At 47.4% G+C, this 60,948-nt stretch overlaps 4 protein-coding genes across 4 annotated transcripts; 2 read left to right on the forward strand and 2 right to left on the reverse strand.

Annotated features, from left to right (window-relative positions):
* Positions 1 to 5,698: 5,698 nt before the first annotated feature.
* On the forward strand, positions 5,699 to 20,787 carry NR2C2AP (nuclear receptor 2C2 associated protein). The gene is made up of 5 exons (XM_056845381.1): positions 5,699 to 5,761; positions 10,001 to 10,091; positions 16,129 to 16,234; positions 18,997 to 19,064; positions 20,661 to 20,787. Exons 1-5 carry the CDS (start codon positions 5,721 to 5,723, stop codon positions 20,775 to 20,777), a joined length of 423 nt encoding a protein of 140 aa, XP_056701359.1. The 5' UTR covers positions 5,699 to 5,720; the 3' UTR covers positions 20,778 to 20,787.
* Positions 20,788 to 22,588: 1,801 nt separating this feature from the next.
* Positions 22,589 to 30,241, reverse strand: RFXANK (regulatory factor X associated ankyrin containing protein). Its single transcript, XM_056845073.1, has 8 exons — positions 30,022 to 30,241; positions 28,728 to 28,811; positions 26,812 to 26,877; positions 25,602 to 25,702; positions 25,391 to 25,516; positions 24,251 to 24,317; positions 24,087 to 24,167; positions 22,589 to 22,653 (listed from the first exon to the last, which is right to left on the reverse strand). Exons 1-8 carry the CDS (start codon positions 30,239 to 30,241, stop codon positions 22,595 to 22,597), a joined length of 804 nt encoding a protein of 267 aa, XP_056701051.1. The 3' UTR covers positions 22,589 to 22,594.
* A 2,498-nt stretch (positions 30,242 to 32,739) lies between these two features.
* Positions 32,740 to 39,054, forward strand: BORCS8 (BLOC-1 related complex subunit 8). Its single transcript, XM_056845426.1, has 4 exons — positions 32,740 to 32,845; positions 34,361 to 34,473; positions 37,608 to 37,672; positions 38,935 to 39,054. The coding sequence occupies exons 1-4, from the start codon at positions 32,809 to 32,811 to the stop codon at positions 39,038 to 39,040; spliced, it is 321 nt and encodes a 106-aa protein (XP_056701404.1). The 5' UTR covers positions 32,740 to 32,808; the 3' UTR covers positions 39,041 to 39,054.
* Positions 39,055 to 43,569: 4,515 nt separating this feature from the next.
* TMEM221 (transmembrane protein 221) lies at positions 43,570 to 60,004 on the reverse strand. Its single transcript, XM_056843955.1, has 3 exons — positions 59,721 to 60,004; positions 45,811 to 45,953; positions 43,570 to 44,100 (listed from the first exon to the last, which is right to left on the reverse strand). Exons 1-3 carry the CDS (start codon positions 60,002 to 60,004, stop codon positions 43,580 to 43,582), a joined length of 948 nt encoding a protein of 315 aa, XP_056699933.1. The 3' UTR covers positions 43,570 to 43,579.
* Positions 60,005 to 60,948: the final 944 nt, after the last annotated feature.

Below are 60,948 nucleotides of genomic sequence, written 5' to 3' on the forward strand. Positions count from 1 at the left end.
AGGAATGCCAGACAGTGATGGGTTTGCTTTGCCCACTGGCACGAGATACAAGCTCACATGCTTCAGGTGCGGGAATTAGGAACTGCGCTCCTCTAGAATCATAGAGCTGGAAGGGGCCAAACAGGCCATTTAGTCCAACCATCTAGATCAGCCTAGAGCAGAGTTTCCCAAACTTTTTGAGTCATGGAGCACTCTTCAGGAGAGAAATTCGTCACGGAGCACTAATTTTCACCTAGCATCTATATACTAAACTGAATGACAGTAGTATTTTTCTTTCCAGTCTCTTCATGGAACACTGGGAGATGTTTCGCGGAGCACCAAGTGCTCCGTGGAGCACAGTTTGGGAACATCTGGCCTAGAGCATCCCTGACAAGTGCTTGTCCAGCTTCTGCTTGAAGACGGCCAGTGAGGTGGACTATAAATAACCTTTGAAATGTGGTGTCAGAGGAGAGTTCTACAGATACCATGGGCTGCCAAAAAGACAAATCAGTGGATTCTAGATTAGAGCAAGCCTGGACTCTCCTAAGAAGCAAAAATGACTAAACTGAGGCTGTGGTACTTTGGTCACATTATGAGAAGGCAAGAGTCACTGGAAAAGACAATAAGGCTAGGAAAAGTGGAAGGCAGCAGGGAAAGAGGAAGACCCAACAAGGGATGGATTGTCCCAATAAAGGAAGCCACAACCTCAGCAAGAGTAACACTGGCAATATTAGGACATTGGGGAGGTAATTAATTCATAGGGTCACCATAAGTCGGAAGCGACTTGATGGTACATAATGCATATCAATAAGGTAAATCATAGAATCATAGAGTTGGAAGGGACCATCAGGGTCATCTAGTCCAACCCCCTGCACAATGAAGGAAATTCACAACTACCGCCCCCCCACACCCCCAGTGACCCCTACTCCATGCCCAGAAGATGGCCAAGACGCCCTCCCTCTCATCATCTGCTTAAGGTCATAGAATCAGCATTGCTGACAGATGGCCATCTAGCCTCTGCTTAAAAACCTCCACAGAAGGAGAGCTCACCACCTCCCATGGAAGCCTGTTCCTCTGAGGAACCGCTCTAAAGGTAAAGGTAAAGGTCCCCTGTGCAAGCACTGAATCATTCCTGACCCATGGGGTGACGTCACATCCCGACGTTTCCCAGGCAGACTTTGTTTACGGGATGGTTTGCCAGAGCCTTCCCCAGTAATCTTCCCTTTACCCCCAGCAAGCTGGGAACCACTCTAACTGTTAGAAAATTCTTCCTAATGTCTAGACGGAAACTCTTTTGATTTTATTTCAACCCGTTGTTTCTGGTCCAACCTTCTGGGGCAACAGAAAACAACTCGGCACCCTCCTCTCTATGACAGCCCCTCAAATACTTGAAGATGGTTATCATACCCCCTCTCAGTCTCCTCCTCTTCAGGCTAAACATACCCAGCTCCTTCCACCGTTCCTCATAGGACCTGGTCTCCAGACCCCTCACCATCTTCATTTCCCTCCTCTGGGCTCGTTCCAGCTTGTCTACATCTTTCTTAAATTGTGGTGCCCAAAACTGAACACAGTACTCTAGGTGAAGTCTATCCAGAGTAAAGAGATACCATCACTTCGCGTGATCTGGACACTATACTTCTGTTGATACAGAAATAGAATCTTGATACCACTGTACATGTGATCACATCGAGACCACAGTCTTTGTTGTGGAGTTTTTTGTTTAATCAGTCTTGGAATGATCGTATGTACAGTTGTATCAAGAGTCTGTCTTCTGGTGTGCGCATGTGCTTTTGAACATTGCTAAAATACCACACGACAGGTAGCCGTGTTAGCCACGCCGATAGTAGTAGAAAAGAGCAAGAGTCCAGTGGCATCTTGAAGACTAATAAAATTCCTGGCAGGGGATGAGCTTTCATGAGCCACAGCTGAAGAAGTGAGCTGTGGCTCACAGAAACGCACACCTTGCCAGAAATTTTGTCAGTGTTTAAGGTGCTACTGGACTCTTGCTCTTTTCTACTAAAATGCCACACAACAGAGTCTCGATACAACCGCAGGGGAAGGGAAGGTGATTGTAAGCTGGTTTGATTCTCCCTTAAGTGGTAAAGAAGGCCGGCATATAAAAACCAACTCCTCCTCCTCTTCTTCCTCTTCTTCTTCTTCCCTGTCATCATCTGTTTGGTTGGGCAGTTGTCCATCTCCAGGATTCACTCGGTTTTACAGTTTCGTCTCTTTGTGAGGGACAGCCAAACGTTAACAAGAAGAACCCCCGTGTTCACCAAAAAGGCAAACCTTCAATTACCAGGATATTAACCGTGGCGGGAGGGGGCGAAGACTCGAGAAAACAACCCTCCTCTTTTTCAGAGCTGCTGGAGAGAGAGAACAAAGAATGACAAAATGCTGATTTGAGAAGCAGCAATTAGCGATTTAAGTCCCTGGCAAAAAAGCGAGACCAAGTATCCAAACATCCAGCGCAGTTTTGGCCCAACCAATAAAACCATATTGAAGAAATCTGTATCAGAGTCCGAAGTCTGAACTCTGCCCCACCTGGATTTGGTAAAGCCCCACCCCTCACCTGCTAGGTTGTGCTCTGACTCCACCTCAACAAGCTCTGGGTTGGGAAACACTTGGAGATTCGGGGGGTGGAGCCTGAGGAGGGCAGGGTTTGCTGAGGAGAGGGGCTTCCATGGGGTATAATGCCATAAAGTCTACCACCTGAGCTTCAATGCTTTCTTCGTACCTCCTACATTAAGCATCTGCCGAATGAAAATCCACTCCTACCATCTGAGGAAGAAGAAGAAGAAGAAGAGTTGGTTTTTATATGCCGACTTTCTCTACCACTTAAGGGGGAATCAAACCGGCTTACAATCACCTTCCCTTCCCCTCCCCACAACAGACACCCTGGGAGGTAGGTGGGGCTGAGAGAGCTGTGACTAGCCCAAGGTCACCCAGCTGGCTTTGTGTGTAGGAGTGGGGAAACAAATCCAGTTCACCAGATTAGCCTCCGCCGCTCATGTGAAGGAGCGTGGAATCGAACCCGGTTCTCCAGATCCGAGCCCACCGCTCCAAACCACTGCTCTTAACCACTACACCACACTGGCTCCCAACTATTCCACAAAAGCTTCCACTGGCTAAAACCTTGTTCATCTGTAACGTGCCACAAAAGTTCTATTTATTTTAGGGTGTCTCTATGTATGTGTGTGTGTGTGAAGGGCGGGGGGGGGGAGAGATTTTCCACGATATTTAGGGCTATTGTTAGGGTTGCCAAGCTCCAGGTAGGGCCTGGAGATCTCCTGGAATTCCAAATCTCCAGACAACAGATATCAGTTCCCCTGGAGAAAATGGCAGCTTTGGAGGGTGGACTCTATGGCATCGTCCCCTGCTGAGGTCCCTCCCCTTCCCAAACCCAGTCCACCCCAGGCTCCACCTCCAAAATCTCCAGGTATTGCCCAATACCGAATTGGCAACCCTAGCATGGAGAGAAAATATCTTGCTACCAGGCTAGGCTGATTTCAGTCTTCCTTGGATCTCTCATAAGAGCTAAAAGTTCAGCCATTTGTGTTCAATTATGTTAAGGTCGACTGCCCTTACACAATGAGGCTTCAATCAGTGAACAGAAGAGGGGGTCACAGGCACGCATGCGCTAACATAAAAGCCCTTGTGGCTCTATTTGTCTTAGGTGCGTTCCACCTCCGCCACCTGGTGGCCAGAAACAGTATAGCTCCAGATGGGATTCTGTAAAAGAAATGAATTTAGCTTGCAAACGTTTTTGGATAGTGTCTCTTTAAGAATCTCCACCAACTGCAGGAAGCAGGAAGCCCTGTTGCCAATTGCAAACTCCTCCTCTCCCCTGGGTTTCTGCCGTTTGCTTCCCGGGAGGAGGAGAAAGACACGTGAGGGTATGCAATCACACGGGTGTTTTAAACGAATGCTTTCTGCAATTGCTCCCGTGTCTTTTGCGTTTGATCTCCTGCCGAAGTGGGGTGATTTGTTTCTCTTCCCTCCCTCTTTGCACGCTGACTCGTTTGCAGTCATTTTATAGGCTGCTTTCCGACGATCCTAAATTGCGTAGAGAACAGATCTATCTGTTGCATTTGTATTCTGCCTGTCGTCCAAGGAGCACAGGACAGACTAATAGCCTCGCAACAGCTTTGTAAGGTAGGCTACTCTGCGGTCAGCTGCTAAGCTAAGCTGACTGAGCAAGTTTCACAACAGAGGAGGGATTTGAACCCGGGTCTCCCCAGTCTGCTGCTTTAACCCCTACACCACACAGACTACAGAAGTGCCATGTAGTGAAATTCAGCAGTTACGTATTAAAAGCATCTGGGGTTCTACATCTGGGGACCAAAAATGAGGAACATGAATACTGGATGGGGGATACGCTTCTGGGTAGCAGCGTATGTGAACAGGATATTGGGGTACGGATGGACCGTAAGTTAAATATGAGCAGCCAGTGTGACGCAGTGGCAAAAAAGGCCAATGCGATCTTGGGGTGTATCAGCAGAGGCATCACATCCAAATCACAAGACGTCATAGTCCCGCTGTGCACTGTATTGGCCAGGCCGCACCTGGAGTATTGTGTGCAGTTCTGGAGGCCCCACTTCAAAAAGGATGTGGGCAGAACGGAGTGGGTGCAGAGGAGAGCGACGAGGACGATCAGGGGCCCGGAGACCAAGCAAATTCCATGCTGGCCATAATTAGACGAGGAATAGAGAATAAAACTGCTGATATTGTACAAATCTATGGTGAGACCACACTTGGAATACTGTGTACAGTTCTGGTCACCGCCCGCCCCCCCCCCCCCACGCCCCGCATCCATTAGCAGTCTTAAATTTGGAAAAATGAGGGGGGGAAATCATACTGAAACCTTCCTTTAGCTAAGAGAGGCAAGAGGTTGGCTGTTTGTACCCCCCGACTCACGGTGGGACAGATGTGTCTTTTTGCACCCCCAGTGATAAATTCCTTTGAAATCTGCTTCTCTGGGTTCTTTTGCCCCTGTTGCGGGAGGATAGGGGCCTGGGCTTAGAACTGCCTTTGGAGCACTTAACTGAGCCTCCTAATTTATTTTTCTCGTTTGTTTTCCCCCTCGTTAATGCGTTACCTGTTCGGATTTTAACGCAGCTCCCTAGCCAAACTCAAATTCCGTTCAAAACGGTCTAACGTTAATTTTTCTCTTCCCATGGAATTCAAAGCCAAGACAGTCCCGGTTCAGAATTGATCCTCCCCACCTTTACAAAAAATAATATTAATTTTCAAGCCATCTCCTTGTTTTTCCTCCCCACCTCAGTATAAGCTAATTCTTTTCCTCTTGAATGCTTTCTCAGGTTGTCGGTTGCTAAATGGTATCACTAAACCCTTTGGGAGCGCTTCTCCAGTTACCTTTGGGGAGGACAACTCACTTCTGATCTTCCTTTTTACTCTGCTCGTCCTTCGTTATCCCTTCCGTCCTCACACCGACCCTGTGAGGTAGGTCTGGGTGGGAGAGCCACTGGCCTAGACAGCTTCAGGGTTTGGAACCGGGCCTCCTTGCACAGCCTAACTACTCTGCCCCTCCCTCCACTGGCTGTCTCCTGTGCATCAGCATCCAAAATGAAGAGGAGTTGTCTCTAAAGAGGGTTTGATTTCCGTTCCAGGCAATCTCGAGCACAGTGGTGATCCAAACTCTGCTCCAGCTCTATGCTGCTTCTCACTGTGTTGCCATTGGTGGGGTTGTGCTGGCAGATCGCCGGGATCCAGGTGCCCAAATGGCTGCCTCTTCCGTGATTTGCCCCAAGACTATGAGCAGGTGAGTGTTCAGGCTGTCTTCGAAGGTGGAAACTGGAAACCTGTTCTTAAAAACAGCTGCCCCAATCAGTGCATAAAATGACTAAACTGAGGCTGTGGTACTTTGGTCACATTATGAGAAGACAAGAGTCACTGGAAAAGACAATAATGCTAGGAAAAGTGGAAGGCAGCAGGAAAAGAGGAAGGCCCAACAAGAAATGGATGGACTCTATAAAGGGAGCCTCAGTCCTCAGTTTGCAAGACCTGAGCAAGGCTGTTAAAGATAGGACATTTTGGAGGATGTTAATTCATAGGGTCGCCATAAGTCAGAAGCGACTGGACGGTACTTCACACACACACATACACAAAGTGTGCATGAGTAGTACATTATTTCAGTCTTGCAAATTAAGCCAGTACATTTATTAGTCCTGAATCGATCAGTTTCAGCCTGGGTAGAGAAATTCCTACGATTCCAGAATTACTTTTGCTAATTATGCAGCTTCGTTTCCGTGGGAGCCTCAGTCTACTTTTTTAAATCTAATCACGGGGGCTAGACTCGCTTACGCGGAATATTGGAAATAAGATTTGGTCCCCAGGATGCGTGAATAGATTGGCAAAATCAGGGATACCTATACCGTGAAGACAGTTACTCTTTCACTGTAGGGTGGGTGCTTACAATATTTTGAAACCATTTGTGTGATTCAGACATCTGCATAATTCTATCTTATTTAGAAGTATTGCATTTAAGGTATCATAGGTTTTAATTTAGGAGCTTCTTGTTTTGTTTTTGACAATTTCTATTTTTTGTTTGTCCTAATGTTCTAATTCATCCTTTTGAGAGAATAATACTGTTCTGTTTGTAAAATATGTTATAAAATAAAGGAAAAATACAGTTCGTAGTCTTCATGGGTATCGATTCAGATATGTGAGGAGTAAAGTAATTGATCCTAATTGTTCTGTGTGTGTTTTTTTCAATAATCAAGAGTCATTTCTCTACAAAAATTAACATTTCTTGTCCATATAGCTGTAAGGACAATTTTTTGTGGGTCATACCTTAATTTTGTGGTGAATCTTATCATTTTAATATTATTTTTTTTTAAAATGCCGTATCATGAAGAGCAGTTTCTTCAGTTACTAGATCGCAAACATTTTTTTCTTTGAAATGCCTATGTATACCCAATTGGGGAAATCTTTCTGTTAAAAAGCCACACGTTTTCAGTTCTTTGTAACTTTTTAGGCAGTCCTAATTAAAGTATTGCCCTGACCTGGATGGCCCAGGCTAGCCTGATCTCGTCAGATCTCAGAAGCTAAGCAGGGTCAGCCCTGGTTAGTATTTGGATGGGAGACCACCAAGGAATACCAGGGCTGCTGTGCAGAGGAAGGCACCGACAAACCACCTCTGTTAGTCTCTTGCCATGAAAACCATAAAAGGGGTCGCCATAAGTCGGCTGCGACTTGACGGCACTTTACACACACTTAAAGTATTACCATGCTGTAGCTTTGAGACTTCTCCCTTAATGAATGGATGTGCCTACCTGAATTTTGTCACATTTATTTATGAAAGTTATCTGTGCCTTTTAATAGGGGAACATGTTGGTGGGTTTCCTTGCCTAACAACAATACATACACACACACCCAAAGTGAGTGTCAATTCAAACTATGAATTTGTGCAGGTTTGTAAATCATCAGCAGGGGTATGTTTTTCATTCTGTTACATGTGTGCAGTGCCTATCACAACCTTGTGTGTGTGTGTGAAGTGCCGACAAGTCGCTTCTGACTCATGGAGACCCTATGAATCAATGTCCTCCAAAATGTTCTATCTTTGACAGCCTTGCTCAGGTCTTGCAAACTGAGGGCCGTGGCTTCCTTTATTGAGTCCATCCATCTCTTGTTGGGTTTTCCTGCTGCCCTCAACTTTTCCTAGCATGATTGTCTTTTCCAGCGACTCTTGTCTTCTCATAATGTGACCAAAATACGACAGCCTCACAACCTTAGGCATTCTATAAATGTTTATTTTATAATTTAGTTAACGCCTTCATTTATAGTCCGCCTTTCTTGCTGAAACTCAAAGAGTGAAATAAATAGTAAATCAGCATGAGCCAGCGTGGTGCAGTGGTTAAAGAGCAGTGGCCTCTAATCCGGAGAAGCGGGTTTGATTCCCCGCTCCTCCACATGAGCGGCGGACTCTAATCTGGTGAACCGGGTGGGTTCCCCCCATACCTACACATGAAGCCAGCCAGGTGACCGTGGGCTACTCACATTTCTCTCCGAACTCTCTCAGCCCCACCTATCTCACAGGGTGTCTGTTGTGGGGAGAGGAAGGAGATTGTAAGCAGGTTTGATTCTCCTTAAAAGGTAGAGAAAACCAGCATATAAAAACCAACTCTTCTTCTTCAGTACTTAAAATATGTGCTTACTTTTCTATTTTCCCCTTCCTCACTGAGAATCAAGGTAGATCGCAACTAAAAAGCAATGCCGCATGATAACGTGCAGCTCACAAGATGAGAGAACGCTGCAGTAAAACACAGGATAATACAGAAAAGCAGAAATTGCAAGATTGGAGAGCAAGGCCGTAAAACACTTGACCGTGTACGCTGAACAATGTAATACAAGTTGGATTACAAAGTTAGAAAACAATGCAATAAACAAGCCAGGAGCCCACAGAGGGGGGATAAAAACAATATGCAGCAATCTAAATTGGTGTTGCTAAAACAGGCCTGAGGCTAGAAACAAGCCGGGAAAACAGCAGGAAAAAAAGAGAGTTTAATTTCTTTTGCAGCAGCCTGGCTTAGCCCAAGCTCATCTGAGTTTGGGGGTTAAGCAGGCTCAGCTCTGGTGAGCCCTTGGGTGGGAGACCGCCAAGGAAGACCAGGGTCGCTACGCAGGGGCAGTAGGGTTGCCAGGTCCCTCTTCACCACTGGCAGGAGGTTTTGGGGGTGGAGCTGCTTTGAGATTCCTTAAAAGTAGAGAAAAGCGGGGTATAAAAACCAACTCTTCTTCTTCTAGATGGAGAAAGAAAAGCTCTTGAGTGTAGACTGGCAAAAGATAGAAATGGATTCCGAACAGTGTACAAGGCATTCTCGCTCACTTGATTTTTTGCGCACATAATTTGATGCATTAATGTATCCAACCAAGCTACATTTCCCCAAATGCTCTTTCTGCATATCAGTTGTAATTCTTGGGGTGGATTTCCAGTGTCGAGATTGGACAGCTCCCGCTTCTTCTTTCTTAAAAATTTTTACAATTGTATTTTAAATCCTTTCCCCATCAATAGTGTCCTGCCTTTCCTCCGAGGCTCTGAGTCCCTCCCCCATTTGGTCCTCACAACAGCCCTGCAAGGCAGGCTAAGCTGAGAGTTTTTTTTTTTAATTATTATTATTTTTTATCATGGGGTACAGAAAAAGAAACAGGGAGAAAGGGTAATGGGGGAAGGTACATCATTTTTATATCACTTTTTATGTCCCGTGCAACCCACCATCTATATCTGCTAATCTTTACTCAATACCATCTTATATATTCTATGTGTGTGTGTGTGTGTAAAGTGCAGTCAAGTCGCAGCCGACTTATGGCGACCCCTTTTGGGGTTTTCATGGCAAGAGACTAACAGAGGTGGTTTGCCAGTGCCTTCCTCTGCATAGCAACCTTGGTGGTCTCCCATCCAAATACTAACCAGGGCTGACCCTTCTTAGCTTCTGAGATCTGACGAGATCAGGCTAGCCTAGGCCATCCAGGTCAGGGCTATATTCTACATACTCACACAAAAACATAATAACAAGCTTATTTTCCCCTAACTATATATTCTTCTGAGATACTGTCTAACCTTTAATCATCAAAATAATCTTTTACTCTGTTTAAACAATGTCCACCATTGATGAAAATAAGTTCCTTCTACTTCTGATCACTTCCAACAGTTGGTTGGATTAGATTTGTACATCTTTTGCAGATCCTTTGGGGCAAAGTGCCAGCGATAAAATATTTTGTACCAGTTTTCTCGTATTTCTTGTGACTTTGAAAAATTTAATTTCTGACTTCCACATCCTCTCCCAGATTTGCATTGGAATCATTTCTCCAATATTCTGCATCCATTTTATCACGCTAGGCTAAGAGTTAAGTGACTGGCCCCCTCAGCCTTCATGACTGAGGAAGGATTCGCACCTGGAATTCCTCTGCCAGCTTCAGGGCTCTGTCAGCCCTCCGTGCTCTTCTCTTGTGCCCCCAGGAGTACCTCGGTTGCTGAGCCAATCTCTCTGTGTGTCCACAGGGTGAGTTCAGTCCTCAATCGAGAGGCGAAGCAGTTTGGAAAGAAACACATGTTCGATGGGAACGAGGAAACATGCTGGAACTCTGACCAGGTGAGATGGAGCGCTTATCCAGGGCAGAATATAATTCTGGAGTGTTCGAACTGCTTCACATACATTAACTCAGACATCTTACAACATTGTGTTTTTATAACCCATATTGCCAGGGAGGGGGTAAGTTCTTGGCCAAGCAAGATTCACACCAGAGGCTTTGAAAAGCACCCTTGTTGCTTCAGATAAAACCAAACCTTTCTCCATCTCAGCGCAAGTTTTGAAAGAACCACTTCGGGGGGGAAATTCTGCGTGGTTCAGTTTCGACTGAGGAAAAGCTGCCTGTGGAGAGGGGCCGTGGCTCAGTGGTTGAGCATCTGCTTGGCATGCAGAAGGTCCCAGGTTCAATCCCCGGCATCTCCAGTTAAAGGGACTAGGCAAGTAGGTGATGTGAAAGACCACAGCCTGAGACTACCTTCCTTGATTCCTGACAAGCCACTTAAAGAACACTTGTTGTTTTAACTGGGAAAGTCTGGCACAGCTGACTGAGAAATGGCGCAAAAATAACGGGTCACATTTGCACCAGGGACAAACACTGGCGCAAGGGGATTTTCTAGTCAAAGCAGCACGGATGAGAAAGAAGCGTGGACTGGTGAATGTTTGGCACATCAGTCACTAGAACCGCCACCACACAAGGCCTTTAAAAGTCAGACGGAAGGTCTTTAAAAGGACTTTAAAAGTCATCCATGCTTCTCTGCTAAGTTTCATGAAGGGAAGGCACCCCAAAAGTGCCTTGGGGAAAGCATGCACGGTGCTTTGAGGGAAGAACACATATAGTGTCTTGAGTTCCAGAGATCAATCTGAATTGCCCCAGTGATCTCTGTTTATTAGGTATTTAGACAATGGATACCAAAGTTAATGAATCAACAAGACAAAGAGACATTTCCAGGAAGGCATCCTCTGGTACATAAAAGGATTAGCTAGTACATAAAAGGATTAGCTTAGCAAGCGCTCAATAATTAATAATACTACGTGATCTATGTGACTTATGTGACCAGTATTTGAAAGTGGACTTTGGCTGGGAGCTTTCCAGAGACCTAGAGCTTGTTGTAACCAATATTTCAATATGGCAAGACTCAGGGTTTTGTGGAACCAATATTAAAATGGCGAGGGTGTGCCCAGCCGCCATTAATTGGCTTCAAAAATCTCTACATCCCACCTTTTTCTTTTTTATATTGCGAGAGCAATTTATATGCATATGGAAGATTGTCCCGGGTCAGGTAGAGAACTTGTGGGGCAGGAAAGAATAACTCCTTGCCTTGCTGAAATAAAGCAGGTATACATTGTAGAAAACAGCAGAAGGTCACGCAAAGAAATAAAAAACAAAGGCTATACATATGCAACTGGGTAAGCTGAGTCTTAATTAACTGGCTGTTGTCGGTGAGATTAAAGCAACACATACTCAGTTTGACACAAAAGATGAACATTAGAGTCACATTGCGCATCTAATATTTGTGATTCTCGTTTTGTCTTTTGAATACTAAAATTAGGAAGTAAAATGGAGAATCGGCTAAGACAACATTGTACTGCTGACAAATTGGCAGGAACATAATTAAAGGTTCACTGTCCACATGTAAAAAATCCATCCAGATGGCAAAGAAATATAGGCATAATTTTGATACATAATTTTGATACATTGATACAAGATACATTTTGAGGTTTAGAATAGTTCCATAAAGCTTGCTTAAGATGGACACTCCCTCCAGAAATCTTAGAGGAGGTACAATTTACCATGTGAACACAGGAAATGTTTTCATGTGAGGCAAAAGGAGTTTATAAGTAGGTATTTCCCAATGAGCTAGGGTAGAATATTGAATATCAGATTCATTTAAAAATCTACTTAGGCCTGTATCATTATCAATGTTTCCAGGATGCTTACATACAGGAATAAAGCAGGTGCTCAAAAAGCATGTGTAAATCATTATCTTCAAACAAGCAAAAATGTGATACATTATATACATTAGATAAAAGTTCCCAGATATTAAATTGTGGGTGATCAGCAAACCTGACAGCTTGAACTCTTTGACTTTCTATTATTAACATAATACACAAAATTGTCATTGAATTAGCAGTGAGCTGAGCAAAAATTCTCAAAATTAACAGTTAAATGATTAAGAATAAATAAAATTATGTTAAGTTGTAATTGTATTCACTTCTGATGTAGGGGCTCACATTTCATCCTTTTTAATGGTTTTTGCAGAACTGTTTTTACAATAGTCTGGGCAGTAGAATTGTATGTAATTCCATGGCATAGCTTGACATCTCATTGTATACAAAACATTTGAAATTCTTGGAATACAGATGCATCATCAGTGCAGGGGCATTATCAGTGGCTTAAGGGGCAGTCCCTTGTAGTTTTATTACATAATGAAAGTATATGGAAGATCACCTCCCTTCCTTGGCGGGAGTAGCTGGTGTCAGAAGTGGGATGAGGTGAGAAACTTTGTACAGAATGAAAACATAAAGATTAAAATATGCAGGATTAACAATAAAACACAAAATAGTCAAGCACTTAAGCAAAGGGAGATAAAATAAACCCTTGAGATTCAGTTTTTATAAGGGAAACTAGTGGAGGGTTCCTTCTTTTCAGTTGCTCTCCCCCTGCCAGGTGACTTGGAGGGTGGAGACCAGCAGGGAGACAGTTAAACTGTCGTTGCTGCAGACCAGAAGTCTCCTGTGTGGAGATGGCATAGAGGAACCACAGGGAAGCCTGCAGCAGGGAGGTCCACCAGTAGTTGCAGTGGTCCGAGAGCAGACACCTGCATGCTTAGAGATAGAACTTAGACACATTAGTGGCTAGAGGGGGCACTCGATGAGTGCAGTGCCTTGAGGCATGGCAGAAAATAAAATCATTTAGGTGGAGAGAGCTGAACGCAGTCAGCCCTTCAAGTAGAAAGGACCTTGCAGGGAGAAAGCTAGCCAGAAGGGGCTGGCAGGGCATGCCAGGGCATGCATAGCACCATTAACTGAAGCCTGATCAAAACTTTTACTTTTCTCCCTTCCTTGCTTCCTAAAGAATGAGAGGTACATTTCGGTCGCTAAGAACCAGGCAGAAGTCTAAATGATAAAAACCAGTTGGCTGGATAGGCTACAGAACTAGGCATCCTAGAGCAGGTAGACATAACTAATCAAGGCAATATACATATTTATAAAACAAATTGAAAAAGGTGTCTCTCTCTCACACTCCTAGAGGAGAGAAAGCAAGATTACTGGGGGGTCCTTTAGGGGAACCCCAGCATACGTGAAGTTAAAACAAAGGTGTTCTCAAAAGGGAAAGGGAAAGAGTCCAGTAGCACCTTAAAGACTAACAAAAATATTTTCTGGCAGGGTATGAGCTTTCGTGAGCCACAGCTCACTTCTTCAGATACAGCTAGAATATAGATACAGACAGACTAACACGGCTACCCACTGTGAATTATCAAAAGGGAAAGGAAACAAAAAATAAACAAAGAGCCTATGGTTAAAAAAAACACTTAAAACAAGTAAAAATACTTACCAAGAAGGGTAGAGTGTACAAACTTAACAATAGCTTTCCAAAAATAGAAAAAGACAGACTTTACAAAACTTGTGTTGCCTGTTGGCTGAACATGACAAAGAGGCATGGTGCCCATGAGCATGTACAGAATGCCATATGGTAAGGCAGCCACAATTGTGGTAGTAAAACAAAATCCAATTTGACACCTTTCCAAATTAAAACCAAAATTTCCAAAATAAAGCTTTTCCTTTGGCGTCGTGTGTAATTTGCAAACAAGTGTGAAAGGTTCCTATAAGAAGGAATGGGGGTGAGAGCAACAAAAAGGAGTGCAAAGGGACTGTATCTCTGTGCATGTGCAGAGCGCCGTTGAGGACAGTGAACGGCACAAACAAAAGACTGTTGGAGCTTGCTGTGGAAGCAAACACACAAAAACAAAACAGGACAGAAGATTGGGGACAGGACAGAAGCTCAGAGGCTATTCCCTGCCTCTCAATTCTTGACAATTCAAAATGCATACTGAGTGCCAATTAATTTTCAAAACAAAATCATAAAAGCAAGAACTATTTGATTATGGTACTTATGAAATAAACTGTGTGTTTCCATATAAGTGTAACATAACATTGATTCACTCAAAAAGGAAGAAAGCTTGCCCCTGGGAGGATCAGCGCTTCCCAGATGAGAGAGGAAGATTCATGAGACCATCAGGGCCTAGAGAGCCCATGTGGCTGTACGCCTAACACAAACATAAAATCCATGAGGGAAAACAAAAATGGGAGGGGTTCGAGTGCCTGGATGCACTCCTACCTAATTTGTATCTGCTTATTTCTAGACAATTCAAAAACCTTTCACCAAGTTCCTATTAAAAAATCCCATTCTGTGGCTTCTGAGCTACAGTCTCAGGCAAAACGCCATTCCTACAATTTTTACTTTCTCAAATACCTACTTCTCTAGACATCATATCTATATACTGTACCCTTTGATTTTTATCAGAATATAGGCAAGGGGGTGGAGAGCGCAGCTTAGTGGTCTCTCCCCCGCCCCTTTTGATTTCCTTAAGGAAGAAAAGGCGGCAAGAGCCACTTTCAATATAATTTCTAAAAATGCAATCAATAATTTTCAATATATGCAAAAATGAAGCAATAGACATTACTGCGCAGTAATACACACCAAAAGTAAATAAAATTGCATAACTTTATACTTAAACTATAATGCAAAATAAGCAGGTTAAAAGAGACTAAGGGATAGATAACTTTCCTAAAATTCATATCACACAAGAACTGTAGCAAGACTTTTATTAATCCATGGTACCTTAAAGATTAACAAAATTTGCTTAAGAATACTAGAATTTTTGTCTTGCCAATTTTTGTTCCTTTTCTACGCAAAACACATTTTTTTTTCTTAATTCTTAGTGCCAACACGGCAATTTAACCTGAATACTGAGGTTTTAGTTTAGAAAAAACAACTCATACATTAACATCTTTTGTCTTAAAAGAAAAACACAATAACAGAGCTTTCAATGATACAAACAACTTTTTATTGAAACGTAAAAATTTGCATTTGGCATGCTTTTGAACAATTAATGTGATTTTTGCCGTTGTGTGCATGCTGATCATTTGTCTAACCTTTGACTCAAAGCAAATCATCCAAAGCAAAGTTGGTGCAGTATGCAGGACTAAGGTGAAAACAGAAGGGTGGATATCTTGCTGTCTTGCTACTATACTTACTGAGGTTTTCTGTGAACGGCCTGTGGCAATTTTGCTGTTCTTTCTGGTCAGACTCTTCTATTTTGGCTCTTTTTGCTAAAGAGGAGGAGGAAGAACAGAAGGTGAGCCGCCCTGCCGCATGTGACATGGAAGCGCTCCCATTGAGCTGCTGGGCAGAGGGGCAGGTGATGTGAGCAATGCCCTCAGGCGCGCGTGGAGAGGGGAGCAGCCCAGCCCCGCGTCCCTCTGGCTTTCTAGTAATGAACTCTGGCGAACTCTGTGCTGGGGCGACGGCGCACGTGCCCACAGAGAGGGCTCTGAGTGCCCCCTCTGGCACGCGTGCCATAGGTTCGCCACCACTGGCCTATTGGCTACCACCTGTGATATCACCAACTTCCTCTCTTCTTATCAATCCCTTGGTGCCATTCGGCAATGATTTTTTGGAATCCAGTCCAGTTACTTATTGCCTTGAGCACTGGTAGGGTTGCCAACCTCCACGTAGCGCCTGGAGATCTCCCGCTATTACAGTTCATCTCCAGGGGACAGAAATCAGTTCACCTGGAGAAAATGGCCACTTTGGCTGGTGGACTTTATGGCTTTATACCCCATTGAAGTCCTCCTCTCCCCAAACCCTGCTGTCCTCGGGCTCCATCCCTCCATATCTCCTGATATTTCCCAACCTGAAGTTGGCAACCGGTTGCAAAAGAAACTGAACTTTTTTCTTGCTTTTATTGGCAAGCAGATGTCCTTGGGTTCCCATTTGATACTCTTCCAGTGCCTGAAAAGTTTTGGGCCATTCCCTATTGCTCCACAAAATCCTCTTTTAATCAGAATTTCTTCCACATTTTTTTCTTGGTGTTAGGGCTCCACCCAGTGGCTGACATTGGAGTTTCCACACACGGTCAAGGTCTCCCAAATTCAAATACAGTTCCAGGGGGGATTTGCGAGTCGGAAATGCACATTGCATGGTAAGGCTTGAAAGTTAATTGACACAATACGAGGAGCTGGGGACCCTTAAACCTGCATTGCTTATCTTTCAGGCAGATGACACAGATATTGTGGTCTAGAACTGCAACTTTAAATACCTGGTGAACACAACAGGTTGTATACATCTGGGTCTGGGGGTTTCTGTAATTAAGCGCAAGGGGGTCAAGAGCTTTATTCGTTTTCCTGGTGACATCAGATATCCCAGCTGAATCCCACTGTATAGGTTTTTAATCCTCCACGTCTAGGAACAGTCCCTCTAAGTACTAGATGCTGGGAAGCAAAGAACTGGGTAGCTCATAAGAACATAAGGAAGGCCCTGCTGGATCAGACCAAGGCCCATCAAATCCAGCAGTCTGTTCACACAGAGGCCAACCAGGTGCCTCTAGGAAGCCCACAAACAAGACGGCTGCAGCAGCATTGTCCTGCCTGTGTTCCACAGCACCTAATATAATAGGCCTGCTCCTCTGATCCTGGAGAGAGTAGGTACGCATCATGACTGGTATTCATTTTGACTAGTAGCCATGGATAGCCCACTCCTCCATGTTCACTCCCCTGTTAAAGCCTTCCAAGTTGGTAGCCATCACCACATCCTGGGGCAGGGAGTTCCACAATTGAACTATGCTCCACGTGAACAGCTAGAAACAGAATGTTGGGTTAGACTCTTGGTCTGATCCAGCCACAGGGATCCCAACCTCCAGGTGGGACCTGGGGATCCCTCAGAATTATAGCTCATCTCCAGACTACAGAGATCAGTTTCCCTAGAGGAAATGGATGATCTGGAGGGCGGGCTCTATGGCGTTGTACCCCACTGAGGTCCCTGTCTTCCCCAGGCTCCATCCCCAAAGTTTCTGAACCTGGATCTGGCAACCCTACCCCCCCCCCCCCAAATTCCATTCTGGTGGCCAGGGGGACCTGGCAACCTGATCCGGCTGGCTGTTCTTTTACTCTCAAGAAAGTCCAAGCTTCCACTACGACAATTTACTCTGCCAAAAGAGGCGGCTGTTCTAACAGGACTGTATTAAACCTTTTCACAACGTGGTCACAAATTTCGGAGAAAACTCTTCCATGTTCCCTCTTGTGTTCGATGATGTTATCTTACTGTGTTTTATCAGATTACAGTCTGGTCACAGCATCAGTTCATTTTCACTTAAGCTGTCTGCTTATTTGTCTACAACTCTGCCCACCCTCACCATCCGGTATGGTCATTTCTGCCTGGGAGTTTTACCTGGGGTTCGAGGCTCCCTCGACTCACACTTTTCTGTTGCAAATCCAAAAATTGCTATGCACCAACAAAGTCACCAAGCTCAAATCAGGAAGCATTTGAGTCCCTGCCTATTGAAACGCTGCTTTGTAATTGGCTGTTGTGCTTTCTGTGAGAGAAACATCCATTTCCCCTCTTCCCCCGGCGGAAACCCACTTGCCGTTTTACACACCTTTCAAAAACAAAACAAAGCACTCTAAAAGAAAGGGGGAGGGGGGAGAAACCCAAGCATTGTTTTTAAACCCTTTCTTGTGTGAGTCTGTTCAGAAAGAGAAATCAAGAAGCATTTGAGTTTTCCCCCTGATAACGCTGCTTTGTAAATGACTTGCTCCCTTCAGCTCCCCTGTCACACGCTTTGACTTATGCATGGAGATTTCACCTGGGCTGATCTCAGGGGAGATTGAAGTACAGATCGGGTTAGTACAGGAACAGGAAGACCTGGGATTTGCCAGGGCTGGCCGTGAGGTCATCTCTAATGGACCGAAAACTCATGCATAACTCCAAGGAACAACTGAGTCAGACTGGGGGTGAATGAGAGGGAAAGTACCCATGCATAAACAACCTATGTGTAACTGCCAATTCTGTTGATTTTTGACAGGACTCACACCGACTCTTTCTATGTCAACTTTTCCCTTTTCTCCTTACGTTAAGAATTTACGTTTAAAAGACTCATGCTGGAATTCATACCAAGCCTCAGTTCCTCGTCCCCATAACATTTCCCTGTACAATTTTCCTTCATATATCTGACAAAGTAGGCCGTGATCCACAAACTCTGATAATGACATAGATGTTGTTCATCTTGTAGGTGTCGCTGGGTTTTATTCTGTTTGGCTACGACAGACTATCTCAGCTACCCCGTTAAAAGTTTGTCTTGGGGTGGGGGCATGGATAGGGGAGGGGCTGTGGCTTAGTGGTAGAGCATCTGCTTGGCATGCAGAAGGTCCCAGGTTCAATCCCCGGCATCTCCAGTTAAAGGGATCGGGCAAGTAGGTGATGTGAAAGACCCCTGCCTGAGACCCTGGAGAGCCGCTGCCGGTCTGAGTAGACCAGTGATTCCCAACCTTTTTTTGACAAGGGACCACTAGGACTTTTTTGTTCGGTGCAGGGACCCCAAGGTTCAAAATAAAAATTCAGAGAATTTGAAAATAAACTTTAATCATAACTGTTAGTTAAACATTAAACTTAGAATAATATTTGAATATATATTTTTATAATAGAGAACTTTTAATTGAAAATATTAATTTATTATGGGTTTATAACTTTGTTTCGCGAACCTTAATTTAGTTCTCGCGGACCCCTGGGGGTCCGTGGACCCCCGGTTGGGAACCAGTGGAGTAGACAATACTGACTTTGATGGACCAAGGGGCTGATTCAGTATAAAGCAGCTTCATGTGATGGTGCCCGTACCACAGGCTAAGCCACTGCTGTAGGCAAGTCTTCATCTGGCCACACCCTACTGACACCTCTTTCTAATTTCTTCAGGCTGCCGCCAAGGAGAAGAACTTTCCCAGATCACTGAAGTATACCCAGAAGATACAAACTCTCTCCAAATATCCTTTTTCTTTTTAACTCGCTGGGGCTAGAAGATTCTGGAAGCTCTGCTCTCCGGGGAAAACAGGTTACAGCAGCAAAACCCAAGAGTCCTTAACAGCTTGTGCTCTAAGAAGCAATTCACATATTACTTTGTAATCACTTGAGGGAGGCAGGAAATAAGTGGAATCTCCCTCTTGCCCCGAAACCTGGTTGTTCCATCTCAAGAAAACATTCTGTAGAGTTGAAAAAGCTGCCCTGTCCAAGATTTAGGAGAGCTTTCCCTGCAAGAGAAAGTTTAACTATTTAGAGCAGAGGTTCCCAGTCAGGGAGCACTTTTCAGGAGAGAAATTTGTCAGGGAGCACTAATTTTCACCTAGCACCCATGTACTAAACCAAATGACAGTAGTAGTTTTCTTTCCAGTCTCTTCACGGAGCGCTAGGAGATCTTTCGCGGAGCACAGTTTGGGAACCTCTGATTAAGAGGCCTTTATTTATTGCCTATTTTATCTTACCCTGCCTCCACAGAGGTACTATGGCAGAGGTTCATCCCATCCAAACAGACAAACCCCCTTCCCTCCAAAAAGCAGATTGCAGTCATTCCTGGTGTTTGGAATAGTTTGTAGATCTTTCAAGAAATCACAGTATCTCAGCTTGATGCCAGCAGAAGCTTCCCCATCCCAAATGCAATACATTGTAGATGCACTGGATGTAAAGTTGCCAACCTCCAGCTGGGGCCTGGAGATTTCCTGGCAATACTACTCCCAACTCCTGAGATCAGTTCTGCCAGGCAAAATGGCAGCTTGCTGAGGGTGGACTCTATGGCCGTTTATGCATGACTGTTTCTTTGCGGCCACCCTGCCAACTACTTCGGGGGTTTGCTTTCATTATGCTTGCATTTTCCAACCGTCAGAGGTCGCCTGGCTCTCCCGGGGCATTTATGTGCCTTTTCCCTGCCTTTTCTGGATGCTGGCGAAACTCGAATCCAGAAAACAAAATGCGCGGGGAGAGCAAGGCGACCTCTGACAGTCAGAAAATGCACGTGTAACTGTAGCAAAGCACCGAAGTAGTCGGCAAGGTGACTGCGAGGAAACAGCCATGCATAAATGGTCTATGGCATCCTGCCCTGCTGAGGTGCCACCCCACCCCAAAATCTCTAGGAATTTCCCAAACCAGAGTTGGCAAGTCTGACCGGAGGAGTGGTACAATCAGTTTGGTTTCCCATTTGCAGAAACCAGATTGGCCACCGGTGCTATTATGAAGAAATGGTTTTTATATGCCGACTTTCTCTACCACTTAAGGGAGAATCAGACCGGCTTACAATCACCTTCCCTTCCCCACAACAGACACCCTGTGTGGTAGGTGGGACTGAGAGAGTGTGACTAGCCCAAGGTCACCCAGCTGGCTTCATGTGTAGGAATGGGGAATCAAATCCAGTTTACCAGATTAGCCACCACCACTCATGTGGAGGAGTGGGGAATCAAACCCAGTTCTCTAGATTGGAGCCCACCGCTCCAAGTCACCGCTCTTAACCACTACACCAGCCTGGCTCTTTATGACTGGGGATTCTTCCACGCTGGCTATCATTTTTTCCCCTCCTTAATTACTCTATGCACAGCTTTTTTCTCTCCGAGGCGCTTTTGGATAAACTGAAAATCACCTTTGAGGACAGCACAGATTTCTTTGGACGAATCGTCATCTACCGCCTGGATGTTCTCGGGGGAAAGCTTTAATGCAGAAAGAAGCTAGCGACGGATTCCTTTGTTTCCCTTCCTTCAGCAGAGAACTTGAAGTGGTTCCGTGCTCCTTGGGGGGAAATTACCTACTTGTGGACTCTTCAGAAAAACGTCTCCTTAAGAGAGGCGGTGTGGTTTTGAAGCGGCCCGGAAACTCTTTCTTTTCCTTCGTCCTTTTAGTTGAGGATTTTGAAGGAAAGCGGACTGCTTCTCTTTCGAAGAGTAAGATAACTTCCAGTTAAATAAAAGCAGCTACGTTTTCTTGGCAGGAAGAATGATTGCCTTCGCTGGATCAAGTTTGGCAAATGGACTGCTCCCTAATACAGCGGCATACCAGAGGGCTTCAAAACACTAAATAAATAAGCGCAAGATCCATCAGTGGGTTTATGGAAAATCCAAAGTACAAAAAGAAATTGGTCTCAAATTGAAGAAGTGTTGGTTTTCATATCCCACTTTTCTCTACCTTTTAATTTCTCAGCTCTCCCTCCGCTTCTTGGTCAGCTTGCGTGCCTTATTCCCCCCGCCCTCTTCAGCACACTTAACTATCTGACAACTTCAGAAATTGTTGGCGTCCCCCCACCCCCACAGCTTAATGGGGAAGAGAGAAGGCATCGCCGCAGGGAGAAGAGGGAAGCCACATACATGGATGGGAACTCCAGAGGTGGTGGAGGAGGAGGAAGAAGAGTTGGTTTTTATATGTCGACTTTCTCTACCACATAAGGAAGAATCAAACCGGCTTACAATCGCCTTCCCTCCCCCTCCCCAAAACAGATCCCTTGTGAGGTAGGTGGGGCCGAGAGAGTTCAGAGAACACTCTGAATAGCCCAAGGTCACCCAGCAGGCTTCATGTGGAGGAGTGGGGAATCAAACCGGGTTCACCAGATTAGAGTCTGCTGCTCAGCTGGAGGAAAGGGAATCAAACCTGGTTCTCCAGAGTCCACTGCTCTTAACCACTATGCCACATTAGCTTTGGTTATGAAGGGGGAAACGGGTATATATGTATAGTACATTTCCAAATTTGGTTAGACACAGAGGAGAAAACAGTGCCAAATAATTGCCTAACAATTTTGTCCAATCAACTCCACAAATAAAATCCACAAATTGCTTTATTAGCCCTCTGCCCTCACCCAGCAATGCTGGCTTCTCATTTGGGGGCACGTTATCCAACTGAAATTTACAATAAAAATTTCTACAAACTGTTTTTCACATTTACAGATGTTCTCATTCCTACTTGGCAGGAGACGCCACCCTGTCGCCATAGGCGGCTAAGCAAGGTGGCAGTTTGCAAGCCAGAATGAAAAGGCACATTTCGTTCTCTTCGCAGCTATTTTTCTGGAAACTCCCCCAAAATCTCTTAATATTAGGAAGTCATTTGATTTAAAAAAATGCTTACATGAAGGGCTTTTTTTTTCTTTTAAATTTGACCAGGAAATATTCCACAGACACAAACAAAAGATTGATTTGCAGCCAAGGGGAACAAAAAAGTTCTTCTTTCTGGCAATTTGTGGCTTGACTCATCTGACCAGCATGGCTGTAAGCACTGGGGGAGAGGAATCATCTTACTCAGGAGGAGTACCACTGTACACCCTCTCATTGTTTTCTGGCCAGAAAGCTGAGGGTAACTTCCAAAGGCCCCCGTTGCCTTGGCAAGAAGTCCGGTCTAGAGTTCCGATTCTCGGAATTTCCAGCCACTTTGCTTTCCCATGTCCACGAGCCTCAGCAATTGTGTGATTCGATTCTTGCTTTCTTCTTCATGGCAATGGAAGGTTAATCCCCTCGGCACCAAGCCTGGACCAAGGGGGGGGGGGTGTCTTTCATTCAGTCTCTTTGTTCCGCAATAATTTCAGAATATGCTTTTCAATCACCTGCTGCACTAGAGGCCGAGAAAGTGGAGGGAGAGAGAGCACAGAATAACATCACAAATTTAATTATTTAACCCTGCGTCCATGTTCTGCAATATATATATATATTTAAATTCTTCTCTAGGCTTGGTTTTTGGCCCAAACCAAACTCCAGTGTATCTTGGATTAGAAAAATGCCCCACAAGGAAGAAAAATGTTCGTCGTGGTGGAACACGTGGGGTTTTACAACAGCCAATAGGGTTGCCTGCTCCAGGTTGGGAAATACCTGGAGATTTTGGGGGGGTTGGAGCCTGAGGAGGACGTGGGTTGGGGAACGGAGAGACTTCAATGCCATAGAGTCCAATTGCCAAAGCGGCCATTTTCTCCAGGGAAACAGATCTCTTACCGGCTTGAAATCAGGTGTAATAGCAGGAGATCTCCAGCCACACCCTGGAGGTTGGCAACCCTAATGGCCAAACACCCAGAGCCTGAAAACACACTTTCATATGAGGTGGCAAATAAGTATTAATCATAACTTAGTTTTTAAAGTTTTGTTGGTGGCTTGGAGCATTTTTCAACCCCAAGGGCATCTCTGTGGTGAAGTAAATGTTCTGCAAATTATTAGGCTCAGTTTTCTGGAGGGGGTCTCTCCAGAGTGCTTAAAAATGGTTCCCTTGCTCAGAATTTTTAGTTTAAACAAAAAACGGGGTATTTTTGTACCCCGACACATTGTAAATTGATCAAAAGGTCAAAATCAGTGTAGTTCTAGGGTTGTTTCATGTCCCTGGGGCTTTTTTGTTTCTAGAAAGAAAACTGTTAAGCGGCTGTACTTTGGGGGTATCTTTTACTAACATTCAGGTGACAGTGTCATAGGTGGGAATGGCACAACCGGGGAAAAATTTACCCCAGGCTGTGGATAATAAATAAAGCATGCCCCATCCACAGAGAAGAAGAAGAGTTAGTTTTTTATATGTCAACTTTCTCTACCACTTAAGGAATAATCAAACCCGCTTATAGTCCCCTTCCCCACAACAAACAGACACCCTGTGAGGTAGGTGGGGCTGAGACAGCTGTGACTAGCCCAAGGTCACCCAGCTGGCTTCATGTGTAGGAGCTGGGAAACAAATCCGGTTTACCAGATTAGCCTCCGCCGCTCACGTGGAGGAGTGGGGAATCAAACCCGGTTCTCCAGATCAGAGTCCACCGCTCTTAACCACTACACCATGCTGGCTCTGGGTGTACGGTGGATTCTTTTATCTGCCCCCCACCCTCCCCCAAAGCGTGAATCAAAGCATCTTGAGCTGCTTCTGGAAAATGCTCAGGCTTCAGCAACTCTCGGGAGAAACAAATTCCAGAAGGGAAAGGCAGCCATGAGAACAACATACCTTCCCAACTCTAGACCAGACCACAGGCTTGGGCCTATCAGCCCTGCCATCCCAGAATACCCCTCTTCCCCACAACTTACCTTTCTTGTGACCCAACGCCACCGCCAGATCCATTGGTGTGTAACCGGAATCTGCTTCAGTGGTAAGGTCGGCGCCTCGGGCTGAAACCAGAGAACGATTGATGTGCGGGAGTCCGCTTTAACTGCAACGCTAATGGCTCTAGGCCCCCGAAAGGCAGGCTTACCTAGCAACGTCTCGACGCACTTCATGTGATTGCCCCGCACAGCGTACAGGAGTGGGGTCCCACCATTCTGTGGAAGCAAGCAAAGAAGGTCACGGGCACGGAGCCAGGGGTGTGCGGGGTGCCCTACCTTTGCTAAGCACAGACCTAGACACGGTCACTGGCATACCTGTGGCGGGTTCATCATATATTAGTTTACATATATTCTTGTGTTTTTTACATTATTCTACTTTTCCCATTTTTATTACTGAAGTTTTTACAATAAAAAGGAATTTTTTTAAATCAAAGTTTGCATCATTGCTTGAGGTGGCTGGTTAAATTAGATAACGGATTTTCCACTGAAATACAAAATCTAAAAAATTTAGCCACTTATCACATCATCAAAACAAAACCTCGAAGTAATTGGGAGGGTGGCCGCGAGGGAAATGGCCATGCATAAAAGGCCCAAGGTTACCACAACCTTCAGAGGTCGCATGAAGCCTGCTTGCTTGCGATTTGAGTATTCTCTCTTGCTTTCTTACCCCTGAAATATGAAAGTACCTCACGTTTCCAGGCAAGCCCGTTTGGGGGGCTCCCCACCACTCTATGCCACACACCCCTTGCTCGAGCCGTGGTGGCTTGCAAATGCTAAACTGGTCAATAGCCAGAAGATGAACGGATAAGAGATACTGGTTTCCATCTTGCCTTTCCTGCAAGGAATGCTGTTGACCCTTACAACAGCTCTGAGAGGGAAGGATCTTTAGAGCATGGCTAAAATTCCAGCCGAGAGGGCCTGAGTTGACCCACATATCCCCACGACCCTGGCCACAGTTATCCATCCCTGCTCTTCCACTCACATGAGGGGTGTTTCTGGCTCTCCTAGGCCAGACCTTAGGGTTCCCAGTTCTTGTTTGGGAACTACCTGGAGATTTTTGAGACGGAGCCTGAGGAGGGCAGGATTTGGGAGGAATTCAAGGCCATAGAGTCCAATTGCCAAAGCGGCCGTTTTCTCCAGGGGGAACTGATCTCTGTCGGCTGGATATCAGTTGTAATACTGGGAGATCTCCAGCTAGTACCGGGAGATCGGCAACCCTAACTGCACCAGACTGCTCTTCCCACTGCACAAGACTGTCTCTGTAGGTGTTTGGCTGCTCGAATTGTTACCCAGTCGTAGGTGTCGATGTCGACGTCCTTCTCCAGCAGCAAGACGATGATGTCGGTGTATCCTCCTGTGCTGGCGAGCGACAGAGCGCTCTCCCGCTGGTGCGCCAGGGCATGGGGGTCAGCGCCCTGCAGAGAGGAAGCGGGTCAGAAACGGGAAAACAAAGTCGTACCCCAGCACCACCAGGGCTGCCCCCCCCCCCCGAGTCCTTACCTGTTCCAGGAGGCAACGGACGGTTTCAATCTCTCCAAAAGCCGAGGCCCACATCAAGGGGGTGAAGCCTCGCTCGTCCGGTTTGTTCACCAGGTTCTCTCCTGTAAACGGAAGAAGCAGTTTGGCTTTGTATGTATAAAAGAGCCAGAGTCCAGTAGCATCTTAAAGACTAATGATTTCTGGCAGGGTATGAGCTTTCGTGAGCCAGCGTGGTGTGGTTAAGAGCGGTGGTTTGGAGCGGTGGAGTCTGATCTTGAGAACCGGGTTTGTTTCCCCACTCCTCCACACAAAGCCAGCTGGGTGACCTTGGGCTACTCACAACTCTCTTAGAGCTCTTTCAGCCCCACCTGCCTCACAGAGTGTCTGATGTGGGGAGGGGAAGGGAAGGTGATTGTAAGCTGGTTTGAGTCTCCCTTAAGTGGTAGAGAAAATTGGCATATAAAAAACAACTCTTCTACTTCTTCAGATACAGCTAGAATGTGAATCCATCTGTCCTTAAGTAGAGAAGAGTGAATTTGACGCACATGTGGCAAATGTAAATGTCAAAACCAAGTAAATAACATTAGCAGGCAAGATTAAGGAGAAGAGTTGGTTTTTATATGCAGACTTTCTCTACCACTTAAGGAAGAATCAAACCGGCTTACAATCACCTTCCCTTCCCCTCCCCACAACAGACATCCAGTGAGATAGGTGGGGCTGAGAGAGTGTGACTAGCCCAAGGTCACCCAGCTGGCTTCGTGTGGAGGAGTGGGGAAACAAATCCAGTTCACCAGATTAGCCTCCGCCGCTCATGTGGAGGAGTGGGGAATCAAACCAGGTTCTCCAGATCAAGAGTCCACCGCTTCAAACCACTACACCACGCTGGCTAGGACTGGCTTGGATGCGGTGTGATATGCAGAGGGGTAGTAGGTGTGGAGAAATCAGCATGGGTAATGAGGCAGGAATCCCAGGTCCCTATTCAATCCTGGAGAATGCATTAGTTTGAGTTTCATTATTAATTGTAATTCAGCAGTCTCCCTTTGGAATCCCTTTGGAAGAGAACTGCTACTCTAGTACCTGGAGGCTGGCAACCCTAGGCATTGCTTGTACGAAAGTACAGGGGAGGTCTCCTTGCATGTAATTGCTTAGCTTCAGGATAAAGCTGGACAGGAGTGTTTAAATTCCAGGCTGATGCGAAACCCTCAGTTCATTCGGAAATCCAGCTTCTCACCTTTCCGCAGGTTTTCTTTCAGCAGGGTAAGTTCCCCCTGAGCTGCTAGCTGGTAAATGGAGAGCGCTGCGGGGAATGGGAAGAAAGAACAGCAATTGAACCTTCAGCTTGTGGTTTCACTCTGATGTGTACTTACATGGTCTGGGACCATAGTATCTGCGGGACTGCCTCTTCTGGTATGCCCCTCAGAGAGCGCTATGCTCTACAAGAAACAATCTTGTTGGGAATTAGTCTACAAGTTTTGTCTCTGCCAGGATCATAAAAAGGGTTAAATGTTTATGTTTCGTTTACACTGACGATCAATCGGTCAGATCAAGAGCTATTGGCCATGTGATGTTCTGGCACGATCCTAAAAGCATCAGTTGAACTGCCGTTTCAGTTAAGAAGAGACTTACTTCATTTCACTTCTTTCTCGAGTGGATAATGTCAACCATATTGTTCACTGTGTTTTAAGCCTTAGAGCCTGTTATCCACGTGTGGGCAAGAGTTTAGGAAACTAGTTGTCGTTATAAGGTATTAATTTATATTCCAAGTTTACCCTCTTTTTGATTAGTAAACCTCTACGTAGATTGAGATTGGGAAGGGCAGCCATGAAGGAGCTAGAAAAGGTTCTCAAATGTAAAGATGTGTCACTGGCCACCAAGATCAAGTTAATTCATGCCATTGTATTCCCTATTACTATGTATAGGTGTGAGAGCTGGACAATGAAGAAAGCTGATAGGAAGAAAGTAGATTCCTTTGAAATGTGGTGTTGGAGGAGAGTGTTATGGATACCGTGGACTGCCAAAAAAACAACTCAGTGGGTTTTAGATCAAATCAAGCCTGAACTGACCCTAGAAGCTAAAATGACTAAACTAAACTGAGGCTATTGTACTTTGGACATATTATGAGAAGACAAGAGTCACTGGAAAAGACAATCATGCTAGGAAAAGTTGAAGGTGGCAGGAAAAAAGGAATACCCAGCAAGAGATGGATTGACTCTATAAAGGAAGCCACGGCCCTCCACACACACACACAGACGTCTTGTGAAGGAAAGCAACGTGTCTTGAATCTTTGTGAGTGTGTCTAATTTACGATCCACAAGATCACAATTTATCACAATCTATCTCAACAAACTGCTGGTGTTCCCCAGCCTAAAAAGTATCCGGCTGTCCTCAGCTAGGGCCAGGCCTTTCTCTGCCCTGGCCTGTCTGGTGAAATCGCCCCTCCAATGAGACCAAGGCCCTGTGGGACCTTAGGGAGTTCCGGTTTAATACCAGTGCTGGCCTCCCTAATCTAACTTTAATTTAACTTTCTGTTATACATCATCAATGAGAGCAACTGCCCTATGAGGAGCGGTTAAAACGCTTAGGGCTGTTTAGCTTGGAAAGAAGGCGGCTAAGGGGAGAACATGATATAGGTCTATACAATTATGCATGGTTTGGAGAGAGTGGACAGGGAGAAGCTTTTCTGCCTCTCTCGTAATACTAGAACGTGGGGTCATCTGCTGAAGCTGGAGGGTGAGAGATTCGAAACAGATAAAAGGAAGTATTTATTCAAGCAAAGCATGGTTAAATTGTGGAACTCCCTGCCCCAGGATGTGGTGATGGCTGCCAACTTGGAAGGCTTTAAGAGGGGGGTGGACATTTTCATGGATGAGAGGGCTGTCCGTGGCTACTAGTCAAAATGGATACTAGTCATGATGCCTACCTATTCTCTCCAGGATCAGAGGAGCAGGCCTTTTATATTAGGTGCTTTGGAACACAGGCAGGATAATGCTGCTGCAGTTGTCTTGTTTCCGGGCTTCCTAAAGCGCATCACATCCTGGGGCAGGGAGTTCCACAATTTCACTATGCAGATGCACGGTTGGCTTTAGTTTCACAAATGGGACACTGAACTCGAGAGGATCATCTGGCTCTGCTGAAGGGGATACTTACTGTCCAGGGTAGCTGGTAAAGCAGAAACTTCATTGCCCCGCTGACGGTTTGTCAAAGTGGTCGAATGTTTCAGGATCCCACCATCTGCATTTGCAGGCAAAAAAAAATACTAGTTTAACTGCCCCCCCCCCCGAAGAATCCATCTTTATTTGAAGAAGAAAAGTTGGTTTTTATATGCCCACTTTCTCCACCACTTAAGGAAGAATCAAACCGGCTTACAATCACCTTCCCTTCCCCTCCCCACAACAGACACCCTGTGAGGTAGGTGGGGCTGAGTTTGGAGAGAACTGTGACTAGCCCAAGGTCACCCAGCAGGCTTCATGTGGAGGAGTGGGGAACCAAACCCAGTTCTCCAGATTATAGTCTACTGCTCCTAACCACTACACCACGCTGGCTCGCAACAACAATACCCTAACCTGCCCTAAATACTAGCAATCTAATTTTTAGTTCTTTTGTACAACTAGAATTGGATGTGCGAAGAAAATCCTTGCAGGATGAGACCAAAAGTATATCCAGAAATTATTTACTTACATCACGTATACCCTGCCTTTCTCCCCATCAAGAACCTAAAGCTGCTTACATCATTCTGTTCTCTTCCATTTTATCCTCAAATTTTTTCCTCACAACCCTGTGAGGTAGGTCAGGCTAAGACTGTGTAACTGTCTCAAGGTCACCCAACAAGCTTCCATGGCAGAGGAAAGATTCGAACCTGGGTCTCCTAGATTCTAGAAAGACACTAACTGCTACACAACACTTGCTGTCACAGAATCCTACATCCCAAAGAGGCCAGCCAGTCGCTCTGGAAAGCCTACAAGCGAGGTATGCTAGCCAAAACCTCCCTGCCGGTTTTGGTCTCCAGCCATTGGTTTTCACAGATACACTGCCTCTGAATGTGGAGGTTTCACCTATCCCCAAAGGGAAATCAGTAAATGAACATTGTTTTGGTTCTTACACAGAATTTGGAATGTAAGGTTTTTACCACTGCCGACCAGCTGCAACATTCATGCAGTATTGCATCCACATGAGCAGTGGAGGCTAATCTGGTAAACTGGGTTGGTTTCCCCACTCCTGCACATGAAGCCAGCTGGGTGACCTTGGGCTAGTCACAGTTCTCTCTGAACTCTCTCAGCCCCACCTACCTTACAGGGTGTCTGTTGTGGGGAGGGGAAGGGAAGGTGATTGTAAGCTGGTTTCATTCTTTCTTAAGTGGTAGAGAAAGCCGGCATATAAAAACCAATTCTTCTTCTTCCCATTTGACCTCTTGTCAATTTCCGCCCCACCTCTGCTAACTCACCGTTCAAAGCCGTCTGTTCCTGACCAGGCTGCAGATCATCTCTGTCCTCCGAGTAAGGGTGTAACTGCAGGATTATTGAGGCGTCTGCCTCATCCCCGTCGCTCACAGACACCTCCAGGTCTCTTACTAAGGTGGCCCGTGTCATCTCAGCGCCGTGAATTCCTTGGGAGCTCTCAACCCCCCTGGCCAGGATTCTGGGAGGAGTCCCATAATCTCCCATGGGTGATGCTGCCCTTGGTGGGCCTGCAACTTCCAGAGGGCCTTGAAAGACAACGGTATAATATTCTATTTGAGTCAAACATTTATTAACGGGTTGCCGCCACAAATTGGCTTCCGTTATAATAACGCAGACGTCATTTACGGTATCACTAAAGGTTCCCAGGATGAACCTAGCCTGTTTTCATTGTAAAGGGGCAGTACGTATCCTTTGCTACACCTGGCTAGAATACTTTTGACATTGGTGGGGTACACAGAGGAAGCCATCTGGAAAAGTGCTCTGAATAATCATATTGGCATTCAAATAAGAAAACTCACCATAATTTCATGTTTTGGCTACAGAATAATTAAACGTGCTTTGGAGACTGAGGGATAGGGTTGCCAGGTCCCTCTTCACTACCAGTGGGAGGTTTTTGGGCAGAGCCTGATGAGGATGGGGTTTGGGGAGGGACTTCAATGCCATAGAATCCAATGGCCAAAGCAGCCATTTTCTCCAGGTGAACTGATCTCTATCAGCTGGATATCAGTCGTGATAGCAGGACATCTCCCGCTAGTACCTGGAGGTTGGCAACCCTACTGAGGGAGGGAAAAAGCAACTTAGCTGCTTGCCCCGAGGCTTGGTGAGAGCAGCAGACCAGGCAGAGGAGGACAGTTGCCCTTTGTGTTGGCTCTGTATGCCCAGGATAACAAAATAATTACATTCTGCTAAGTTTACATTGCTGGTAGGATGAAGGCATGAGAAATTAAACCAAGCGGGGGTGTTTTTGTTCAACCCCTTCCCATCAGGAGCAGTCTATCTGAGCATCATGGATCCCACCCAGCGCCTCCCTCACTTCTGAAAGTGCATTTCGAAGGGCTCCTTTCCCCCCCACCCAAATCACCTCTTGCAACTGGCCCCATTTTGTTAAGCCCACCTTTCTGAGGTGACTCTCAGCCCGCCCTCATCCTTGGGGTGAAGGTCCCCAGAGGAGGGGCCCTTGATGGGGGAACTCTTGATGGAATTTTACTCACTGCAGCTTTTCCTCCTTGCTTCTCCACTTCCTTTGGTGCAAATCTGAAAGTAACTTTCTCTTCCCACAATGCATCTGAATTTTGGGGGCAGCTCCTCCTGCTGCCATGGGCCTGGCCCTTTAAGAGCTGCAAGGAGGTGAGGGGGGGGGACTTTGTTTATGAATGGGGGCGCTTGAGAAGCCTGGGAATTGCCCTCCCGCTCCGCCTATCAGCTGCCCCCAGGGGTAGGAAGGGGCTCCGTTTGACGGAACGGCCTTAAAGGGCCAGCTGATTTATTTATGTCGCGGCTCAGGACCACAGAAGCTACAATAAGTCTGTAAGTCTGTACCATAAGTCTGCATGCCTTTGTGCATGTGCTAAGTTACAGGCCGAAATGGTATCTTTGTCAGAGGCCAGACAATTGCATGGCAGGCAGAAAGTCATCAGGGGCAGCTGTCCCAAGTTTCTACCACTGTCTTCATAGAAGCTACATATTTCCCTGCCGGTGCTATTTTTTGAATTGTAGCTTTTTATGGAGCTCACCAAGAGTAAAAGCAAGAAGGAGCTTCCAATTCTAAGATTCTATAGGATACCAAAAATAATCCCAGAATAATGCCAGTGCAGGGAACTTCTGGATTAAAGGCATTGTATCGTATTTTACTGATTTTATTTTTAAAATGCCTTTACTGTGTCTTGATTTTGCAGTGTACCCAAAACCACCACGGAGAAACTACCGTTTTAAACCGACAGCATCAAATAACTGCTTGAATTGCGTATTGCCCCCTCTCAAACTCCCCCAAGAAATACAATGCTCTCCCCTTCCCCCAAATGCCCCCATTTCTATACCAGGAAATAAATAAATAAATAAATAAATAAATCTCTCTCTCTCTCTCTCTCTCTCCCTCTCTCTCTCTCTCTCTCCCTCTCCCTCTCTCTCCTCTTCTATTTAGCAGATGGGCATCATTATTGGATTATTGGATTGTCTTGATTTTCCAGTTTACCCAAAACAACCACGGGAAAACTAGTTTTAAACCGACAGTATTAAATAACTGCTTGAATTGGCGTGTTGCCCCCTCTCAAACTCCCCCAAGAAATACGATGCTCTCCCCTTCCCCCAAATGCCCCTATTTCTATATCAGGGGGAGAAAATGACCGGGCCCTTCTATTTAGTAGATGGGCATCATTATTGGATTAAGGAAGGAAATGCACTCTGCATGTGCCCAGGGGCACTGGGCTTCTTTTCAGCACTTAACCCAGCACTGGCAAACTTGGAGGACTTGGGACCCCCACCATCACGCGTCATAAGGCCCTGGCAAGAGCGAAACAGGGCGAGGGGACGGAGCCTGCAAGAAGGGTTTTTCACCCACCCCAAGATCACGGATTCGGTTCTCTAAAGAAGGAGGGGCCGAGGGGGGGGGGAGAGATAAGAGAGCCAAGAAGGACCTTTGCTGCCGGTCTCTGTTTCCCAGCCGGTCGCTTAATGGCGCTGCACGCGGTCCCCGGAAACTAGCGCGCATTTGGGTTTCCGGCCCGGTTTCGCCACCCGCTGCCTCTCAGGCCAATTCAGACTCGCTGGACGCCATGGAGGAGTCCGAAATGCAGCTGAAAGTAAAGAAAGGTAGCGGCGGCAATAATGGCGAGGGGTTACTTCCGGGTTGTGTCACGCTAAATGGCTTCCGGGCAACAGTGGTTAATGGGTGGGGGGAGGTCAGGGTTGCCTATTCCCAGTAGGGAAATTGCCATAAGTTTGCGGTGAAGCCTGGGGAGGAATCGGACCGAACCTCATCATGGTGTAATGCAACCCTAGGAGAGGTGTATTGATAGGGTTGCCAACCTCCAGGGGGTGGCTGGAGATCTCCCGCTATTACAGCTGATGGAGATCAGTTCCCCTGGAGAAGATGGCCGCTTTGGCAATTGGACTCTATGGCCTTGAAGTCCCTCCCCTCTCCAAACCCCGCCTTCCTCAGGCTTTGCCCCCAAAATCTCCAGGTAGTTCCCAACCTGGAGCTAGCAACCCTATGTTGAATACTTTACCAAAAGTAGAAAAGGGCAAGAGTCCAGTAGCACCTTAAAGACTAACAAAAATGTTTTCTGGTAGGGTATGAGCTTTCGCTCACGAAAGCTCATACCCTACCAGAAAATATTTTTGTTAGTCTTTAAGGTGCTACTGGACTCTTGCCCTTTTCTACTTCTGCAGACAAACACGGCTACCCACTTTACCAAAAAAGAGACATTACCCCCCCCACACGCACACACACCCTTTAGCACTGGAAATAATGCCATGCAAAGGAACTGATGCTATAAAACGGGAGTGCCTCTGAACTTACGCAGAGAGTATTTCCATAGGAAAGTAGAACCTGTGGGTCCCAGCCTATCCCATTTTAGAAATGCTACTGGGTATATTGAGAACAATGATAGATGGCTCCCCCAGTTAGCAACGGGGAGCAATCTTGAGGGGTAGTTGATTACATTGGGTGGGGGTAAGAGAAATGGCAACTTACTTTACTAGCCCCACATCTGGGTGGGGGAGAAGTCTGGATGTAATTGTAATTACCACCAGCCTTGGTGGTAAACAGCTGCCTAACCTGCATAATTGCTGCAGGTGAATCCTGTCTTGGTATGGACCTAAAGTAGGGTTGCCAGCTCTGGGCTGGGAAACACCTGAAGATTTTGGGGGTGGAGCCTGAGGGGAGGGACCTCAGCAAGAAATAATGACATAGAGGTCACCTTGCAAAGCGGCTGTTTTCTCCAGGGGGACTGATCTGTTGTAATCCCAGGAGATCTCCACCCACCACCTAGAGGCTGGCGACCCTAATTAAAGGAAAAAGGTGTAGTGGTTAAGAGCAGTGGTTTGGAGCCGTGGAGTCTGATCTGGAGAACCAAGTTTGATTCCCCACTCTTCATGAGTGGTGGAGGCTAATCTAGTGAACTGGATTTGTTTCCCCACTCCTACACACGAAGCCAGCTGGGTGACCTTGGGCTAGTCACACTCTCTCAGCCCCCCTTACCTCACAGGGTGTCTGTTGTGGGGAAGGGAAGGTGATTGTAAGCCGGTTTGATTCTCCCTTAAGTGGTAGAGAAAGTCAGCATATAAAAACCAACTTTTCTTCATCTTCTTCTTCTTTGTTTATAGTAACCGACAAATTTACAGAGAGCATGTATGTCTTGGCCAATGAACCCTCCGTCGCGTTGTATCGGCTTCAGGAGCATGTCAGACGGTCCCTCCCGGAATTGGCCCAGCATAAGGTAAGTTCTGTTATGAATTTCGAAGTCGAGGCTGGGAGAACTGGGGTACAATTCTCACACAAAGCTGATGAAGCGGGCAGCTGGGTGTGGTGGCGGTGGTGAGGAATCGCATGGCAGAATCATTCCCCGCAGCTAGAAAAGGAACGTGTCAGGCTAGAGCCTGAAACCTAGCTTAATCCATGTGTGGGATTCTGATAGCACTGGATCTTGGTAAGGGCATTTGAGAATCCCCTCCTTTTTAAAGAAAAAATGCAGAAAGGCACAGGATGTAAGCCTAGAGCTTCAGGTTTTAGAGCTAGCGTGGTGTAGTGGTTAAGAGTGATGGTTTGGAGCAGTGGAGTCTGATCTGGAGAACCGGGTTTGATTCCCCCACTTCTCCACATGAGCTGCGGAGGCTAATCTGGAGAACCGGGTTGGTTTCCCACTACCTGGCTATCTCTGACCTTGTGACCATCAATATTATGCCAATAAAGGTTATCTGATTCTGATTTCCCCACTCCTACGCATGAAGCCAGCTGGGTGACCTTGGGCTAGTCACAGCTCTCTTAGAGCTCTCTCAGCCCCACCTACACAGGGTGTCTGTTGCGGGGAAGGGAAGGTGATTATAAGCCGGTTTGATTCTTCCTTAAGTGGTAGAGAAAGTCATCATATAAAAACCAACTCTTCTTCTTCTTCTCTAGTCTGTGAGGTTCATTTGCTTAAAATATCTATGAGAGGAAGACTTTAGTCGAGTCCAGAGGGGAGAAGTTTAGCCCTGGGGGTGTTGAGAATTTTGGGCTTGAGCTCTATCTTTGTCATGGACTTGACCTTGGGCATGCCATGTTCTCTCTCCTTCCTCTCTCTGATGCTTGTTCTCTGATTTATGAAATGGGGGAAGTAGCCAGAGCTGTCTTGTGTGCTGTGATCTCACAGAAAATCAGCTTCCATCTCAAACAAGCAAAATTCTAGTCCTCTGAAATCAGCCCACAATACTGGCTGAAATCTTAGACAGAGGTCTGCTTACAAATCAAATTCCCAGTGCTTGGAGCACGAGTTCTGCACTGCCTCCCTCTCCTGCACCCTCACCATGACAGGCAAAACGGAGATAAGTGACGCAAAGCAGTAAAGCGTTTTGGCCTAAATGAATACAAAATAAAAGATGTTACATGCATATGCCTAATTAACGTAATTTATACCAGTGGTAGAACTTCGGTTTTCTTGGAGCAAAATCGGATTGCCTGGTAGCAAAATATTGCAATATACATTTAAAAAAGCTTTTTCCTCATTGTGTGCTCAGCCCTGCTAATAGCTACTTACTTTGAGAGGATGCCGCTAATTGCAGTTTTCTTTGGTTGAATAAATTAAAATGAATGCCATTTAAAAAAGGTAAAGGTAGTCCCCTGTGCAAGCACCGGGTCATTCCTGACCCATGGGGTGACGTCACATCCCAACGTTTACTAGGCAGACTTTATTTTACGGGGTGGTTTGTCAGTGCCTTCCCCAGTCCTCTACACATTACCCCCAGCAAGCTGGGTGCTCATTTTACCGACCTCAGAAGGATGGAAGGCTGAGTCAACCTTGAGTCGGCTACAAGAAACCAACTTCCGTCAGGATCGCACTCAGGTCGTGAGCAGAGCTTTTGACTGCAGTACTGCAGTTTACCACTCTGCGCCACGGGGCTCTTTGCCATTTAAAAAGGTGCATGTTAAAAAGCTCTTTCTCAAAGGTGGGCACCCGCTCCTCTGCTTGGATTTGGGGCACAGCATGGCAGGCATTACTGTGAGTTAATCGACATGGGAAGCATTCCCGGCAGAGGTTGTGTTAGATATTTTTTAGGATCCCACACCTCTGGAGGTGATAGCGGTGAAATGATACGGCAAATCATGCAAAGGAAGATGCTATCCGAGTCCTTAGTCTCCCTTGTTTAATTAATCTTTATGTATTAATAACAATGTGTTCTGGGAAGGGTGGCTGGGAGGCCAGTGAACGGAGAAGGTCACCCCAACATTCTCTTGTGCAGTCTTCATTAAAGATTTATTCCTAATCCCCAATATCTTCATCTATCTGAGCACATCACATCTTGATAAGCTGCAGGAAAGGGACGGAGGGGGTCCCAGTCTGAAAAGCAGCCCCCCCGGGGGTTTTTTGGGGGTGCTGTCTTTCAAGGATTATGGCCCACCTTGTGACTTCACCATTATGGTAATATGCCGTTAATTCCATTGTTTTAAGTATTAGCTGGCTTTAGCAATTAAAAAGCAGCCAGAAGACTGCGAGATCTGGAAAGGCATCAAGGAGAGGGGGGTGGGAAGAGAGTATTTCTTAGTAAGCAGAGAACTTGGTTTATTTCAGTAGTATTTGCTGTACTTTTTTTAAAGTACTTATATTTTTTCAGTATTGTTCATTTGTTGGCAAAAGAAGGGCTCTTAGTGGCTGCTCCTTTTCAGCTAAGAGATGTATCCAGCATTCTACCGGCTGTTTCCATCCTGAGAAGGTGCAGAAAAGAGCAACCAAAATGATCAGGGGACGAGAGCGACTGCCTTATGAGGAGCGGTTAAAACACTTAGGGCTGTTTAGCTTAGAGTGAAGGCTGTTAAGGGGAGACATGATAGAGGTCTGTAAAATTATGCCTGACATGGAGAGAGTGGACCGGGAGAAGCTTTTCTCCCTCCCTCAAAATACTAGAAAATGGGGTCATCTGCTGAAGCTGGAGGGGGAGAGATTCAAAACAGATAAAAGGAAGTCTTTCTGCACACAACACATAGTTAAATTGTGGAACTCCCAGCCCCAGGATGTGGTGATGTCCATCTAACCTCTGCTTAAAAACCTCCAGGGAAGGAGAGCTCACCACCTCCCGAGGAAGCCCGTTCCACTGAGGAACTGCTCTAACTGTTAGAAAATTCTTCCTGATGTCTAGATGGAAACTCTTTCGATTTAATTTCAACCCGTTGGTTCTGTTCTGACCCTCTGGGGCAACAGAAAACAACTTGGCACCCTCCTCTATATGGCAGCCCTTCAAGTACTTGAAGATGGTTATCATATCACCTCTCAGTCTTCTCTTCAGGCTAAACATATCCAGCTCCTTCAACCTTTCCTCATAGGACTTGGTCTCCAGACCCCTCACCATCTTTGTTGCCTTCCTGCCATCTGTCTTTCAGGCCGACATGCAGAGCTGGGAGGAGCAGAGCCAAGGAGCCATCTATACTGTGGAGTATGCCTGCAGGTACCATGGGGAAGCCCTTCCCAGTCTGCAACCCCCCCCCCCAACACACAAACACACACCACTCCCAGGTCTTGAGCTTCAGGACGGGTGGAAGATTCAGGAGGGGCTGATTCGTGTCTCCTGTGGTAGTAATGGGGGAAGGATTGGGTATGAAAGCCCCCCCACCCCGGCACCTGGAAACTTTGAGGGCACTTTAACACTTGCCGAATAATGCATTTTCAGTCCACTTTGAAGCTGGATTCTACTGTGGCCATTTATGCAGGGTCAATTTTGATGCTCACTCAAAACGTTTTTTTAATGTGACCTTTAAAATGCCTATTCACGGTCCCCAGGCAAAAGGAGCAATTCCCCCCTCCCCCCCTCACCTACTCCTTCGTTTCTGTTTGAATAGCCATTAGCAACCTCAGTATGCATAGCTAACCTGCAGCTGTGATTTTGCATGATTTCTTGAAAGGATTCTTCACAGCAGGGGCGGAGCAAACACAAAAGGTCACGTTAAAGGAGCTCTTAAGAAATGCGAAGCAGGTCTGCGCCAGCTTCGCAGTCACTTCCTAAATGACGGTTCAGCATGAAAAACTCAAAAAAATATGCGGGGCACTTCAGCCTGGAATGCGCTATTGATTACCAAGCATAAATGGCCTGTGTGAACTGGCAAAACCCACTTGCAAACTATTGTTAAAGTCAACTGAAAGTAGATTGAAAGTGCATTATTTGACATGTGTGAAAGTGCCCATTTGACACGGCTTCTAATACTTCAGCTAATATTGCCTGTGCTGCATTCAAGTGTTATTTATCTCTGCAACCATGAGGACTAGCTGCGGGCTTGCCAGCAAAGATTGGCAGAAATGTAGTGGCCTAAGATTCTGATTTCTGTACTAGGGGGAAAGCTGCTGCTAAGTGTCTGCCTCTCAGGCTGTGGTTAAAGGCACAGCAGCCAAAATCCTTTTAAAGGTTGATGCAAAGGAGAGTTCTTGGATGGATAGGGTTACCAGATCCCTCTTTGCCACCGGCGAGAGGTTTTTGGGGCGGAGCCTGAGGAAGCGGGGTTTGGGGAGGGATTTCAATGTCATAGAGTCTAATGGCCATACGGCCATTTTCTCCAGATGAACTGATCTCTATCGGCTGGAGATCAGTTGTAATAGCAGGAGATCTCCGGCTAGTTCCTGGAGGTTGGGAGCCCTATGGATAGGAGATGGTCTAGGATTTGTGGGGGGTGTCTTTGCTACCCCCTCACATCCGGCCTGTCTTTTCTCCTGCTGCAGCGCCATCAAGAACATGAAGGACAGCTGCGTTTATTTCAAGAGCATCGATGGGTTACTCCGGAACGCCATCGCAGTGAAAGAGCAGCTGAATTCCGCCCGCAGGTAGCTCCAGCCAGCTGCAGGGAAGCCTCTGGAGCCCTCCTCCCCACCCCCATGTACAGGAGCCCCCATCTTCAGGTCGCGCAAGAGGGACAGCCACGGCTCTGCTGTATTCATCCTCTGATTTTTTTTGTAAATTATTAAATGTTTTGAAGAACTGATCTTGCAAGATGGCTAGTTCCCAAATGATTAATTCTATGTACTTCTAGGCCAGGATTCTTTAGTGTGTTGTATCCTTTCTTGCTTTCTTTTGTGCTTTCTCTCGCTTGCTTGCTTGCTTTCTCTTGCTTTCTTTCTTTCTTGCTTTCTCTCTTGTATCTTTCTCTTTGTTTTTGCTCACTCTCTTTCTTGCTTGCATTTTCTTTCTCGCTTGCTTTCTCTTTCTCTCACTGTTTTTCTCATTCTTTCCTTCTTGCTTTTGCTCACTCTTGCTTTCTCTTTCTCTTTCTCTTCTCTTTCTCTCTTTCTTTCTCTCCTTTTTTTGCTGTTCACTTATTATAGCAAATTTTTTTTAATGGTTAGTGCAGCGAGAGGGGCCCTATCCATGTGTTTTCTCCCCCTGGCATGGGGCAAATATCCCAGCTGGGCATGTCCTCTCTTCATGGGAAGAAACTAAATGTTGGATGGGTCTGGGGGTCACATGCAGTGATGAGACACATGCACAAAGCACCCCTCTGTGCTTCCCTTCATGGCACATTGCTCAAAAGTAGAGGTGCCTGGGTTTTGGCTTTGTGTGGTTGGGATGAACTGTTTTTTTCTTCCCATGTTTACCACCAGTGCTACTAGGTTCCTTGATTCCTGACAAGTCACTTAAAGAACATTTCTTGTTTAAACTGGGAAAGATGGTCTAGGGTTGCTTTGGAAGGAAGTCTGTATGGCATTATACCCTACTGAGGTCCCTCCCCTCTCTAAAGCCCACCTTTCCCAGGCTCCACCCTCAAAAAGGAGATGAGGAAGTTCCTGGCCAGAGGAGAATGGCTGTTAGCAATGAGGATGAAATAGAACCTCTGTATTCAGAGGCAGTTTACCTTTGAACCCAGTGACGGAAGTGGGGGCAGCAAGGAAATCCTGCTGCCCTGCTTGTGGGCTTCCCAAAGCATTATGTTGGCCACTGTTTGGAACAGGGTCATCTAGAGCAGGGCTTCTTAAACTTTTCCACTTGCGATCCCTTTTCACTCGAGAAATTTTTACACAACCCCGGGTATACAGGTATATAAAATAGGTATTCAAATCAAACATTTACTGATAATAAATCATAAAGAATTTTATTTTAAAACAATTCTTTGGTATACATATAGTTTTACTGTTTCCAAATTTTTCGCGACCCCCCACATTCAGTTTCGTGGCCCCATATGGGGTTGCGACCCACAGTTTAAGAAGCTTTGCTCTAGAGAAGATGGACCCGTGCGGGGTACAAATGGCAACATGTGCAAGAAGAATACACCGGTGCTGAATCAGCTACACAGAACTGAGCAGTGGATTAATTTTATTTAATAAGATGCACAAAGTCCGGGGTTCGATCCCTGGTTAAAGGGACCCCCCCCGGTGTTGGGAAAGACCGTTCTCTGCTGGAGACCCCACGGAGCCGTTGTCAAGTCAAGGAAGGCAAGATGGGGCCGAGGGTCAGCTTCACATGTGGCAAAGGAAAGATGTGGATGAAAGAGTTCCATCTCGTGGCTCCCTCATTTCGTCTTGGCAAAACACATTCATTCTTCCTCACAAGCTGAGAGGCACCGCAGGCCAAGGCCGACTTGGCCCGGACTGAAGTGCTCTTTTCTCTCTGCTTAAAAAAATGAATGCCGGTGCTAAGAATTTGGCACACCGACTCTTAATTTTAAAAAATAGGACTTTTAAAAAAAGTTTCCAAACCTGACTGAAGGACAGGAAAAGGGGCAAGAGGTATGCCTGCCGGAAAGCTTGTATATATTTTGGGCCATTAGCAGCCATTGCTTAAAAAGGGAGCTTCCACGTCTACCTGGGGGTATTTATTTAGAAAGTACATGGTGGGGAATGCGTTCCACTTGGATAACCCCAGGCAAGCCAAGGATTTCACTGGTTTTCAAGTGGATTAGTTAACTCACTCTGACACGAAATTTGCTGGGTGACCTTCGGCCAGACTTTCAGCCTTACCTACCCTCACAGGGTTGTTGTGAGTAGTGGCGGACCTACATTTCTGGGACCCTAAAACCTGAACTGTTATAGAGGGCCCTTCGCCACCAGCAATGAGGTCTGGGAAACCACTGTTACCTTCTTCAGTGGGGTTGTGCTATGGCAGATGTATTGGTTCATTTTCTAATAGAGAGGCAGGAGGTCATCAGAGGGGGTCATTAGGGTAAAGAGTTGAAAATCTGATTTTTGGTGTTCATAGAATCATAGAGTTGGAAGGGACCACCAGGGTCATCTAGTCCAACCCCCTGCACAATGCAGGATATTCACAACTACCTCCCCCCCCACACCCCCAGTGACCCCTACTCTATGCCCAGAAGATGGCCAAGATGTCCTCATGATCTGCCTAAGGTCATAGAATCAGCGTTGCTGCCAGATGGCCGTCTAGCCTCTTGCTTATAAACCTCCAGGGAAGGAGAGCTCACCACCTCCCAAGGAAGCCTGTTCCACTGAGGAACCGCCGTAACTGTTAGAAAATTCTTCCTAATGTCTAGACGGAAACCCTGTTGATTTAATTTCAACCCATTGGATCTGGTCTGACCATCTGGGGCAACAGAAAACAACTCAGCACCCTCCTCTCTATGACAGCCCTTCAAGTACTTGAAGATGGTTATCACGTCCCCTCTCAGTCTTCTCTTCTCCAGGCTAAACATACCCAGCTCCTTCAACCTTTCCTCAAAGGGCATGGTCTCCAGACCCCTCACCATCTTCGTTGCCCTCCTCTGGACACGTTCCAGCTTGTCTACATCCTTCAATTTAAAAAGCACAAGCGAGACGAGTGAAGCCTGAATTGAGGATTCAGGTGTCTTTTTAATGGTTCCGATTGGCTCTAGCCTAAGGGCTGAACAATAGAGCTATTAAGCCGTGCACCAACGAAGGATTCAAGGATCCAGCTGCCAAAATGTATGCCATGCCAAAATGTAGGCCATGAATAGATTTAGCAAGCTCAGGGAGCCCATACATATGGGTGTTCGGGCGGTGCAAGCCCCCGAGAAAATTTTGAAATCTGACCAATTACAGGGACATTTTGAGACCATATGAAATGGGTATTAGAGCAGATTTTAAGGTCAATATTAAGTACTTCAACCCACTGGCTTATGATTCTATCACTAAAATAGCCTTATTTTAATAACAAACACTTAAAAAAAATACTCCATCGATTTTGTTGAAAAATTCACTCATTAAAAAAAAAAAAAACTGCTTCACGGCCCCTCTGGGTTTAGGGGCCCTGAAGCTTAAGTTTCATTCGTTTCATAGTAGATCCGCCACTGGTTATGAGGGTGAAATAGGGTTGCCAGGTCCCTCTTCGCCACCGGCGGGAGGTTTTGGGGGCGGAGCCTGAGGAAGGCAGGGTGAGGGGAGGGACTTTAACACCATAGAGTCCAATTGGCAAAGCGACCATTTTCCCCAGGGGAACTGATCTCTATCAGCAGGAGATCAGTTGTAATAGCAGGAGATCTCCAGCTAGTCCCCAGAGGTTGGCAACCCTAGGGTGAAATGGAGGAGGGGACAACCCTGTACGCTGCCATGAGCTCCGTGGGAGGGAGGATGGGACCGAAATGTGCAGACCAAGGGTCTCCAACATGCTGCCCGTGGACACTGTAGCACTTGCCAAAACCTTTCCTGGTGCCCGCCAAGCATTTTGGGGAAAGCGGGTGGGGCCAGGTGGGGCTCCCTGCCCAGCGGGGCTTGTGGTTGGCCCCTGGAGATCCAACTGGCTGGGAAGATTAAAATAACATAATTTCGGTGACAGTTGGTTTTGTTCTCTCTTTCTCTCTCCTCTTCCCCGGTGATTTCTTAAAAATCCCCCCTCTTCTCCCCTGAACGCAGGCTTCCTCTGTGTGGTTGGCTCCGCCTCCCGCAGCCGCCATTTTGTGGCTGGCTCTGCCTCACGGGGCAGCCATTTTGTAGCTACGCCCACCACCCTGTGTCAGAATTCCAAAGGTGCCCACAGGCTCAAAAAGGTGGGGGGACCCCTGGCGTAGACAGACAGACGGTCTCTCCTCTGCCGTTTGGAAATGCCCGTAGTTCAGCGGCAGAGCCTCTGCTTGGCATGCAGAAGGCCCCAGGTTCAATCCCCAGCATCTCCAGTTAAAGGGACGAGGCAAGGAGGTGATGGGAAAGACCTCTGCCTGAGACCCTGGAGAGCTGCTGACGGTCTGAGTAGACAATACTGACTTTGATGGACCAAAGGGCTGATTCAGTATAAAGCAGCTCCATGTGTTCAAGATGCATCTTATTTACTACTGACAGAGACATTCGGTCTCACCAGCGAGAAGAGGGTGCTCTCGATCCCGCATTGTGATCCTTGGGAGTCCTACAAGGGGGTCATCTAGTTTTTGAAGACCTCTCCCGCGACACACACTCCCTGCTCGGAAGTCTACACCAGAGTTGAATCTTTCCCCGAGCCGGCCAGCTTCCGGGATAAGACGTTCCTCATTTCTTGCGTGACTCCATTCCATGGCTTCCCGTGAGCTTGCAGGAGGCCAGACTCCGCCGACAGCGTCCGGTGCATCCTGGGGACGGGGTAGCAATCCTTCTCGGGGGTCACCGCGGGGCTCCCCGAAGAGGTGACGTTGCTGCTTGCGGGGGTCGTGAGGTGAGACTTCTGCTCCAGGTAGGGCGGGTACGAAAACTCGCGGTGGATTTCCGGCCTCGGCCTGGGGGCGGCCACATTCTTGGCGTTGTTGAGGTGAGCGGCGGGGGTGTCGCTGCCACGGGCCGAGTCGTTCTCGTAGAGGGTGTGGGAACCCTCCCTTTGACTGCGCCTTGTGGCTCTGGAGGCACGGATCAGCACGTGGGTCACCGTAATGAGCAGCACAAGGATGCCCGAGGACAGGATACAGGCGCTGGTGATCCCGGTTTCGACCTCGAAGGAGACCAGCATGTACATGGAGAGAGCTGGGAAGAAGAGGAAAAGGATGATAAGGCCTCGGGGGTGCGGGGGATTTGCTATCCTTGTGGCTTAACACTAACATAGTCATTAGCTTGCGGAACTCACTGCCACAGGATGTGATGGTTTTTAAACGGGCTGTGGAGAATTTATAGAGCAGGGGTGGGGAACGTCAGGCCCGGGGGCCATTCAAGGCCCGCGAAATCATTTGGTCTGGCCCTTTGCGGGTCCAGGCAGATCTCGAGCTCAGAAGGATCTAAGACTGGTAATCCGCCCTCTCCTGCGGACAGGAATAGCCTCTATTCAAGGCAGATGTGAGTTTGCTTTGCTGAGAAAAGGAACCTTTTTCCCCCCTTGCAGAAGAGTCGTTAGCTATGGAGCTGCTAGGACCGCCCAAGAAACTGTGTTAACCCTTTCCCACCCGGGCCGTGGAGAAATGTATTCTCTGTACTACAAGATGGCTGGGGGCGGAATTGGCGACAATGGTGGGGGGGTGTCATCTGGGGCAGCTGCCTGCTTGGGGCTTAGTTGGCTAATTTTAAAGTTGATAATTTTGTGTGGCCCGCAAATGATGTTACAAATATCCAAATGGCCCTTGGCAGAAAAAAGGTTCCCCACCCCTGTTATAGAGGGACACATCCATCAGTGGTTATTATGGGATAGCAACATGAAAGCTTTCCACTCAAAGGCAGTGTCGCTCTGGGTGTTAGCTGCCAAAGAGCAACGCAGAATATAGCCAGAAGCTAAACGCAGTTGTCTCAATATGTCTGAAGCCATTTAAATATATTATTAGGGTTGCCAGCTCTGGATTGGGAAATACCTGGAGGTTTTGGGGGCGAAGTCTGAAGAGGGCGGGGTTTGGAGAGAGGAGGGCATAGTTAAATTGTGGAACTCCCTGCCCCAAGATGTGGTGATGGCTGCCAACTTGGAAGGCTTTAAGAGGGGAGTGAACATGTTCATGGAGGAGAGGGCTACCCATGGCCACTAGTCAAAAGAGATACTAGTCATGATGCACGCCTATCCTCTCCAGGATCAGAGGAACAGGCCTATTCTATGAGGTGCTGTGGAACACAGGCAGGATGGTGCTGCTGCAGTCGTCGTGTTTGGGAGCTTCCTAGAGGCACCTGGTTGGCCACTGGGTGAACAGACTGCTGGACTTGATGGGTCTTAGTCTGATCCAGCATGGCCTTTCTTATGTTCTTATGAGGGACTTCAACGCCATATAGTACAATTGCCAAAGCGGCCACTTTCTCCAGGAGAAATTGATTTCTATCGCCTGAAGATTAGTGGTCATTGCAGCTCTCCAGCCACCACCTGGAGGTTGGCAACCCTATGTATTACATATTTAAAATAGTATACTTGTAAAGCTTTTAAAAGGGCGTAATGATTGTCAGCGATCACAGTCTGTGGATTAGGACACTGGAAGGCCGGAACAAATTTAGTCCCCGTCCTTTTCTTGACCACTCCCGACTAGCTGCTGTTTATTAAGAAAAGCAGTTGTGCAGGGGTTGCGCATGCATGGGGTTTAACTTCCTCTGCTTGCACTGTGGCCATAATCCAAATCACAGGGACCTCCTCTGAGTGCCGCTGACCAGTAAGGAACCCCAGAGAAATCAGTCCACGGCTTTCCCGGGTGTCTCATCTGGTTCGGCCCTTGAAGAAAGTGGTCCAGTTTGGCTCTGGGTTGACCCTGACACGAAAAGAAAAACCCAACATGCCTGCGAGGTAGGCCGAGACTCCGCAGCAGAACAGACCCACGGCGACGTGGCGCACCTTCCGGGTGTCCAGCAAGAACCAGTCAGCCCTGTGGGACGGCAGAGAAATGAGGCTTATCAGTTTCTTTGTCACCAAATTCTGTCGGCTGTGGCCGATAACACACGAGCATGCCCTGGCTTGGATGCTTTTTGGAAATGGCAGAGACCCTTCCATGCACTTCTCTGGGTTTCCCCCCTGTGATCTTCCCCAAACCTGCTTTGCTGTGATATTTTAGAAAGGATTGCAGGAAATCCTGGCTGGATGGGAAAGTCTGGATCATCCTATTCTTGCTGGGGAGGGGGGAGTAGTACTGTAATGGGGAGCTTATATCACAAACACATGTGTCAAAAAATGCAGGAGACCTGTGTGTGTGTCTGCGTGACCAGGCGTGTGTGTATGTGAGTGTGTGACCGAGCCATTCTCTTTTAAGAACCAGAGAGAGGTGTTCATTCTAGTGTATTAGTCTGAGAGCGCGTTACCGAGTCTGACCACCGGAGGCCAGCGTGCTAGAGAAGAGTGTTTTTTAAGAAAACACCATTTTTTATTTTTTATGAGAAAAAAAGGGGGGGTGAAGTCTGTGCTAAAAGAGTGCTTATGCAGACATTATGTTAAAAGGGCTGAGCGTTTTTTCCCCCAATCGTAGGGGTGTGTAAAGCCCCTCCGAGTGGTTTTTCAACCCCTTGCCACCTCCAGGTAGGAGATTCCCAAACAAAGTGGTTTTTTAACTAGGAGAGGCAATAACCAAGACTGTGTAAAACAAAAGCTTAGAGAGCGGGTGTAACGCTGCAGGAAAAGTTAAAACCCACACAGCCCATTCCTACAGAAAGAAAAAGTTAAAAAGCCGCGCCCCAGAGACTAGTCCCACGGGGAGAGTCATCTTCTCTCTCCTATCTACCCAACACCCCCAGCCCCTAGACAGAGAAACCAGCCACCCAGCCACGTTTAGCACAGAGAGCCAAAAAGGATCTTAAGAGAGAGAGAGAGAGAGAGAGAGAATAGGTATATTGCTTTGCTTTTTTAACAGTTCTCACCAGCAGAGCTCTCACGACAGAAAAGAAAGCAAGAAACCGTCTGCCCCCAGCCTATGCAACGAAGGGGAGGGGCTGGCATTTTGGAAAACCCTCCGTTCTAACACCTGATCAGGCTTTAAGAATATGATAGGCTAGTCCAGGGGGGGGGGAGTGGTATCCCCTCCCCACATCCGAGCAGCCAGAGATTGCGAGATTGTGACTACAAACGGCAAAAAAAAGCTCTCTGTACAGGGAGTAAGCAGGCAGGGTGGTTTCCCCCAGAGTCTGGGGGGGTTCTACATCTCCGGTAAGCTCAGAGTGTGCTGTTTAGCCCCTGCAGGCTGGCAGGCAAAAACAACAAACTTTTCCCCCCCTCCTTGCATAAGCTCCTACAGCTCCCCCCCCCCAGAACCCCCCTTAGACCCCGGCTGCAAGGCTGCAGGAAAAAAGTTAAAACTTTTTTGCAGCTTTTCATAATTCTACAGTTAGAGAGACAGAGAAAGACCCTTCCCCATGAGGGGAAGAGAGAGAGAGAGCTCAGCTTTCTAGTCTCCGGACAGTTTAAACAGTCTCACTCCCCCCCGCCCCCCTCCACCCCACCCCCACCACACCACAGACAGACTAATTCCACACAACCCATTCCTGAACAGACAGAAGAAAATAGTCTAAAAGCAGTCCTCCTTGCAGGAACTTGGAGGGGGAGGGGGAGGAGGCTCGGCTTCTCTCCTTATCTTGCACCTTCTATGGCAAGAACAGCAGGGAGCCTGAAACGTGGCCCTCTGGAGAAACTACCTGTTTTTCTAGTGTGTGTGTATGTGTGAAAACTATGCCTCAGAGACAGCACCCCCCACGCAGCCCCTGAAAGAGACTATTTTTAACCCCTTAATGCCAAGCCAGCTGGGCTGATTTTCTAGATCAACGCACAGTGTTAAAAGCAGGACACTTTCTAAAGGAGAAAACTTATATCTCATACCAAAGCCTGCAGCTGAGCAGAGTGCAGTTTTTTAATCTTTCTCCTGTCTGCCTCTCACCCCAGCCCCAAGACAGAGGAGCAGCCACTCTAGCGTGTGTAAAAGTTTTCCCCTTTTGTTCTCTTAACGACCACCATCCTGCTCTTTCAGCAGCTAGCCAGACAGAGGGGTTTTTTTTTATCCAGAGAAGCTGACAAGCCAGTTTTATCACTCAGCAGACACACGGAGAGGGGGAGGGGAGTTTTTTACAGAACACCCCCGGTAGTGCAGAAAAGCGTCGTTTGAACAGAGAGAGAGAGAGAGAGAGAAATCAGCACACAAGCAAAACACTCCCACAGACACCCAGCCACCCCCCAGCCCCTGAGAGAGACCGAGCAGTGGGCTGGCTTTTGCCCGCTTGTGTGGCTTTTTTTTAAAAAAACACCTCACGCAGAGGGGAGACCATCCCCCAACCTCACTGAACCCTCCCCCCCCCCGGGACTGTTTTTAATTTCAACCGTTTTCTCACCCTGCAGAGCTCTCACGGCAGAAAGAAAAGTTAAAAGGCGCGCTCCCCCCGCCGTCTATACAACAAAGAGGGGCGGAGTCAGTTCCCTACCCACCTGGTACAGCTTTAAGAGAATAGGATTGGAGGATGGCTAAACATGTGGGGAGAGTGGCGAGAGAAAGGAGGGGGGAGAGTGGATGGAGAAAGGAGGGGGAGGAGGGACTGATACCCTCCCCCCCCCCACACACACACACACCACACCCCAGACAGGTCAAAAACCGGCCAGAACAGCTACGTTAAAAGTGTGGTGTGTGTGTGTGTTTGATTTCTCTCAGGGCACACAGACACGTTTATCTCAAGGACAACCGACTTCCTGTTTTTACCAGTGAGCTGGCGAAAACTAAGCCAGCCGTCAGTTCCCTTCTCCCTTCCCCCTCAAACCCCCCTGCTCTTTTTAAAGTTGTTTTTTCTTTACTCCTTTACAAACAAGACGAAACAGGGGCTGGATGACCCCTGCCTGTTTAGAACGTAAGAAAGACCCTGCTGGATCAGACCCAGGCCCACCCAGACCGGCAGTCTGTTCACACGCTGACCCAACAGAGCGGGCAGGGATGTTGACGTGAAAGTAAACTTTCTTAAACTTTTTTCCCTTTTAGCCGTAGGCAGGAGGGGCTCCCGCACGTGAACAAAGCATACACAAATACCCCCTCTGTATCTGCCCCCACGGGTGGTTTTTTTCTTCTTCAAAAAAACCACTTCACGCCAACCTTGCAGGGCGGGCCTTTCTGACCCTACACGTAGAGAGAACCGGCCGGAGCGCCGAGCTTCGCCACGGTGGTCAGGGACGGCGAGCCTGGCCGCCCTGCCGATTTTCGTGGCGTTCCGACCGGCTTTAGGCAATGACCACTAGGGAACGCTCTTCCCGCACATGTGTCAGCGGGAGGGTGGGGAGTGACCTCTCGCCACGTGCGTCAGGGCGAGGGGATGACGGGGCCGTGATCCCCGAGGTCCTGCAGCCCGGCACGGAGGAAGGAGGGCGCAAAAAGCGCCCCACAGGTGGAAAAAGAGCGGCTAGCGGAGCGAAGCCACGGCAGCAAAAACACTCACACAGACACCCTGACCCACCCCGAGAGAGAGACCGAACGGGCCCCGCCGTTTTTTGCCCCCGTGGGTGGGTTTTTTTAAAAAAACACAACGACAGCCCTGCAGGGCGGATCTTTCTGACCCAACTTGCGGTGAGAGCGGGGCAGAGCGTTGAGCTTTGACACAGAGGTCAGGGATGGCGAGCCTGGCCGCCCCGCCGATTTTCAAGGAATTCCGAGCTAGTTTTTTAAAAAACAATGCCGTTGTAACCTGAGCCACGCTTGTGTCAAAGGGAGCGTGGCGAGTGACCTATCCCCGCGTGCGTCCTGTTGAGGGGGTTCCGGATCTGTGACCCCAGAGGGTCTGCGGGGTGGCACGGAGGAATTAGGGTGCAAAAAGCACCCCCGGGGCGAAACACAATGTTCTGATGGGGGGCGGGAGGCGCGCCTCGGGGTGAGAGGGCCTCCGAAGCTCGTAACAGTCAGTCAATGCAGATGCTCCCGCGGTGGCAACAGCGACCAACTCCTAAAGTTGTAGCATTCAACGCCCTTTAGTGCTACAATAAAGGGGTAGAAAAAGATGCGGTGGGGTAAAATGACAGTTCCTTAACAGAAAAACTTCTTCACGATGATGGCAGGACTCGATGAGTCCTTCAACACGAGCTTCAGGGATTAAAATAACAATGCATAAGAAGGTAGCTGCTGTGTTGTGGAAAGCCTTCTTTAAGGCCTTTAGGACAGACTAAGGGTTTTAGGATACAGATGTATCTAAGCCCCTACCGACCGTATACTGAGTCAGCTGTTTTTACAGATCAAGGTGATCAGGACTGGGAAGTTGCTTCTACAGCCACTGTGAGATTGATAACTCTTTCCCAGCCTTCAGGGCTGTACCACCCCGAGAGCAGGGAGGTTGTAGAACCAGGCTGGAGCGGAACGCCGCTCCGTGACTTTTTTTTTTAGCCCCAGGAGTGGAGATGTCAACAACCAGAACGTCTTCAGGCCCACAACCCTACGAAGGGTGTTTAACTGTGCAGAAGTGAAACGGTGTCGCGGAGAATGCTAGGTGCATGTACAGTGTTGCTGCCTCTCTGACACTTAGAACCCATCGCTGCCAAAACATTTTTTAAGGGTCTCCCTCCACACTTGTGTTTACCAAACACACATACATCCTCACAGCTAGATGTTGCATTTTATTAAGCACAGGTGGTAAAGATTGCCTAAACCTGTTCTATGAGACAGCTAAAAGGTCTTCTAATGAACACCTTCCTTTTTGTAAAAGAAGTAAACGGTGCTCAGTAACTATCAAAAGATTTTTTTATCGGTGTAATTTTTTCTCAAAATAAAAAATTATTAACACGCTTCAAAGTTTTCTTTTGTTTTAGGATGAAATGTTTAGCAATATAAACTATAATTTTAACAGGGGGTTTACCCACACTTCCTTCTAATTATCCTAAGAAAACACAAAATGCCAGCCCCTCCCCTTCGTTGCATAGGCTGGGGGCAGACGGTTTCTTGCTTTCTTTTCTGTCGTGAGAGCTCTGCTGGTGAGAACTGTTAAAAAAGCAAAGCAATATACCTATTCTCTCTCTCTCTCTCTCTCTCTCTTAAGATCCTTTTTGGCTCTCTGTGCTAAACGTGGCTGGGTGGCTGGTTTCTCTGTCTAGGAGCTGGGGGTGTTGGGTAGATAGGAGAGAGAAGATGACTCTCCCCGTGGGACTAGTCTCTGGGGCGCGGCTTTTTAACTTTTTCTTTCTGTAGGAATGGGCTGTGTGGGTTTTAACTTTTCCTGCAGCGTTACACCCGCTCTCTCTAAGCTTTTGTTTTACACAGTCTTGGTTATTGCCTCTCCTAGTTAAAAAACCACTTTGTTTGGGAATCTCCTACCTGGAGGTGGCAAGGGGTTGAAAAACCACTCGGAGGGGCTTTACACACCCCTACGATTGGGGGAAAAAACGCTCAGCCCTTTTAACATAATGTCTGCATAAGCACTCTTTTAGCACAGACTTCACCCCCCCTTTTTTTCTCATAAAAAATAAAAAATGGTGTTTTCTTAAAAAACACTCTTCTCTAGCACGCTGGCCTCCGGTGGTCAGACTCGGTAACGCGCTCTCAGACTAATACACTAGAATGAACACCTCTCTCTGGTTCTTAAAAGAGAATGGCTCGGTCACACACTCACATACACACACGCCTGGTCACGCAGACACACACACAGGTCTCCTGCATTTTTTGACACATGTGTTTGTGATATAAGCTCCCCATTACAGTACTACTGGGGGGGCCGGAATCTGCCCACATCAAGAAGAAGAAGAAGACTTGGTTTTTATATGCTGACTTTCTCTACCACTTAAGGGAGACTCAAACCGGCTTACAATCTCTTCCCCTTCCCCTCCCCACAACAGACGCCCTGTGAGGTGGGTGGGGCTGAGAGAGCTGTGACTAGCCCAAGGTCGCAAAGATGGCTTCATTGTGTAGGAGTGGGGAAACAAATCCAGTTCACCAGATTAGCCTTCACCGCTCATGTGGAGGAGTGGGGAATCAAACCCGGTTCTCCAGATCAGACTCCAGTACAATATACCATGCCCCACAATGCCCCTGGTAGCCATTTCCCCTTCCACAGGATCACTTTTTTAAAAACTGCCATTCTACACATTGCTATAGAGGTATTGCCAGCATGGTGTGGTGGTTAAGAGTGGTGGTTTGGAGTGATGGACTCTGATCTGGAGAACCATGTTTGATTCCCCACTCCTCCACATGAAACCATCTGGGTGACCTTGGGCTAGTCACAGTTCTCTCTGAGCTCCCTCAGCCCCACCTACAGCACAGGGTGTCTGTTGCAGGGAGTGGAAGGGAAGGTGATTGTAAGCCGGTTTGATTCTTCCTTAAGTGGTGGAGAAAGTCGGCACATAAAAACCAACTCCTCTTCTCCTTCTTCCAATTTATCCCAGCTTCATTTTTTTAAAAAAAAACTATCTCTAGCCTCTGTGCTTTTCCCTACATCTCTAGCCTTTATTCCTTTCCCCCTTATATCTCAGCAACAAAAAGAGCTACAGACTTACTGTTTTTAGGATTCTGAGAACCTGAAACGCAGATATTATTTACTATTATTTACTTCATTTATTTTCCACTTTTCTCCCCAATGGGGACCCGAAGCAGCTTACATCGTTCTCCTCCCCTTTTATTTTCACAACATCCCTGTGAGGTAGGTTCGTGAAGAGTGACTGGTCCAAGGACATCCAGTGAGAGAGCATCTGCTTGGCATGCAGAAGGTCCCAGGTTCAATCCCCGGCATCTCCAGTTAAAGGGACTAGGCAAGGAGGTGATGGGAAAGACCTCAGCCTGAGACCCTGGAGAGCTGCTGAGTAGACAATACTGACTTCGATGGACTGAGGGTCTGATTCAGTATAAGGCAGCTTCATGTGTTCATGTGTACCCTTCAACACACAAGTGGAAGGTGCCTCTCTCCCCCCCCCCATGCCCCGCATCCATTAGCAGTCTTAAATTTGGAAAAATTAGATTGCTTTAAAAAAAAATCATACTGAAACCTTCCTTTAGCTAGGAGAGGCAAGAGGTTGGCTGTTTGTACCCCCCGACTCACGGTGGGACAGATGTGTGTGTCTTTTTGCACCCCCAGTGATAAATTCTTTTGAAATCTGCTTCTCTGGGTTCTTTTGCTACTTCTGGTGTTCAACGCTACTAGCGTACAGGTAGCTCTTGTGGCGGGGTGAGGTGGAGGCAGTGTTGCCAACAACTGTGATTCCCCCCTCCCAATTATTTCCCAACAGTGTTCCTTGTATTCCAGCTTCTAGACCATAAGCCCCGTGTTACCCTCCGGAAGTACCTCTCTTCCCGGACACGGTCTGCCGGGTTACCCTTTCCTCCCCTGCAGGTAAGATCACCTTCCGGGGTTCAGATGGGGCTGGAAACCAGGCCTGACTCTTGGGAGCACCTGAGAAGTAGTCTTCAGATGGGGAAGGAAATTGGGGATGGGGCCCCAAGGGTCTGATTCAGTATAAGGCAGCTTCATGTGTTCATGTGAACCTGGGTCTCCCAGATGCTAGTCTGACACTAAGCACTATACAGGCATACCTCAGAGATATCACTGGTTCCGTTCCAGACCACCACAATAAAGCAAGGCACATGAATGTTTTTGTTTCCCAGTGCATATAAATGTTATGTTTAAACTATACTGTAGTCTAGCTATAATGCTATTGCACACGTAATTTAAAAAATGCACATACCTTAATTAAGAAGAGTTGGTTTTTATATGCCGACTTTCTCTACCACTAAAGGAAGAATCAAACTGGCTTACAATCACCTTCCCTTCCCACAACAGACACCCAGTGAGGTAGGTGGGGCTGAGAGAGTGTGACTAGCCCAAGGTCACCCAGCTGGCCTTGTATATAGGAATGGGGAAACAAATCCAGTTCACCAGATTAGCCTCTGCTGCTCATGTGGAGGAGTGGGGAATCAAACCCGGTTCTCCAGATTAGAGTCCACCACTCCAAACCGCCGCCACTACACCACGCTGGTAAAAAATACTTTATTGCTAAAAATGGGACAGAGACACAAAGCAGGCACATGCTGTTGGAAAAATGATGCCAATAGACTTGCTCAACAAGGGGTCACCACAAACCTTACATTTGTAAAAAAACCGCAATGTCTGCAAAGCGCAATAAAGTGAAGCACAATCCATGTATGCCTGTACCACAGCGGCTCTCACCGATTAAAACAATGAAAAGCCAACAGCCGCTGCCGGGCACTGAGCCAGGGGAAATGTGGGTAAACCTGCCATGTGGAAACCCCATTGTCACTGTGCTGGCAGCTGAACCAGTAACAGGAAAACCCCATAAGCCCATCCCTGCGTGGGAAACTCCTGTCATTTTACAGCTGCCGCCACACGTTATGAGCTTGCTGGTTCCATTCAAAGATTCCTTGCCTTCCCCATCTTTGGGCTAGATTTGAGTCCTCTAACACCTTAGGGACCAACAAGATTTTTGGGGTAAAAGCTTTTGAGAGTCAAATCTCTCCCTTCCTCAGATCTCAAAGCTCCCTTTGGCAGTTTTGACTCTCAAAAGCTTATACCTCGAAAATCTTGTTGGTCTCCAAGGGGTTACTGGATTCGAACCTGGCTCTTCTGCTGGAGACCAACACGACCCCTCTGGACCCCAACGAGCAAGAAACTAGTTGGGGACGTCTATGGGTGAAAGTGTAAACCCTTCCCCCCCCCCCGTCTTGGAGTTTGTTCAATGTCATTTGTTGGTTGGTAGTCGGGTTGGACTACAAATTATTTGACGTTTAATTTGCATGACGTAATGCTTATATATTATATATCATTTCGAGTTCATCCGTGTGGTTTTTTATTTGTTGAGCCTCCGTGCCGCCACTACCTGGAGGTTGGCAACCCTAGGTATAACGCCAGAGTCCACCTTCAAAAGCAGCCATTTTCTCCAGGTGAACTGATTTCTGTCACCTGGAGATCTGTTGTAATAGCGGGAGATCTCCAGCCACCACCTGGAGGTTGACAACCCTACCTATTATACATGATGCAGAAGAAGCCCTTGACAATGAAACTTACTCTGTAAAATGTAATTTTTATGGACTGCTGAAGGGGGACTGATCGATCATCAGTTTGTTGGGAGCCAGCATGGTGTAGTGGTTAAGAATGGTGGCTTGGAGCGGTGGACTCTGATCTGGAGAACCAGGTTTGATTCCCCACTCCTCCACATGAGTAGCAGATGCTAATCTGGTGAACTGGATTTGTTTCCCCACTCCTACACACGAAGCCAGCTGGGTGACCTTGGGCTAGTCACAGCTCTCTCAGCCCCACCTACCTCACAGGGTTTCTGTTGTGGGGAGGGGAAAGGAAGGTGATTGTAAGCCGATTTGATTCTTCCTTAAGTGGTAGAGAAAGTGGCACGTAAAAACCAACTCTTCTTCTTCTAAAATAACATCATGTTACTTAACTGCCGTTCCACCTCCCTTTGGCATTTCAAAGAAACAAATGCTGCCTCTCAGTCAAAAGAGGGTGAGACGGGTATGAGGCCTTAGAGGAGGGCAGCCGGCCTCTGGATTAACCGTGTTTTCAAAAATTCATCTTTTCAAGGGGCCGCACAGAAAATTTTGGGAATGCTGCCCGGTTTCCCCCCCACCCCCAAAATTCATTCTCTCCGAGAATAGAAGGGGCTTTGTTTGTGCAGTTGCACAAAAGAAAGGGGAGGGCGGGGGGGATTAAAACGGGCGAGCGCAGACTGTTTGCAAAAGTCCGGAGCGTCTGAGGGGGGAAATTGAAAAAAAAAACAACCCAGAAAATCTGAAGCTGTAATTTGGTATGACAGCAACAGTGTGGGAAAGATGCAGGACGTGAGCTGGGGCCTTAATGAACCTTCGCCCGGCCCGCCTCCCCCCCCGCCCCGACACACTAGATTTGGATGGTGCACGCTACACAGGAGTTTTAGATTAAAATACGCATAATGCTGAAGGACCATTATCTGTGTGCTTGGCACTATGGAGCTGCCTCAATGTGAACATAAGAACATAAGTAAAGCCCTGCTGGATCAGACCCAGGACCAACAAGTCCTGCAGTCTGTTCACACAGCGGCCAACCAGGGGCCTCCAGGAAGCCCACAAACAAGACCACTGCAGCAGCATTCTCCTGCCTGCGTTCCAAAGCACTTAATATGATAGGCCTGCTCCTCTGATCCTGGAGAGAATAAGCATGCATCATGACTAGTATCTAGTTTGACTAGTAGCCATGGATAGCCCTCTCCTCAATGAACATGCCCACTCCCCTCTTAAAGCCTTCCCAGTTGGCAGCCATCACCACATAAGAAGGGCCAGGCTGGATCAGGCCAAGGCCCATCAAGTCCAGCAGTCTGTTCACCCAGTGGCCAACCAGGGGCCTCTAGGAAGACCCCAAACAAGATGGCTGCAGCAGCACCATCCTGCCTGTGTTCCACAGCATCTAATATAATAGGCCTGCTCCTCTGATCATGGAGAGATTAGGTATGCATCGTGACTAGTATCCCTTTTGACTAGTAGCCATGGATAGCCCTCTCCTTCATGAACATGTCCACGCCCCTCTTAAAGCTTTCCAAGTTGGCAGCCATCACCACATCTTGGGGCAGGGGGAAAAGCCCTGCTGGATCAGACCCAGGTCCATCAAGTCCAGCTGTCTGTTCACACAGTGGCCAACCAGGGGCCTCTAGGAAGCCCACAAGCAAGACGGCTGCAGCAGCACCATCCTGCCTGGGTTCCAGAGCACCCAATATAATAGGCCTGTTCCTCTGATCCTGGAGACAATAGGCATACATCGTGACTAGTAGCCATGAACACCCCTTTCCTCCATGAACATGTCCACCCCACTTATAACGTAAGTGCCGAAAATCCATAGCTCTGGATAAAGCAGGCAAAAGCAGGCCGCAAGGAGCTTACAGTCTGGTTTTAATCATTTGGAGCCGATTCTCTCTCTTCCTGTGGATTAAAAGCTGAAGAACAAAACACAAGAATGCTTTTTCTTTTGACGGCTTCTGTTCGTGAACAGTCTGGCACAAGGTGAATGTTTCCTCCATTTTGGGAAGTGCCTTATAAAGAGACTGAAGAGCCATCTTTAGGGTGGGGCAAGGTCCTGCCCTCTGTTAGGGTTGCCAGCTCTTTCGGGAAATACCTGGAGATTTTATGGGAGGAGCCTGAAGAGGGTGGGGTTTGGGGAAGGGAAGAACCTCAGCAAGACACATGCTATAGAGTTGGCCCTCCAACTCTATATTGGACTCTATGGCATTGAAGTCCCTCCCCTCCCCAAACCCCACCCTCCTCAGGCTCCACCTCAAAAACCTCCCACCGGTGGCAAAGAGGGACCTGGCAACCCTACTTGGGATCTCCAGCTTATTACATTTGCCTGCGATTCTAGCTCCTAGCTTTTAATTATAGTAATAATAGGATTGTTTGCTGGCAATCTGACTTTCCCATGTGTCACCTAGAAGAGAACCACTCGCCTCTGGCGAGTAGGAATTGCCTCCAGATAACCAGCCAGGGAAACTTTACAAACCCTGCTCTTTTCTCCTTCTGGACCATGGCTGGAGTAAGCTGGTAGGCTGCTGAGGATTTTTGCGGACTTCTCTAAAACTGGCCGTTGTCCACTTTGTCCTTGCTTCGATTCAGATGCTCTCCAGGTTGGGCGCCCAGCTTCAGCCAGGAATGACTTTAGACCAATCATTAACACAAGCACATTTGTCCCTGACGGGAAAGACATCCATTAAATGCAGAGACATGAAAATACTGCATTTGCCTGCCCAAGGTCAGGGTTGGCATGTTTGAGCAAGGGATGGTTAAGGCCACAATCCTATGTAGACTTACCCGGATTTAAGGGGACTTGCTTCCTAGCAGATTTGCATACAGTGAGGTACAGTGGTTAGAATGTAAGGCTAAGGCCAGGGTTCAAATCCCCCACCCAGCGAAGAAGTTCACTGGGCGATCTTGGGGCTTCTTTCTCTCTCTCTCCCCTCCCCCCCCTTTCTCAGCATAACCCATCTCACAAGATTGTTGTGAGGATAACATAAAGGAGAAGAGAATCCTGTCTGCTACCCTGAGCTCCTTAAAGAAAAGGCAGAATAAAAATGTAGCAAAGAAAGAAAAATGCCTAGTTTTCAAGCCACCCAGGATTACTGTGGAAAGAAGATGCCTGCCTAGATTGACCATTCGCCTAATTCAATCAGTGGTTGTTCAGACTGACTTTTAAAACCGATTTTTTTTTTAAAAAGTCAAATAATTGGAGCATAACGCCAGGGCCAACCAGAAGGGGACAGGCCATGGCTCAGTGGTAGAGCATCTGCTTGGCATGCAGAAGATTCCAGGTTCAATCCTCTGCATCTCCAGTTAAAGGGACTAGGCAAGTAGGTGATGTGAAAGACCCCTGCCTGAGACCCTGGAGAGCCGCTGCCAGTCTGAGTAGACAATACTGGCTTTGATTGACCAAAGGTCTGATTCAGTATAAGGCAGCTTCATGTGTTCAATGCCAGGGTCTACTTTAATGAAAAGGCAAGAATTCATGTCCTTTTAATTTTTCCTTATTGCAAAGTTTGAGAATTTGTATATTAAATATAGTTTGTAACCTCCTCGGAGTCCAGGACCTATAGAATCATAGAGTTGGAAGGGACCACCAGGGTCATCTAGTCCAACCCCCTGCACAATGCAGGAAATTCACAACTACCTCGCCCACACACAAACACTCCCAGCGACCCATACTCCATGTCCAGAAGATGGCAAATAAAAACCCTCCAGGATCCCTGGCCAATCTGGGCTGGAGGAAAATTGCTTCCTGACCCCAAAGTGGCGATCGGCACTACCCTGGGCATGCAAGAAAGGGCGACGAGAGCCAAGCTCTGACGCAAACCTTCCTGCCCTCCCTCTCACAATCTGCTTAAGTTCACAGAATCAGCATTGCTGACAGATGGCCATCTAGCCTCTGCTTTAAAAACCTCTTCCTTCAGACAGTGCTGTCTAAATTCAGTTTGAAGAAGCATGGCTAATCTTTTATTTTGGTCTGCAACCCCAAGCTTAATGCAGGATCCGCCTAGGCATAGAATCATAGAGTTGGAAGGACCACCAGGGTCATCTAGCCCAACCCCCTGCTTAATGCAGGATCCGCCTAGGCATAGAATCATAGAGTTGGAAGAAACCACCAGGGTCATCTAGCCCAACCCCCTGCTTAATGCAGGATCCGCCTAGGCATAGAATCATAGAGTTGAAAGGGACCAACAGGGTCATCTAGTCCAACCCCAAGCTTAATGCAGGATCCGCCTAGGCATAGAATCATAGAGTTGAAAGGGACCAACAGGGTCATCTAGCCCAACCCCAAGCTTAATGCAGGATCCGCCTAGGCATAGAATCATAGAGTTGGAAGGGACCACCAGGGTCATCTAGTCCAACCCCAAGCTTAATGCAGGATCCGCCTAGGCATAGAATCATAGAGTTGAAAGGGACCAACAGGGTCATCTAGTCCAACCCCAAGCTTAATGCAGGATCCGCCTAGGCATAGAATCATAGAGTTGAAAGGGACCAACAGGGTCATCTAGCCCAACCCCAAGCTTAATGCAGGATCCGCATAGGCATAGAATCATAGAGTTGGAAGGGACCACCAGGGTCATCTAGCCCAACCCCAAGCTTAATGCAGGATCCGCCTAGGCATAGAATCATAGAGTTAGAGGAAACCACCAGGGTCATCTAGTCCAACCCCAAGCTTAATGCAGGAAATTCACAACCACCTCCCCCTCCACGCCCCCAGGCCACCCCACCTGTCTGCGCCCCCCCCCCGCAAATACGCACCTGTCCGGCCCCAGAGCGCCCCCTGGCGACGCGCAGCGCTCGGCGCCGCAGTAGCCGTTCAGGAGGCTGACGAGGAGGCAGCTGAGGCTGAGCACCAGGCACAGGGAGGCCAGCACGGCCGAGACGGGCAGCAGCCCCCGGCCGGCCCCCTCGGGCCCGCCGCCCCCCGCGCCCCCCGCCTGCACCTGGAAGATGAGCATGGAGGCCAGCACGCCCAGCAGGCCGGCCGCCGTGCCCAGCAGCAGCAGGGCGCCCAGGGCGCGCTGGCCGTACGAGGCGGGCATGGGGCAGGCGGGCGGGCGGCGGGCAACTCCGCGCCAAGTTTCTGCAGGAGGCAGCGTCGGGAGGATGCCTGGGCGAGGGGGGCGGAGGGAGGGGAGGGACCAGGGCGGAGAGGGGGGAGAAGAGAGGAGAGAAGGGAGGGGGGAGAACATGAGAAAGGCTTGGCTGGATTAGACTAAGGCCCATCAAGTCCTTCCCTGGAGGTTTCGAAGCAGAGGCTACATGGCCATCTGTCAGCAAGGCTGATTCTATGACCTTGGGCAGATCATGGGTGGGAGGGCGTCTTGGCCATCTTCTGGGCATGGTGTAGGGGTCACTGGGGGTGTGGGGGGGGAGTAGTTGTGAATTTCCTGCATTGTGCAGGGGGTTGGACTAGATGACCCTGGTGGCCCTTTCCAACTCTTATGATTCTAAGTCCAGCAGTCTGTTCACAATGTGGCCAACCAGGGGCCTCGGGGAAGCCCACAAACAAGACGGCTGCAGCAGCACCATCCTGCCTGTGTTCCTCTACAGCACCTGATATAACAGGCCTGCTCCTCTGATCCTGGAGAGAATAGGCATGGATCATGACTAGCATCCATTTTGACTAGCAGCCATGGATAGCCCTCTCCTCCATGAACATGTCCACTCCCCTCTTACAGCCTTCCAAGTTGGCAGCCATCACCACATCCTGCAGCAGGGAGTACCACAATTCAACCCTCCAGAAAATATTTTTGTTAGTCTTTAAGGTGCTACTGGACTCTTGCCCTTTTCTATTCCTTTTATCAGTTTTGAATCTCTCCCCCTCCAGCTTCAGCAGATGACCCCACGTTCTAGTATCATGAGAGAGAGGGAGAAAAGCATCTCCCTGTCCACTCCATACCAGGCATAATTTTATAGACCTCTGTCATGTCTCCCCTTAACTGCCTTCTTTCCAAGCTAAACAGCCCTAAGGAGGGGGGAAAGG

The sequence above is a fragment of the Euleptes europaea genome, chromosome 2, assembly GCF_029931775.1.
Source record: "Euleptes europaea isolate rEulEur1 chromosome 2, rEulEur1.hap1, whole genome shotgun sequence".
NCBI classification, from domain to species: Eukaryota; Metazoa; Chordata; class Lepidosauria; order Squamata; family Sphaerodactylidae; genus Euleptes; species Euleptes europaea.

Excerpts from the sequence above, each read along its gene's own strand:
- NR2C2AP (XM_056845381.1), top strand. The coding sequence starts at position 5,721 with ATGGCTGCCTCTTCCGTGATTTGCCCCAAGACTATGAGCAG. Across the intron at positions 5,762-10,000 it reads TGCCCCAAGACTATGAGCAG|GGTGAGTTCAGTCCTCAATC; the intron begins GTGAGTGTTCAG and ends GTGTGTCCACAG. Across the intron at positions 16,235-18,996 it reads TCGGAAATGCACATTGCATG|GCTGCCGCCAAGGAGAAGAA; the intron begins GTAAGGCTTGAA and ends TAATTTCTTCAG.
- RFXANK (XM_056845073.1), bottom strand. The coding sequence starts at position 30,241 with ATGGGAGATTATGGGACTCCTCCCAGAATCCTGGCCAGGGGGGTTGAG. Across the intron at positions 26,878-28,727 it reads TTTACCAGCTACCCTGGACA|CGCTCTCCATTTACCAGCTA; the intron begins GTAAGTATCCCC and ends CATTCCCCGCAG. Across the intron at positions 24,168-24,250 it reads GTGCGTCGAGACGTTGCTAG|CCCGAGGCGCCGACCTTACC; the intron begins GTAAGCCTGCCT and ends CTCTGGTTTCAG.
- BORCS8 (XM_056845426.1), top strand. The coding sequence starts at position 32,809 with ATGGAGGAGTCCGAAATGCAGCTGAAAGTAAAGAAAG. Across the intron at positions 34,474-37,607 it reads CGGAATTGGCCCAGCATAAG|GCCGACATGCAGAGCTGGGA; the intron begins GTAAGTTCTGTT and ends TCTGTCTTTCAG. Across the intron at positions 37,673-38,934 it reads ACTGTGGAGTATGCCTGCAG|CGCCATCAAGAACATGAAGG; the intron begins GTACCATGGGGA and ends CTCCTGCTGCAG.
- TMEM221 (XM_056843955.1), bottom strand. The coding sequence starts at position 60,004 with ATGCCCGCCTCGTACGGCCAGCGCGCCCTGGGCGCCCTGCTGCTGCTG. Across the intron at positions 45,954-59,720 it reads GGCGCTCTGGGGCCGGACAG|CCGACAGAATTTGGTGACAA; the intron begins GTGCGTATTTGC and ends TATCGGCCACAG. Across the intron at positions 44,101-45,810 it reads AGTCTCGGCCTACCTCGCAG|CTCTCTCCATGTACATGCTG; the intron begins GCATGTTGGGTT and ends TCTTCTTCCCAG.